Below are 72,089 nucleotides of genomic sequence, written 5' to 3' on the forward strand. Positions count from 1 at the left end.
TTGAGCTTAAATCCTATTTTCGCTACCTCTCACAATATCTCAAAACAAACATAATATAAAACTTTAAGAGAAATGGAAAGGGTTAGAGCAAAGATTACTTAAAGAGACATTTCTGAAATAAATCTTGGACCATAATAGGCTAGTGTCTATCCATGGCAAAAAGTCAGTTATTAGGTCACAAATGTAAATCCTAATAGTAACTATCTTCGAATTAGTGAGATTTTCAAATATCAATGCCTTACATTAATGCAACTTTCTATTATTACAAAAGCCATTCTTGTTAATCCATAAACTATTTCCTAGATTCATAGTGATTTGTATATAGAATTTAGTTCCTTCCATGAAGGAAACCCATATACATAGTCACACATTGACACACAATTATATCAAGATAAATCAAAACATCCTTAACATTTCGATTCATATGAAATCTATAAATACAAATGGAGACAATTTTGTAACAATTTAATAGTTTGCTCATATACAAATTGAAATTACTAAAAAAATTGTACATTCATTCCCTTAGGAATTTTCCTCCCATGAAAGATTATACACAACCCTATTATATCTGCCCCAAAAATGAAAAAACTCAGAACCCGTAATACAACCTTCGTATGCCTTTTATAACACAAGGAATGCACAAGTTGTACAGACCGTTTACATGTGTCCAGCTTATTCACTTAATCATCCTTTTCTTTTCGATAGTTACCGAATGGATCTGATTACCCATATTTTTTCCTAATGTGTAATCATGTGGATAGCCATGTGTGGTAGCCTTCATGCCCAAGATCAGAGAGCATCAAAGGGGACCTACCACCATACCACCCACATCACCACTGACCATGGGTGGTTATAGACACAAAAGATACCAGTTTGAGCAGCTTCCACCACTCATCCTGGTAGGGGAAAAATTTGAGAGTGTGGGTTTGTGGGGCTACAAAACCGTCCGTAGTGTCCGCGTTGTCCACTCTCTCCCTACATTTTTGTACCGAAAGGGAAAAATTTTCTGCAAGAGGAAACCTAGTCAGATGCAAACTATAAAATAATATTGCATCTACACATTAATCACCTTGTTCCTCTCTGGGAGTATGGTGCATTTTCAAGCCCCCTTTGGTTGTACGAAAAATTTATCACAGGTCTCCTTTTAGGACATTGACACCTTTTCTGCAATAGGATCCATTTCTCACAAGGCCTTAATATAGTTGCAGACATCTCTAAATTTCTAATTTATATCCTATTCACTCATATACACTAATGACTTATTAATCTAAATGTTGATTTGTATATAAAGGAATTCCCATTGTATATGGTGAAAATGGATAACAATAATAATAATATTGAAAGGCTAAATGAATTCAACCACAAAACCCTAGCCTAATAACAACAAAGATCCACCATAACATATGAAGATTACCTAAGACAATGCAAATCAAACGAAATCACAAAGATTATACCATCACATGTCCAATAGGGTTTGGATCTCCATTCTTCCTATCTCCATTGATCTTGTTTGATGTATTTGCTCTCAGATTTTATGTGCACAAGAGCTCAACAAATAATGGAATGTGGTTGCAAGTAGGATCGCATATGCCAAGTAGTCAATTGATCAAGTGGTTAGGGTTTGATAATGAAGGAAGCATCTCCTTATATAGAAGACACTATATGAAATGGAGGGATAAGATTGAGAGGTGTAAAAAGAGGTCGGCTATGATTAGAGGGTAGGTAAAAGAAATAATAAAATAATGAAAGGGGTAGGTAGTGTATGAATTAAGATATGAATGACATGTGTCATGGGTAGAAAAGGTTAATGAATTAATTAAATAAATAAAGATTTATTTAATTAATAGAAGAATAAGGATCAATTAAATAAATAAGATATTTATTTAATTTAGGAAAAGGATAATTTAAATAAATAAATGTATTTATTTAAATGAGAAATAAGGTTAGAAGAGGATAAATTAATTAATTAAATAAATAAAGATTTATTTAATTAATAGAAGAATTAAGCTTAGGTAATTAAATAAATAAAACATTTATTTAATTAGACTGGACCATTTTGGGTGTCTACACCCATAATCCTTACAAGAATATTTGTATACCACCCATCATAATTCTAGCTTTACACAAATGATCATGATCACAAAAATCAGCTTTCCACCATTTTATTCCCTCGAAAGAGTGTGAATAATCTTGTGCATCTCTACAATTTTGACATCTTTTTGAGTGCAAAACTAAAACTCTGACATTTTTTGCATTTTGAATGCCTCAGGCAATACTAATGGTCATGATACATTCATATGATAGGATTTTCAACTAGTAGATCACCATCCTCATCACGATTGAACCCAACTTAGGTTTTGTTGAAGATATCCTGAATATCTCCCTGGTTTGACAATTCTCATTCCTTTCTAGTCATTACATAACACACTCTTCCTCTTACTCGGGACTCAGTGAAGCCAAATCTAGGCATATCATTGAGTGTAGAGCTTCCTGTTAAACCTTTACTTAGCATACAACACGTGTCTTTTCTTATTTTACTCGGGGGCTCGGTGAGATTAATCAGGGCACCTCATTGAGTTTCAAGTTGCCAACTTATACACCACAAAACTCATGTCCTCTCATCTTCTTGGTACTCTTTAATGTGGAAAAATCATTCTCACCAAGTCTTGAGTGGTCTTACACACCCACAACTGTAAAACACGGAGCTTCCCTCATAAGAAAAGTGGGACCGAGTGAAGGAAAAATATTCAATTTTCTACCATATGACTCAGGACTCGGTCAGAATGGAAAACACATTTTGTTGAGTGCCAAGTTCCTTCCTAAGGGACACCTTGGAATATTCAAGTATGTTGAATGGGATCATAGGACTCAGGACCCACCTTTGGCATGGGTTTACAAGGATTTATTTTCCTGTCATTCTGATTTGAAAATTTCTATTGGAGTTTGATGAGTTTTATTAGGGTCAAAATCAAGGGCTAACAGTGGCTCTAGTTGGGGATGCATAACCCTTGTGGGCATGGTAATAATTTAGATCTCTATGTGAAGAAGACTATGCCTTATCCATTGGGCTCATAACCAATGTGTGTACTACTTTGAAAAAACAAGTCCAAACTCTATTTGGTCACCCCGAGCCACCAAAAATGTAAAACTAAAATTTTCATCTGTCAAAGATCTGATTCTCATTTAAATATGTGATATCACATCTAAAAATACCATTGAAAATAAGATGATCATATACACAATCCTTGGCACACTCAACCTTATCTTTGAGCATTCCACCATTATTGTCAAATGTATCAAATTGATATTCAGTATTAGGTATTGAATCCCTTGTCATGAGTTTTATTCTATCATCCATGGATGAATAAGTGTCACATTCATTAGGTAATGTATCTATGTACAACATGGAGAAACTATCATATGCAATCAAACAACCATTCAAATGACAAGTATTATTCACTCCACCATTTCATTTCATGTCATTTGAAACTGAAATCTCTAATTCTAATTTACAAATGTCATTCTTAGCAGAGACTAATATTAACTTTTGATCGACTTCATGACTCCTTTCTACATAAAGCATACCATGGTCACAAACCTATAGAATATGCTAAGCAACATCATTATTATTACTACTACATGAAATCTTAGTATCATAATATGACATTAGATTGGATATTAAATACCGATCACCATACCCATTCACCTTACAAATTGGTGCAAGATTAAAATAATCTAAAAACTCAATTATTTTTTCATATAGTGGATTAGAGAACTCATTGAATCAACCTTTAATTTAAGAATTATGGCTAAGAATTACCTAATCAATGTCTACCTTTTTTCCAAACAAAGGATTAGAGACTCCACTAAAATTATTTTCAATGCTATCCTCAAGAAAAGAAAACTTAGAATCAACATCATCATTTGTGATATCAAAATAATTGCTATCCACACTTGCTTTACGACATAAAAAATCTTGATTGTATTCCACACTAGTAAAGTTACCATCCATTCTACTGGAAATAACATGACTATTCAAGCCACGTTCAACTTTATCATTCTCACTTGTGAATGCCATACCAGAAACACTTTGCTGACAAGAATATTGAGAAGTATGATCTGTTATGTGCAATGATACTATTTTATGTGCACACACCTTAAGTGGTTCTTAATATGTATCATCTTGGACTGATACATGAGGTATTGGCATAGGCTGAAACATATTCACTTGATTATAATACACTATGTACTTTATTGGCTCAAATTTTACCTCACTAGAAATATAACTAGCATTGGAGGGAGGTACACTATCAAGGCTTTTAATTGGAGCAACATGTTGATAATTATTTGAAACAACATTCACAACCTTTGAATTGTGTTTCTCATTTATATATGATTCCTCACAACATCTCTTAGGCTTAGGCTTGAACCTTCTCATCATCCCAAACTTTGCAACTTTCTCTATGTTCATAGAAATTTCTAATGCTTGATGCAAGTTCTCAGGTTCTTCCATCCTTAGTGTGTAACTCATATCAGGATCAAATGCTCCTAAGTAAATACATAATTATTGAACATCATTTGGTCTTGGACCTTCAAGAATCCTCTTCAAAGTCTTCATAAATCTTAGGTTAAAAGTTGATACCAATTCATCTTCCTTAATGTGGATATCAAACAAATTAGTGCACAGAGAGAACTCACTAACCCATTCACCAAATTGAACGATAAATATTGATTGAAACTCCTTCCAAGAGTTTGTTAGAACCCTAAATTCCTAATAGAATCTAGCATTTCTTGACTTGTAAAATATTGAGATCACTTTCCTTGTTTTGTCATCACCAAGTTTTTTAATTCAAACAAGATAAAATAAATATCCTAAATGCATAATTCCATATGTTTTAGCCTATCCCTATGAACAATTGTTTGAGTAGAATTGTTTATTTATCAGGTGAGGCTATTATTGTTGTTGGAATTAGAGGGAGATTGTTGGCATTTTAGTAAGTTTGTTGGTATGAGGATATTGAGAATGTTGTTGGAGATTATTGATAAAGGATGATTACTGTCTTAATATTGTTACTTTGTCATTGATGTCAAGAAATTGATTTTCTGATTGAGTATGATGTGGTTATATCTTAAAGAGTGTGTTTTGATGAGTTTAAAGATGTCGGTAAGTGACACACAAAGAATGTGAAAATAAAGGGGAGTAATAAGTTATTCAATGGGCAACTATTAATGAGTTAGACAGTGATGAGATTATGATGTTTTGATTGTTTTGATATCTTATATATATGTATTTGAAGACTGAACAAGAAGGAGAAAAGATTTCATATGATAGAATGAGTAAAGGTTTGATACTATTCTATTTTACCAAGCAAGGAGCTAGTCGGTAAACACCAAGTTTATCAATCACCGAGTAGAAGTAACCAAGATGAGAATATTTACCAAGTAAAGTTCAGTATTAACGGAGTATTAACCGAGCGGTAACAAAATGCATTAAATGAGTGAATACATTAATAAATGAAGGATGCCAATGAGCTGGAGATTTATAGAAGATTGATATATCATGCAAGAAGTTTTTTAAGGATCTACGGAAATGAAAATTCAAGAGTTAGATCTACAGCACAGATTGAACGCTTATAATAGAGCACAAGTACCAAGGAAGGAATACAAGTTTCAAGGAAAGATAAAACACTTTTTAGTTCGAATGATACAATGAACCTAGTCAATTTTGAAGAACTGGTGGCTAAGATTAATCATGGGAAATGTGATTAAGGAGATTAAATGGTTAGGAATTGCTTATAAATAAGGAAAAGCTGAAGAATAAAGTAAGTGGGCAAATGGAAGCACAGTGATGCTACAGAAGTGATAACCAAGTATAGAAGATTGATAATCTATTTGAAGAACAAAGTGAGAAGCCCATCAAGGAGAAAGATAAGTCTTATGACAAGATTATCTTGAGCACATAGAATCTACTTTAGCATTTCAGATGTGAAGTTGCAGATATATTTCATTACTGTTATTTATTTTTGTAAGTGACAGGAAATCTCTTAACCGAGTGGACCTAACAGTCTTATTTGTAAATCCTCTAGGAAGGTAACATTCTGAATGAGTGTTTGAAATCCTTTGACAAGGTCACTTCTAACAAAGTGCAAGATCTTAATAGATCTGAGGGAAATCCCTTAACTGGGTCACATCTAGCAATGTGTATGTAATCTTTAATAGGATTTGCTTTTAACCGAGCATACTCTAGAAGAGTATATTTTCTTGTGGGTCCGAAATCCCACATTGGTTTTTCCCTATTTGGGTTTCCACGTTAAATCTGGTGTTAAATGTGTAAATTGATGTTTCAAGTTTATCTGTTTATGAGTTTGAATGATTTACAGTCATAGTTACATATCAAGTAAGTGCTAACGAGGTTGAATCTGATCAGAATATTGGATTGTGAGTTTATCTGATTCACCCCCCCTCTCATCTAACTAACAATTGTTACATGTTTATTAATGAAAGACATGAATAAAAAAGAAATCAAGATCATTAGGAATACTTTGACGCATGGATGCTATGTGTGGGGATAAATATGGTTCCTACAAGAGTTGAGCCCAACACTTAGAACTAGGGAGGAATGGACAATGATCCATGATTTCAATTCATGAAGACAAGGAAAATACATTATATTTTTCCTTGTGTAGAAAACTTTGTATCGACAAGACCCACCAAGTGTTACAATTTGAAAGGGTGACTTTTTGGAATAGCCTGTAGCTTTGGTAAAAATAGGATACACTGTGGTGAAATGGTAAGTTATACTGATAATTCCTTTTTGGTATAACTCTTGTAAATATCCATTGAAAATCTTTTTATCAAAATAAGTGTTGTGGTTTTGCTGAGTATAATAATGCTATACCAAAAGAGTAAGCTACAACGAAAGGAAAAACTTATCCGACTACAGTATATAAGCTATATCGAAAGCATAAAATATAAAGGTTTTTGGCAATGTCGGAGTAGGTGTCTAGCCACATTGCCGAAAATACAAGTTTTTGGTATAATGATCAAAGATTTGTAGAGGGTGGAAATGTTATGCCGAGGTGTGCTTCTATACCGAAAGGAATGGTGGGCCCCATTTCTATGATTAGATAATTGTTGACAAAACTAGCCAGGAACCTATCATGAACTCTATGATTTTGTTGTAATGAAGCAAAATGAGAAATATGTAAACGATATACTGAAAGTATATGTTATAGAAAAAATGAAAGTTGTTAGAATAAATCCCTAAAGCTTACACCGATATATAAAGACATTAAGAACAAATATTTGTCTAATGAAGGGACTCTATGAAGTGGCAATGTGCATATGCTAAAGTCCAATCTTACACCGAAACAAGGTCTATCCGAATAACTAAAATTTGTTATACCACAAGGATTTACACTTTGATGAAATTGAAAACAGTGGAGAAATGATCAAGAGTACATTGATTATTTAGGCGTGGTTAACTTGTTTTTAGTTAGGAATCAATTTAGAATCAGTTATTTCACCCCTTGTCCTCAAAAGGCATGTTGTTTCATTGAGCTATCCTTATAAAAGGAAGATCATTTTCATGTAAAAAAGGATATAACATGATATTTTAAGAAGAAAGACTTATAACTCTCAGTTTGAGAGATTTTATACTTTTATGATACAATTTTACTATAAGTAATACAAAAATTAGTAATCTTTTTGTTTATTTGTTGCATTTAGACTCTTGTGGTTCATCTTTTGAATCTAGTTGCTATTTTGATGCTAAGAAGATTAAAGGCTGCATTGAGAATTCTTTCTATATATTGTTATCTTGTTATTTTCATTTAGTGAATAAGAAGGCATGCATTCTTAGATGAGTGTTTTATAAGTTTGATTAAATTCCTTATATAGTGATTGTCATAATATGAAAAATAACTATAGGAAGGTCAATAGTGGATGGTTGTGTAAGACTGTCTAGCAGGGAAACATAAAGAAAGGAGTTGCATAAAACTTTGTGCCCAATTAAGAGGAAGACATTTGTTAATAATGCATACTTAGCATTGCATTCCATCAAATCTTAATAAGAATTCATTTTAGTTTCATAAAATAGGAAGTAAGATTTTATTTTAGTTTCAGCTTTTGAAAGTAGGAGTAAAAGATAAGCTTAAGATCATTCTCATTCTCATGCCATTTGAGAGTGATCCCAGAGAGAAACATTGTAACATAATTTTTCTAAGTATCACCAATCATAGCATAAATAGGGAAGAACTGGTGATAAGGTATACCCGGCTTGGCCTAACAGGCCGAGAAGTGAAGGGAATTATGATCAAATTGATCAATGCACTAGTTGGCCAAAATCAATTTTTGAACATAATCATAGAAAGTGGAATACTCTTAGGGATCATCAAACCAGTGATTTTGAACTCCAATAAATTCGCGACTCTACTAGGGACAACAAACTAAGAAGGAACTCTGTTGTGGGAATGAATTTAGGTGAAAATAATAACAAAATATTCCTCTTGAAGAGAGGTGGCTACTCTGATATAAGAAAACATATTTGCATGTACGGTAGTAGGTCTCTAAGACAAGCACATCCCCTCATACAATTGGAGTGCAATAAAAAAAGAAATAAAACCAATCAAATGAAAAATAGCTCACAAAACAGTCCAATGGGGCCTAAAAATCTATTCCTTGATGAACAATACAATCAATATAATGTTGAGAAGCAATCTATTCAAAATTCATCTTTCAATACACAAAAGGATCTATTTTCAGCTGGCTAGGGAGGTGAAGACATGGATTTAACCATTGTTGATAGAGCATGAAAATAAAAGCATAAAGTTCATTCACAAGGAAGATTAAGTACTCATCCTAGTTTCTCTTGTACACCCTCTAGCTCATCTTCAAGAGATTCTAGAACTAATTCTACAAGTTCAGGAAACCCGAATGGAATACCAAGGTGGTTTGAAAGAATAATAAAACATGTTATGGATAGAGCTCTTGAAATAAGAAATCAGGGAATGACACAACAAGCCTTGGATACTTGTGCCAAGTTAGGCATAAAACTTGATGAAGATGACTTAGTCCATGATTTACAAAGACATAATAGAGAGGGTGAATGAGAAAGTCAATCCCAAAGGCCCACTCAAGGAGGAAATTTTATACCAAGGACACACAATGGAGGTCAAAACTTCATAGCACATGAAAACTCCTTATACCAAAGACCTAACCAAACTCATAGACTTGGCAATTTGGCCCACAATCAAAACCCTCCTTAATATAATCTTTATAGCTTGCCTTGGCTTGAACAATAATATAATCTGTATAATCAATTTTCTCAACATTCCTATTTTCAACCAAAGTATAATTAAGCACCCCCGTTCACCCATCCCTATAGCAATACTAACCAAGGCAAGTATTATGGAGGTCAATATCAAACAAACCTGGGATATAATACTTTGGGTGGATTTGTGAACAATGATCAGTACAAACAGTTTGATTTCTTAGGAATCGTAGGTTACCCACACCCTATCTCAACTGATCTAAGAACTTTTATCCCAAAATTCACAAGGAGTGGTGCTATAACAGGAGAAGGTAATTGTAATGCATTTGATATGGTGATAGAAGACTTTGGATTTCCACCTGAAGAAGTCAAGATGAGATTGTTTATGTAGTCACTAATAGAGGATGTAAGAGATTGGTTTAGATCATTACCAGATGCTTCGATCAGTACCCTAGAAGAATTCAAAAGGCTTTTTTTTGGAGCAGTATGGAGATCAAAATAACCCTGAATTTACTCTACACATAATTCTGACCATACAAAAGGGGCATAATGAATTAGTAATTGAATTTAACAAAAGGTTCAATAAGGTGTTGAACAATATTCCATGACACATGCAGCCAGTAAACGAAGTAAGTATTCTCCATTATATAAATGCATTTCATAGCAAGACTAATTATGAGATTAGATCAAAGAACCCATATACCTTACAAGAGGCACTGAAGATCGCAACCACCATAGAAAATAAAAGAAAAGCTGCTGGTAGAATTGGAAGAAGGGATGATGCTAGGTTGTATAATCCAAAAGCACAGACCAAACAAGTAAAGGAAGAAGATAAGATGGATAAAGTTATCAATGTTTTGAAGGATCTCATACAAAAGGTTGCGAGAAATGATAGGCCGCTAGTCCAGAGGAGTGACAGACCGAAATTAAATGACATGCCATATAAAACTAACTAGAAGGATACCAGACCTATTGAGGATAAAAAAATACCCCTAATCCTCCGAGGAAACAAAATAATCATTTTCTGGAAGAGTCCCTTGGTGTACGATGTGTAGTTTGTGACATTCCCCATTGCAATGTGTTGTGGCTCAAAATATGCATAATAATGAAAGAGGATACATATACCAAGAAGAATATGATGATAGTCAGACCATTAACATGTTGTCTGCCATGAGAGAGCATGATTTGTCAAAGGATGAGGGCTATGAATATGATGTTGGTTAGCAAAACAAAATAAGAAATTCTATCAACATGAAGTGTTTTTAGATTGCGATGATGACACTGTCAGAAATATTTGGGGGAGACATGACATAATATCATTGAGGAGACCTTCTGAAGAGGAATTAAAATGCTCACTGTTGTTGTTTTTGAACAAACTAAAAATAACTATAACTTAAGAAATAGAAATATCAGTCATGATCAAGGTAATCCTGCAAGTATGTTTATAAAGGAGAAAGGTACATAGGCACATGGAAATGGTGAGGCACCAAAAATAATAATCACTGAGTAGGTTGCAAATACACATAAAAATAAGGATCCCTAAAAGAAGGATGCACCACAAATGGAACTTCCTAAGACATCCACATCATCCATAAATTAATTTGATATCACCAATGCATTGTCGCAAAATAAATTTTTTGTACCTCTGCTTGAAATGATGAGGATTCCAGAGTATAAAAACAACACCCTATCATGGATTTCAGACGCACCTCCTAGCCTTGGTGAAAAAAACAAAAGGGATAAACAAGTGGACTCGGGATAAAGAAGCCAACTTGCTCCTGAAATATACTTGGGAACTACTCTCCTAGATGATCCATCCCAGGTTATCCTTTCTATTTAACATTGTTGATAAATAATAGACAAATGAGAAACTGCATGATTGACTTAGGAGCAACCATAAATGTAATTCCCTTGGGTGTCATGAAGGAACTTGGGCTGGAAGATGATGATCATTATGGAAAATGTTATGCCATAGATAACAAATCAGGCCGTGTCATTGGAGTCATAAAGGATGTGGAAGTGAAAATAGCATCTTGCCCTGAAGCTGCATACAAAATAGATATTATAGTTATAGATGTGCCTCCAAGCTATGGGATGTTTCTATCAATACAATGATAGGGCTTGTAGGAGAAAAAATCCAATTATATTATGTCATATGCCACAGTACCTTTGATGCCAAACCATTTAGGAAGCAACAAATACCCATCAATCCACCCTTAGCACTAAAAATGCAAGAGGAGCTCATAAAATTGAGGGATGGTGGATAATAAAACCAATCAGACATTCATCTTGGGTTTGTAACTTCGTACCTATGAGGAATAAAAATGGGGTCATTAGACTGTGCATAGACTTCAGAAATTTGAACATCTTATCTCTCAAAGATAATTACCCCATGCCAAACATGGATATCTTGCTACAACAAGTTACCAGATGTCAGCTATTATCTATGATGGATGGATTATTAGGGTACAACCAGGTCAAGGTTAAAGAGTTTGAACAATACAAGACAACCTTCATGACACCATGGGGTACCTATTATTATGTAATAATTCCTTTTGGATTAACGAATGTAGGGGATACTTTTTAATGGGCCATGGATATAGCATTTGCAAACCGCATCAACACTATTATGGTGGTGTACCATGATGACCTCACTAGATACTCAAAAAGGGAGGAAGACCACTGCATGCACCTTGAGAAAATATAACTCAAAGCCCTTGAATATAGAATATCTTTAAATCCCAAAAAACTGCCAATTTGTAGTCATTGAGGGTAATATTTTGGAGCACATAGTACCAAAAGAGGGGGTAAGAATAGATCCTAACCGAGTTACAGCCATTGACAAGATCCCAATCCCCAAAAAAGTGAAGGGTATCCAGTAATTTTTGGGCAGATTAATTTTGTTCCGAGGTTCATTTCAAACTTTACAAAAATTGTAAAGCCCATATAAAAAATGTTGAAGAAGAGAGAAAAAATTGATTGGACATCAGAAGCAATAGATGCATTTGTACACATCAAAAGGGCCATCAAGGAGGCTCTTATGATAAAATCACCCGATTTTAGTAAGCCATTTCAAATATTCTCTTTTTCCTCTTGTAACACAATAGTTGTTGTTATGCTATAGAGAAAATAAGGAAGGATATAAACAACCCATAGCATTTTTTAGTAAATCCCTCCAAGATGCTGAACTAAAATATGGCATAAATGAAAAACAAGCATATGCATTGGTGAAAGTTGTTAAAAACTTTAGGCCATACTTGGTAGGTGGAAAAATAATAACATATGTTCAAAATGCAATGGTGAAGGATATATTTAGGAAATTAGAAGTAATAGGAAGAAGGTTCTTGTGGATAAACCAAATTCAAGAGTTCAACATTGATATTCAAATCACTAAGATAGTTTGAGGATAATGACTTGCTAAGGTAATGACTGAGTCAGACTTGGAAGTAGCCTAGGTAAACAATGTGGGGCTAAAGGATGCTATCATGAGCATTGAGAAAAAACTATGGTACAAAATATAATATATTTCAAAAAAATATGGCATGTCCAGAGGGAATGACAAAAAGATAGAAGAGGACATTAAAATTGTGAGCTTCTAAATATGTAATACTTGATGGTGACTTGTATTGTAAAAATAGAGATGGCTTACTATTGTTATTCTTGGATGAATGGAAAGATAAAAAAGACTTAGAAGAGATGCATTTTGGTGTATGTGAGGGACATTTTTCTGCTAAGACAATAACTCATATAATACTCAAATCTAGATACTATTGGCCTCATGTTTTTCAATGATGCACATGATTATGTAAGGAAGTGTGAACCTTGTCAAAAGTTGTCAGGAAGGCTAAAATATCAAGGAGATTTACCTCTCACAGAAGTACCTTTTGAAGCACCATTCATACAGTGGGGTATTGATTTCATAGGTGAGATGTCAAATAAATCAAGTGGAGGACATAGTTGGATCCTTGTGGCTACTGATTATTTCACAAAATGGGGAAAAGCAATACCAACCAAACAAGATACAGTAAAGTAGTGATCAAATTCATAGAGGAATGTATAATAATTAGGTGTGGGGTACCTGCAAGGATCACTGTGGATAATGGGATGTGCTTCTAGTTAGAAAAATTTACTTCATTTTGTGAGATTTATGGAATAAATATGTTGTATTCATCATCCTACCATCCTTAGACAAATGGGCAGGTTGAATCTAGTAACAAAAATATCTTGAAGATAATAAAGAAGATATTGGGACAAAATAAAATATCATGGGATTCCAAATTGAGGCTGGCATTATGGGCAGATAGAATCACTGTCAAAAGGGATATAGACAAATCTCCATTTGACTTGGTATATGGCATCTAGGCTAGAATGCCTATAAATAATCTCCTACCATTACACAAGCTCATAACAACAGAAAGTCTAAATTTCCTTGAGCCTATGGATGTAGGAATAGAACAACATGCAGAATTGGATAAAATTAGGAATGAAGCACGAAAATGCAATATTAAAATGCAGTAGAAGGAAAAGGCCCTAATGATAAAAAATATAGTGATAGAATATTTAACGAAGGAGATTGGGCCCTCATGTGGAATGCAATAAATTAAGATAAGTGAAAACATGGAATATTTGAAGAACTTTAGATTCGACCATTTGTGATCATAGACAAAGGAGGAGAGGACTCATACTATCTGGAAAATACATCAGGAGAAATTCAAGAGTTGTCAGTGCATGGACAATTCTTGATGTACTTATTTTCTTAAAAAAGATTTATTCCATGCATAGTAGATTGGGATTCCTTTTTTCACCATATCATATGTACATATTCATCATTCCATTTCCCATTTTAGTCTTGGTCTTCTTTCCAGAGACATTTCTGAATTCTTGTTATGCCCATAGGGGGCATACATCCCCAGATAGAGCCACTGCTAGAACCCTAAATCCTTGACAAAATCTAGTATTTCTTGGCTTGTAAAATCTTGAGATCACTTTTTTTATTTTGTCATCACCAAGCTTTTGTATTCAAACAAGAGGAAAAGCTTATCCTAAATACATAATTCCATATCTTTTAGCCTATCCCTATGAACACTTGTTTGAGAAGAATGGTTTATTTATCAGGTGAGGTTGTTATTGTTATAAGTTCATTAATGAGAGACATGAATAACAAACAAATCTAGATCATTAGGAATACTTTGAGGCATTGATTCTATGTATGGGGATAAATGTGGCTCCTACAAGAGTTGAACCCAACACTTAGCACTAGGGAGGAATAAACAATGATCCATGATTTCAATTCATGAAGACAAGGAGAATACTTTATATTTTTCCTTGTGTAGAAAACTTTGTATCGACAAGACTCACCAAGTGTTTCAATGAAAGGGTGAATTTTGGGAATATCTTGTAGTGTCGGTAAAAATAAGAAACACTATGGCAAAATGGTAAGTTATACCGATAAGCCCTTTTTGGTATAACTCTTAAAAATCTCTAGTGAAAATATATTTATTGACATAAATTTTGTGGTTCTTCCAAGTATAATAATTCTATACCGAAAGAGTAAGCTACAATGAAAGGAAAAACTCGTCAGGATACACTATATGAGCTATACCGAAAGCATACAATATAAGGGTTTTTGGGAATGTTAGAGTAGGTGTCTAGCCACTTCACCAAAAATATAAGTTTTTGGTATAATGATTGAAGATTTGCAGTGTGTAGAAATGTTACGCCAAGGATTTCTTGTATACTAAAATGACTGATGCGCTCCATTTCTACGATTAAATAAGCGTCAACAAAACTGGCCAAGAACCTATGACAAACTCTATGATTTGGATGTAATGAATCAAAACAGGAAAGGATGTAAACGCTATACTAAAAGTATATGCTATAGTCAAAATGAAAGTTATCAGAATAAATGCCTAAAGCTTACACCAATATATAAAGACATTAAGAATAGATATTGGTCTAACGAAGGGACTCTATGAAGTGGTAATGTGCATATGCCAAAGTCCAATCTTACAACGAAACAAGGTCATATCAGGATAACTAAAAATTTTTATACCAACAAGGATTTACACTTCAATGAAATGAAAAACAATGGAGAAAGGATATGGAGTACATTAATCATTTAGGTGTGGTTAACTTGTTTTTAGTTAGGAATTAGTTTAGAATCAGTTATTTCATACCTTTTCCTCAAAAGATATGTTGTTTCATTGATCTATCCTTAGAAAAGGAAGATCATTTTCATGTAAAAGGTATATAACATGCATTAATCTATTTATTTATTGCACTAAGACTGTTGCGGTTCATCTTTTGAATCTACTTGCTATTTTGATACTAAGAATACTAAAGGTTGTATTGAGAATTCTTTCTATATATTGTTATCTTTTTATTAGGGAGACAAAAAGAAAGGAGTTCCATAAGACTATGCCCAATTAAGAGGAAGACACTAGTCAATATTGCATATTCAACATTGCATTTCATTAAATCTTAATAAGATATTTCATTTTAATTTTATAAAATAGGAAGTAAGATTTTATTTCAGTTTTGCATTCCATATTCAACATTGCATCCAATTAAATCTTAATAAGATAAGGTATACCCACCTTCGATTCATAGGGCCAGAAGTGAAGGGAATTAAGATCAAATTGATCATTCCACTAGTTGGCCAAAATAAGTTGTTGATCCTAATCTTTGAAAGTGGCATACTCTTAGGGATCATCAAACTAGTGATTTTGAGCTCCAACAGAGTTAATTCATTGTTGAAACATATTTGGAAACCACTCCCATGCCTCATCTGTCAAAGATTTCACAAATAATCTCATGACAACATCCTCACAATCCACTTCATAATCCTCCAGAAGGTCACTAAATCTCTGCAAATTCTTTTTAGGTGATTAATTTTTCCTACTATTGAATTTGGGTAGTCCTTTTCTAATCTCTTGTGGAATAGGATTTGGGTAACCATAGATGTCATCAAAATCTATGGCTTTATACCTTGTAGTGTTGAAAATTCTCCTATTACATGACTGTGACTGATTACATGGCATGGTCACATCAAGACCCACACAGGGGTAATTGCATTGTTGATACATTTTAACAATTATGTTCTTATAGAGAATCTTTTCAACAAGAGACCATAAAATACATAACTCATAACCTATTACAACACAGGTTAAGGTCTCTTTCAATGAGCATAAATATAATCCATACACACTTCTTTCATAACAGCAAAAGAATATCAATGATAATTGAAAAGTATGCTAAAACTATTTCTAACTTTTCCCTAATCTAGTGCTTAAATCACTTGAAGGGAACAATTGACATCTTCACACAAATTGTGGAGAGTACCTGGACATTATAGCTGCTGCTTATTTTCTTTGTTGACTGAAAATTTTGAAGATCTTCTTCAAATCTTAGGTTCTTTAGTGGCAGAGTCGTCGCCTCCTTAGCAGAGGAAAATTTCAAACAACCAGAAGTTGTCCAAAGCACATCTTCTTTCTAGGTTTCTCCCACCAGAAGAGTCACACTCCTTTATTCAAACCAACTACAAATAAAACTTTCTTCCAAGTAGAAAATTTCAGAATTGAAATGAACTTTAGACTCTCCAACTTCTGGACACTTCTTCAATGTATACAATATGTAATCTCCAGATACTCTGAATCATTTGTCCCCAACAGAGTCACCATCTTGTTGGTGACTCGGATGGGTCAATGTAATCTCACCTATATCACAACTAAATCCTAATAATTTCATCACATCTCAAGCCAGGGATAAAACCTTCAATGTGGTCTATATACTATTAATAGACTAAGGACAAAGAATTCCAATAATAACAAGGCTCTTAAAACCTTCTTCACTTTTAGATCCATCATACTCAGGAGGGTGTTCCTATTTTGGGTTGCATAAATAATAAACTTGCAACACCTCTACCTATAGGCCTACGAAAAATGCAAAGTTCTCAAATACATAAGGACATTACATGCATTGCTCTGGAATTGAGATTAAATCCCATTTCCTCTGCCTCTAAGAATATCCGAGAACACAAAATAGAAAATTTTAAGAGAAATGGAAAGGGTTAGAGGGAAGATTGCTTAAAGAGACGTTTCTCAAATAAATCCTGGAGCATAATAGGCCAATGTCTATCCATGGCACATAGTCAGTTCTTAGGTCACAAATGTAAATCCTAACAGTAATTGGCTTCGAATTAATGATATTTTCAAATATCAATGCCTTACATTAATGTAACTCCTTTTTTATTACATAAACCATTCTTGTTAATCCATAAACTATTTCCTATATTCACAGTGATTTGCATACAAACTTTAATTCCTTCCTTGAAGAATTTCCATATACATAGTCACACATTGACATAAAATTATATCAAGAAAAATCAAAACATCCCTAACATTTTGATTCATATGAAATCCAGAAATATAAATGGAGACTATTTTGTAAGAATTTAATAGTCTTCTCATATACTAATTGAAATTACTAAACATTTTGTACATTCATTCCCTCTAGAATTTTTCTCCAGCGAAAGATTATGCAGAACCCTATTATATCTACCCAAAAAGTGAAAAAAATATAGAACCCCTAATACAACCTTGGTATTCCTTCTATAACACAAGGAATGCACAAGCTACAGGTTGTTTATGTAATGCCCTCCCAGGAACCCTAAAGGAAAAAAACCACACAAAGTAACCAACTAGGGGTGAAATATATATATATATATATATATATTTAAAGTTCAATCCACTTAAATTTCTTTAATTATTACATTGCATGTTTATTACACAAGTGGAAGTCTAACACAAATAATTCCTAAAGGGTTACCAATGAAGAATTATTTGAAAGGTTTAATCTTGATATTAAGGTTAATCCAATTATCCATCCTAGGATACTCAAAAACATATAATTTCCAAAATTACCTATTGAACACAAATTAATCATATTCATACAACGGATTTCATCATTTGGAAGTTTGAAAGTATTACAATATATTTCTTTTCAAGAAAGCATTTGCACATTAAATAAAGATAACTGATATAATAAACATCCAATAAACTAAGATTACATTAATCAACTATTACATGGCTTCCAATAATACATATGAAATTACATATTTACCAAATGCCAAGGTAACATAATCTACTGATACAAATGACCACGTAGGTCTCAAAGGTACAAAAATCTCCAACATGAGATGATCCAAAAATCATGAACCAGGGGAATATTAGCGAAGCCAGTCCTCGCTTAAAGGCATGAACATAAACATCTTATGGGAAGTGGCACTACCACCCGACCATGTGATCCCAAAATGGAACCACCCCACCATGCTACGAGATAGCAGAAGACCCTCAAGCAAGCACAAGCAAAACATGGTCAACAATACAAGTGTGACTCCACAATACTCCAAGTGAACTCAACATCACAATACACTAGTGACCCTAAAGAGAGAGTGTCATCGTATAGCTTGTGATGGTTACCCTAGGTAGGCCTCCATAGGTCCCTACCCCCAACCTGGCTTATCCTAGTAATCTTTTCTGAACCCTCAGTTCCATCCAAGGCTTATGTAGACCCTACCAACCCTTTGTGAAGACAAGGTGGTAAATTTTCTATTTCAGGCCTTCCCACTACATCTTGAGTCTATACAAGCACTCAACCATGCACAAGGTACAATATCTTACTTAATGTTTATAAATACCTACTGCCTAATCAATTATTTGGTTATCACTTATTCACTTTTGAGGAGTTATCCATCCATCCACTTAGGGCATGGCCTCCACTCAAAAGCCACTCTCCCATAGGACACTATACAATCACAATCTCTCTACAAGAAACCTATGGCGATACTGACAACCATATAACCATGACAAAACACAGGTGACAAAACCACAATCTTACTAACCCTTGGTTAACCATATGGAACATAACACAACATAGTTTACATAGACAAGGTTATAAGGATAACACCTAATCAAGAGGGTACAACAATAACTACCACATGACGATTAAAAATTTGCAAGAATTGCAATGAAATCAAGCTCTTTGGTAAAAAATACCAAATTCACTAAAGATCATAATTCAAACAATCTTTGGAAATTAATAAATCATTATATACTTGCAATTCAATATTAAAGATTTAAGAAAACACAACCATTCCTTTTTAAGGAAATCGAAGTCGTAATTAGTCTAATAAGGCTAAAATTTAAACTAACCTCAAATAACCAATTGCCCCCTTTTATTTTTGAACAAGAAAAATCATAATAACTTAACAAAATAAAACATCCCATCTTAAAGTAATACATCTTTCACATAAGCATCATTTTATTTAAAATATCAAAAAAAAAACTTCTAAAAATAATAAAAATCACATTAAATATATATAATAATATAAATATATGTATATAATTATATATTCGTTGAATATATATTTATATAGACATATCATATTATGTTTATATACCATATCTAAAAATTAATTTAATTAGCAGATAAATCTAAAATTTTCAATAACAAGTGTAAAGAAAATATTATAACAAGTGGCATACTACTATTTGTTTGGTAGCACTGCTCCCACATGGTAGCGTTGCCACCATATGGTAGTAATGACCACCAATGGTAGCTCTACTACCATATGGTAGTAGCGCCTACCATATGGTAGCGCATTGCTACCCTATGGTAGAGCAGCTACCATCCCACATGGTGGGAGGTGGTGGGTCCCCTGCCACGTGGTAAATATTTTATATATTTTTTTAAAAATTTCATTTTCTACACAACAAATATTAACTCTACTAAAAATAGAGTATGAATAAATTTTTTTCCTTTGAATGAATTTTTTTTATAAAGATTTTTGTATACTAATAAATACATAAAAGACCCAAATTAAATGATTTTGGGCAAAATCCAAGAGAAAATTAAACAAAATAGAGGGGATTAAATGCAAATTTCCATTGCTCTCACACATATGGAAAAATCATGAACACACACAGGGAGGTCAATTTATAAAAAATTGGCGAGCATAACCCTTGTTTTTAAACAATCTGAAAACCTCCATACAAACAAAAAATAAATCTTTTACTCCCCAAACATGAAATGAAAATATTTACAACAAATTGCTCAACTTGAAAACATACACAGAGAAACCAAATTTTTGGTTGTAAAATTCAATTTCTTCACTATTAACAAAACTAATTTGGGAAAATATTATTTCAAATATAAATCACTCAATTCCCACAAATTATACTAAATTAAAATATTCCGATAAAAATTTCATGAATTCCAAACACACACAAGAAGTTTTTCAAACCATTTTAAATTTTTTAACAAAATGAAAGATACACTCTATCCTACCTGTTAAAGCACTCCTAGAAGAAAAAATTGAGATGAGCCTCAACCTGCACACCAAAACATTCAATCCAAATCCAATCTCCAATTTTTTTTGTTTTCCAGACTTACCTTCCAAAAATTTCCTCTCCTCTCTTCTCGTGAACCCTCGGGTAAATATACGAAAAAATTTTAACCTAAAAGCTTTTAGGTTAAAATTTCATTAAACCAATAGCAATCTTCCAAAAAAGTAAAATCTAATCTCCACTAAAAAGTCAATGAAGATATTTTCTTATTTGAAATTAACACAACATAAAATCTAAAAATTCCAATAGCATACTTTTTTTAACTTTGTTTCTTTTTTTTTCATTTATTTAAATACAATTAACTTTTTAAAAATAACATGCACTTTATCAATTTAAATTCAATAACTCAATTATATTTAATTAAATCAATAATCACAAAGGTATATTAATTTAATTTAAATACACCTACATGAAATAACAAAGGCATGTTAATTTAATTTAAATACGCCAACATGTAATAACATGATTCACTCAAACTAACTTTTATAACTAACTGGAAGCACGCAAAATGAAACATAACCACCCGATGACTCACAAAATGAAAATGCCGAAGAACCAAGACTCACATATCGATCAAACATGAAATGACGATTGATTGATGACACTCACATGAGTTTAACTACGTGTCAATTTAGGATCTAACAAGTATCGCCTACAAGTTCCTAACGAACAAATAAGGTATGCTCAGACCTGTGAAACTAGGTGGAGTCGATACCCCGTACCTACTTGGTACTTGTACCTACAATGCCTTGCATCAAAGAACCACACGTGCATATAGACATATATAAAAGACACGACACACACACAGATGAAGAAGAATCATGATGTTCCCTGTCTCATAGGAGTGAGTGAAGGAAAATCATCCCCTCGCACCCTATACACTTACATGCACGAAACATGAATATAACACATTGAACATATAAAGTAAATGTGTCAGTCCATGACAATAATCTAATAAAAATCACATTTAACATCCATAAGGAAATACTATATAAAAACATACACATAAATCAAATTAAAGCATATCACCATACGGCATAATGTCTAAGTAAAATATCACAATAATTTATCCACAGAAAAAGTCAATAGAAGTCAAACATGAGTCTAAAAGTCTGATCGAGAAAGGGGTACTATAATTTACATGTGTCCTGCTTATTCACCTAATCAGCCTTTTCTTTTCAAGAGTTACCGAATGGATCTGGTCGCCCATGTTTTCTCCTAATGTGTAACCATCTAGATGGCCATGCGTAGTATCCTTCATGCCCAAGATCATAGAGCATCAAAGGGGACCTACCATCATACCAACTGTTGGCAATTTGGAGGAATTGATTATGTGTTGTATTGATCTTTTTCATTGATGTCAACACTAGTTGTCTTTTTGTCTACCGGGTTTCAATAAAGTGGTTGGACTATGATGTTGATCCGGAGATCTTCTCGAGTATGATCTAGCTTGTGGAATTGGTTTGGATTGGTTATTCATGTGTTGCTGAAGCGTATCACATTTATTTGGTTCGTGATTTAATGATCCAGAAGCTATCATTTGTTCTAGTAAGCCTTTTGGTTACCGGTAAGGGTTTTACTGACATAACGTTTTTGAAGATCTTTTGATGAATCCGATAAGTGGTGTTGGTGAGGCTTCTATAAGGTTATCAAGATGAAAATGGTTATCATGTTCATGTTCTAGTTGATCAGTGGTGTTTCATTTTTAGGTCTGCTATTATTCTGCTAGGTTATGGACCGGTTTATGTAACGTGTTGGTTGATGCCTCTGATGCATTACCGGTTGGATTTATTGTTTGGTTTATCTTGTTTTGGTCTTAGGACGACATGGTTTATCATTGGTTTATGGGATTATGTAATGGATTTGTTTTATTATCTTATAAGTGGTCGACCTAATTGTTTAGGTCCTAGGTTGATATAAATATGATGTAAGATCTCTTTGTAGATCATGGTATGTGGGTTGTGGGATTATCTATGTGCGAATAAAGTTGTAATCATATGCAGAGGTTTTGATCAATCATAGGTGATCTAATTGGGTTAGTGTAAGAGGTTTAAGACCTCAGGTATTGAGCTTAACCACAACTATACACAAGCATAGGAGATGATATTCTTGGAGCTCATTCATCTTTTCAGATTGTAGTCGGGATTTCTTTTGTAGTTAGTGAGACTCCCTTTGTGATGAACAATGTGCTCTAGGTTGTTGGCCTTCTTGTATGTACAGGTCCCTCTTATTATAATCACATACTTTCTATAGAAGTATAATCAGAATGTAGGTAGGCTTCTTACCATGGTTTTTCCCTTTAACAAGTTTTCCACATACAAATCCTAGTGTTATGTGTTATGGATGGATGGTAATTGTTATGTGATTTATGCTTGTGCTTAATTAATATATCTGTCATTTTGGTAAGGTTTTGTGTGCTTAAATTTTCATAATCTTTTGACAACTGATTAGCCCCCCCAATCTTAGTTGTCCACCAATTATCCTAACACCAACCACGTCACCATCAACCATGGGTGGTTATAGATGCAAAATATACCAGATCAAGCGACTTCCACCACTTGTCCTGGTAGGGGAGAAATTTGAGAGTATGGGTTTGTGGCACTACCAAACCAATTCCTCAGTGTCTGTGTCACCCACTATCTCCGCACACTTTCGCACCCAAAAGGAAAATTTTACCGCAAGAGGAAATCTAGTTAGATGCAAACTGTAAACTAGTATTTCATCTACACATTAATCACCATGTTCCTCTCTGGAAGTCTGGTGCATTTTCAAGCCCTCTTTGGTTGTATGATGGATTTCAACACATTTTCTCTGATACGATCCATTTCTCACAAGGCCTTAACATACCTACAAACATCTCTTAATTTATAATTTGCAGCTTGTTCACTCATATACACTAATGAATTATTCATCCTCTTGTTGATCTATATATAAGGGCATTCCCATCGTACTTACAAGAACAATTGTATACCACCATCATAACTTTGGCTTCACACAAATGATCATGATCACAAAATCAGCTTTCTACAATTTTATTCTATCGAAAGAACGTGGACAATCATTTGCATCTCTACAATTCTGACATTTGTTTTAGTGCAAAACTCAAACACCGACATTTTTGGCATGTTGATTGACTGGGGCCATACTAATGGTCATGATACATTCATATGATAGGCTTTCCAAACAACAGATCATCAACCTCACCATGTTTTAACACAACTCGGGTTTTGTTCGAGATATCCTAAATATCTCATTGGGTTGACAATTCTCATTCCTTTCCAATCATAACATAATGCATCTTGTCCTCTTCCTCTTAAGACAAATCTAGGCATCTCATCGAGTGCCAAGCTTCCAGCTAAACATTTACTTAGCATACAACACATGTCTTTTCTTCTTTTACTTGGGGCCTCATTGAGATTAATCTGGGCACCTCACCGAGGATTGAGTTGCCAACTTAGAGACCACATAGCTCACGTCCTATCATCTTCTCAAGAGTCATTGAAGTGGAAAAGGTGTTAGGCCCAATATGGAAATATAATGTACTGAGAGGGGAGGGGTGAATCAATACCTCAAATCCTTTCTTTAACAATATCTTTACTGTTATGCATAAACCAAAAACTGTTGTAACATAACATGAAGCTAAAACAAATAAATAACAATCATACATGATTCACTTCATAACACATATATTTTGGTTACGCAGGAACTCTTAGTTAGAGAGAAAAACTGCGGTGGGGATGGCACCCACAACTTCACTACTGCAATAATAAAGGTTGCTCGGTTAGAGCTACATGTTTAGATATTTCTAAAAGCTTACCTTGTTAGGAGTATTGAGATCATTACATCTACCTTGTTAAAGGATTTTACAGCACTTATTCTAAATGTTGCACCTGGTTAAAGGCTTTACAATTTATAGACTTTGTTAGAGTCTTTTACCCTGTTAAAGGTTTCTCTTACAACTTCAAAATATTACAATAAAATCTTTACAAATATCTGCAACTTCACATCTGAAATGTTATAGCAGATTCTATGTGCTCAAAATGAGATTACCTTGCTTATATCATACCTCGGTAACCCTTAGAATAACTCGGTAAACCCTTCTGTTTACTCTATTCCTTGATTGTTCTCTAAAAACCTTCTTGGTGACCTCTATGTCTCTAACAATCGCAATACTCAGTGCTTCCTTATCTGTCACATGTGTCTTGCTTCACACGCATTCTTCTCATTACTTTGATCCTCAATTCAGGCTGTATAAATAGATAGCTTATGTCAGTGATCACGTTCATTGCTTCGATCTTACAAACATAATTTATCGAATGAATAACCATACAAAATATTTCATTGGATAGATGACCTTGAAATCATACAAAATCTTTAAGTGCAATTTCCAATGTGATAACGGTTCTTTGTTCCTTGATCTTGTAACACGTTTTCCCATGTGTTTCTAGGTTCAATGAATCTGGTAACACGTTTCACTCAGTGTATATCAACTCGGTGTATCAATATTGTTGCTCGGTAGACATGGAATGTTACTCTGTAGATAGCTTGGTGAATACTGGGCTCTGTGACTACTTCCTTCTATAACTGATTGCACTATGCTTACTGACTGAGTATTTCGATAGTAGTAACCGACTAAAGTATATAGAATGACTTTGGATAAAACTAATGGCAACTTGATAAGTAGTAACAATCTCCCCTTTTGACATTAGTTGAAATGTTTGACAAAACTACTTTCAAAGTCATAACTCAAAAATCTATATACTTACAAAATTTTCACAAAATTGACAGTATATACACTAGTCAATGAAATAATATATTCAGAGATACTCCCCTTATCAATACTATGATTTTGCATGCTCAGTGATCAATTTTCTATATGTACTACTTGGTTTACTGCTCGGTGATCACTAGTCGATGCTGCCAAAATTAACTATGCATTTGATACTCTGTTCTGCTCGGTATACCCCCCTATATACTACATTCCCTTTTGATACTTTGATGCTATATCAGTCCCCCTTTTTGACAAACATCAAAATTTAGTTACCATTCAGTGGTGGCAACTGGTCAAAAATGGATTTATATTTTGTCTTTGCATCAGTGAGAGTGACAGAGAGAGCATTCTTGACACTGTCCATAAGTGAATTCTGAGTTGTAATGTCAGCTAACAGCGAAATTAATCCATCTAAGGTGCTTCCCTCTTGCTGAGTGGATAGGGAGGTAGCCTTGTTGATCTTCTCTTGGATGGATGAAAGATAAGGAATGAATAATGTCTAAAGAGTCATTATGTCCATCCTTATCATGTGCTCTTCATTCCTCAGTTCCAATTGTTGAGCCATGAGCTTTTGTAACTTTGTATAGAATTGCATAATAGAGTTGGGCTCAGTGGTCAACTTATTTGAGAGATCAGTGATCTCTTTCTCAATTACTTCTATTTTATTTTTGATGTCCTTAATGAATAAAGAGAATGTACAGAGTTTCTGAAATAAATAAAGAATGTGCTTGAGTTGAGGGGTCAACTTAGGAAAATTTTTGACAAGTTTAACTTTGCCAATAGCAATAGCTTTCTGTACCTCTTCAATCATTGTAGCAGTGAGCTCCTTGTCCTTCAATTTGCTCTAATATTCAGATGCATCTACTCCAGATGTCTCTATCTTGGTTAGGAGTTCATCCAGTTGAACATGGATGGCTGCATCTATTGTCACTATTGCTTCAGGTAGCATATCGGTTAAGAGTCCTTTCACCTTCTGAAGTACTTTATTTTTCTTTTGAATAGCCATATGTTTTTCCTGTTTAGCTTTGGCTTTGCATAGTTCACCGAATTCAATTCGTGCTTTCCCTTTTAATTTGGATATATCTACATTGGGCAACACTATTGGTTTTGACAAATCTAATTTGAAGCTATGCTTCTTCATTTTCTTTTCTTTACCTTTCACTAGTTGAACTATGACAATGGCTTGGGAGGCTTGTTGACCCTCGGTAGGTTGCTTGGTAGAGGCAACACTTTGGTCAGTTTCTTTAGCCTCTATAGTGTCCTTTGGTGCCTCTATGCTTGGTGTCTCAGTTGTAACATTTTTCAGTGCTAGAAGGTGCTTGTGAGGTATGTTCCCCGGTAGCTTGAGAAGTCGCTTCTCCTTCTATTGACTTGTGACCTTCTATCCCTTGTTCTGTATCCTAAGGGGTTTCGGTTGAAGTAGGCTGATTGACCGGAGAATAGGGCTGAACTTGTTCCAAAACTAATTCACTAGATACAAGTTGAGCATAAGCATTCCCTTCTATCATTTCTTGTTCTGGTGCCTCGATGTCCATGATATCCTCATCAACTTGTATAGTATCAATAGGGTCTTGCTCGGTGATATCAGGATCTTGCTCAGTGACATCAACTATTTCAACTTCAGCTTGTTCACCAGCATTCTTGATTCATAAGATTTCCTACCACTTTTCCTTGGTTTCATTCTCTACATCCAAATAAAGTCCATTCATCAATTTTAAAGCTCTGTGCTTGACCAGAAAGTTTTTGTGGTAGTTTTTTAGATTTTCTTTGATCTCATCTATTGACATGTCTGGAATGAGATGTACCAGACTTCTTTCTCTCATCTTCTATTTCGTGTCCATGGCATGTGTCCACCTGTTATCAATATGTGCATACAATTCTTTTGGAAGAGAATTAGATACTTCCAATGGGACCAATCGGAATTTCAAAAGAGTGCAGATTATAGCTTCTTCAATTTGTCTCTTTTTTGCATCATTCCTAGATTCATGTACTTAACATATCTGAATGATCCAAATCCACCATATTGCTTCAGATTAGCACAAAAAATTTCAACACTATGTACATTTTCCTTTGTACTCTTGACAATCTAAAATTTACTTTTGTCCTCAGATTCGGTGTCACTAGACTCTTTAGCCAAAATGAGTCTCCGAGTGGATTTCTTATATGTTTTTGTTACATTGGGTGCAGCAACATTCTTTGGTTTCTTACTCGGTGATGCTGCAAATGCTCTTGTGTTAGGTCGCTTTGCTGGAGGAGTCGGTGATACCTCTGATGTACCCTGTTTCTTTCTTTTCAGAACTTTCCCTTTTGGCAATTCAGTGCTCAATGTAATAGTTGCCTCGTGGGCTTCAGATTCCTCCTCAGTGATGACTAGAGTGCCTTTGACAGGTGTGGAGGAAGAACCTTCTCTAAATTTCTCTGTTAATACCTTGATCATTTTTGTTGCCTTCCTTGTAGCCTTGGGCACTACAATACTCATCTTAACTTTTTCTTTCACTTCTTCATATGTACCATATCTCAGCTCGGTAGCATGCCTTGGTAATGTAAGAAAATCATCTATCTGATGTTGTGTGATGTCAAAATCAATCTGATAACCCATAGGTGGAAAAGATTGAGTTCTTAGCTCCACAACATTAACATAGCAATAGTCGGTGTCTACTTCAAAACATATGTCATCTTTGTATTTCTCCACTAGCTGGGGTGGAATTCTATACTTGTTATGCATCTTCTCTTGAAACTTGCTGAAATATTCATCCATAATATCATTAAAGTTATCACCTAGATTCTTGATGAAGTCATTGATTTGATGGGTGATTGGTCAGTGTAGCTCCCAAACTACATTATCGACTAATGGAAAGAATTTCTCAAAATAGAAAAACATGCATATGAGAAATGATCCAAACTTCAATGTATTAGCTGAGTTGTTCTTCTTTGGCTTCCTTATGGTGTTTAGATTCTCAAATAGGTTTTTCAACAATACCTCGCATAAATCAATTTTCATGCCTTTCTTCACAATTTTATATGCTAAATCGACTGCTGCACAGGGTACACTATTTTCCCTTGCCAATTGGAAGAAACAATAACCTATTACTCTAATTGCAAACTTTAGCTCTGCATCTGTGACATTGTTCAGTATCAGTCCTCTACAATCAGATTCCACTATGGTTAAGCTGATCAATTCCTTCTGTGATATCATTTTCTGAGCTCGGGCATGATCATAAATAGGGTAACCGATGATCAAATGAATGATTTTCTTGGTGATTTTGAATGGTTGCTCTACTAACCACATGAAATCATCATGAATTCTACTCAGAACAAACTTAACCCACTAGGGATTGAATACACAGGGATAGGTAGGGCTTCGATCAATCCCTTGATTTTAATGTGTTCATACTTGCTATCCAATTTCCCATCGGTACACAATTCATCATATGTGTCCTTGATTTCAACATGACCTAGTTCCTCAACAAGACACTTAGTGAAGAATCTCACATCCTCAACTAATAAAACTCTATTCGGAATGAGTGAGAATGCATTTTTATCATCTGGTTTAGATGCAACTTTGGGAGTTAAAGAGTATTTCAGTGAGGGCTTTTCAATGTTCTCAACAACAACGGGGTTCTGGATCTTAGGTGGCATTGTAGATTTCAGATAAATACTAACAAAAGATCCTTAGGGTTTGAAGACTTTCAAATGGGAAATGCTTTCAACTTAGCAAATAATAACAACTTGATATGATCGGTAAACTATCTTGACAGTGCGTTGTGATTGATGTAAATACCTTTGAAATTTGCTCGGGAGGTGGTTTGATCACCTTTGAATCACTTTGCTCTGCTTTCTTGCAAACTTGGTAAGTGTAAAATGATCATGCAAAAGGCTTTAATTATACATTATACCTTATCGGGCTCTGTACAGTTAGGTCAGAAAACATTAAATGCACTCGATGCCGCTTCCTTTTTATGCTTTTACCAAGTAACCAGACTTCCTATATTTACCAACTAGACAGGCTTCAAAAAGACTTGATAAAATTTCAAATTTTCTAATGCATCTTTAATTATGCAGATTTTGAATTAAGTACATGATAAAATAGGAACTATTAATATTCAACCTTTGAGAGAATGTAGTCCCTTCATACCTTTACCGATTAATTTGGAATAGGTGCACCTAACTCGATAGGTAAGGTGCTTTCTTCATTCGACACAATTTCCTTCTTTTTCCAAATCATCTGTAATTTGCCTTTTATTTCCTCAGTGTCTCCTCTAGGTTGATCTCTGCAATCTCTAGCCAAGTGTCCAACTTTGTGACAATGAAAACATGTCATACCAGGATTTCTCCATGATCTTCGATTGTTCATTCTAAACTTTATAAAGTAGTTGGCACTCATATTTCCATATCTTCCACAACATTCACACCATATCCTTGTATTGTAATCCCATGGTACTACTGAATACTGTCGGTTAGGATCTGTGTGAGTTTGGTAGCCTCTAGTATTTACTCGATGTGCAAACCACATATAGGTCTTTTTCTTATACCAACATTTCTCAGTACTATGTCCATATCTATTGCAATTTTTACAAAATCCTTTGAATTTTGTCTTCTGATAATTGCTATCATACTTTGTCCTACATTGATTAGACGTGTGACCATATGTATTGCAATTGTGACAATAACCATTAGACCTAGTGACATTCGGTTGCTTACCTTTTCTTATTTGGCACATGTTAGCAGTGTGACCTTGTTTTCCACAGTAGTTGCAAATAGGATTCTTTCCTTTGATATTCTTCTTATTTCCAGCTTGCTTTGATGATTCTCCTCTCTCGGTAATATGAATTCCCTTCTCGGTAGAGTCTTTTCCTTTGTAACCAAGTCCTACAACTTTGTTGGGTCCCTTTGTATTAAGTTGTTCATCCAACATCTTTGATGCTTCATAACTCTTTTTCAATGTTTCCTTGGATTTCTTCTCTATTTCAAGTTCATCGGTCAGCCTTGATACTTCAAGTTTCAATGCTTGATTCTCATCATCTTTTAGATTTGCTTCATGATGTGCATAACCCAATTGATCTAACAAATTTTGTTGAATCCCAATCAACCTTGTGATTTCATCATTCTTTTCTGATACTAATGCTTTAAGATGTTGATTTTCTCTTTCTAGATCTCTTACTTTATCCTCAGCTATCCTCAATGCATCAAGATTTTCAGTCATCTTTGTGCTGAAATGTTCATGTCCTCTTTTCATTGCTTTTAGCTGATAAGTCAGTGCTTTGTTCTTCTCCTTTAGTTCTTCAATCATCAATTCAGTCTCTTCAGATATACTATTCTCATATGATGTTTCAATTTGTTCCACTAACTCTTGAGAGTCCTGCAAATCATCAGATAATCTTCTTCTAACTTTCAATGATTTTTGCATTTGTCTTTGCATGTCTGCAATCACTTGATTAGCATGATCTAACTCTTCTTGCAGATACACAATTCTCCAAGATTGTTTATAGCCTTCCATTGATAAGATCTTTCTCTTTAGGCTTTTAAACCCTTTTCCAAGATTGAAGCTCTGATACCAATTGTTAGGCCCAATATGGAAAGCTAATGTACTGAGAGGGGAGGGGTGAGTCAATACCTCAAATCCTTTCTTTAACAATATCTTTACTATTATACATAAACCAAAAACTGTTGTAACATAACATAAAGCTAAAACAAATAAATAACAATCATACATGATTCACTCCATAACACATATATTTTGGTTATGCAGAAACTCTTGGTTAGAGAGAAAAACTGTGGTGGGGATGGCACCCACAACTTCACTACTGCAATAATAAAGGTTGCTCGGTTAGAGCTACATGTTTAGGTATTTCTGATACCTTACCCTGTTAGGAGTATTGAGATCATTAGATCTACCTTGCTAAAGGATTTTACAACACTTATTCTAAATGTTGCACCTGGTTAAAGGCTTTACAATTTATAGACTTTGTTAGAGTCTTTTACCCTATTAAAGGTTTCTCTTTCAACTTCAAAATATTACACTAAAATCTTTACAAATATCTGCAACTTCACATCTGAAATGTTATAGCAGATTCTATGTGCTCAAAATGAGATTACCTTGCTTATAGAATACCTCGGTAACCCATAGAATAACTTGGTAAACCCTTCTGTTTACTTTGTTCCTTGACTATTCTCTAAAAACCTTGTCGGTGACCTCTGTGTCTTTGACAGACGCAATACTCAGTACTTCCTTATCTGTCACATGTGTCTTGCTTCACACACATTCTTCTCATTACTTTGATCCTCAATTCAAGCTGTATAAATAGATATCTTATGTCGGTGATCAGGTTCATTGCTTCGATCTTACAAACATAATTTATCAAATGAATAACCATACAAAATATTTCATTGGATAGATGACCTTGAAATCATACAAAATCTTTAAGTGCAATTTCCAATGTGATAATGGTTCTTTGTTCCTCGATCTTGTAACATATTTTCCCATGTGTGTCTAGGTTCAATGAATCTGGTAACACGTTTCACTCAGTGTATATCAACTCGATGTATCAATATTGCTACTCGGTAGACATGGAATGTTACTCAGTAGATAGCTCAGTGAATACTAGGCTCTGTGACTACTTCCTTCTATAACCGACTGCATTGTGCTTATCGACTGAGTATTTCGGTAGTAGTAACTGACTAGAGTATATAGAATGACTTTGGATAAAAGTAATGGCAACTTGATACGTAGTAACAAAAGCTATTCCCACTGAGTCTCAAGTGGTCTAACACACCCACAACTGCAAAACATAGAGCTTGTCTAATGAGTAAAGTGGGACCCAATGAAGGTAGAATATTTGATTTTGTGCCATACGACTTGGGACTCAGTCAAAATGGAAAACACATTTTGTCGAGTGCCAAGTTCCTTCCTAAGGGAGACCCTAGAAAATCCAAGTATGTTGAATGGGATCATAGGACTCAGGACCCACCTTTGGCATGGGTTGACAAGGATTTATTTTCTCGCCAGTTTGATTTCAAAAATTTATATTGAAGTTTGATGAGTTTTATTAGGATCAAAATTTAGGTCTAATAAAATAAATGAATTGCTTATGATTAAGCCCTGTCAAGGTTTTTTTCACAAAGCTAATTAGTGCAGATCTAGAACAAATTCAGTGAATTCAAGATACAGGAATATCAAATGTTATAATTGCAACAAGTATGGATAGTTTACTAAAAAAAGCAAGAATTTGAATACTCCGGTAAAATCAAATGACCTTAAGAAGAAGAATTCTATGGTATGGAGAAAGAAAGAAGTGACCGAGTCTATTACACCTAAGCTCAATATGGGTTCTTTTTCCTCCAAAAATTGATCTTGTAGCTTTGACTTAGGGGGAACTTCAAAGAAAGATCTACTTGTATCCCCTCTCTTGAAGGAAATGCATGTGGTGGCTTGCATATTCTAGTGTGGATCATGTTGGTGTTTTTAGTATTATGTATTATATGCTCTAGTAGATTGTTTATGTAAAAGTACAAATTTCGCTTGATGTCACTATGACAAGACAATTTTTTGCTACAAAACCATAGGTACAATGAACTAGTTAAATATCGAGTTTTCAAGATCATTTTTGCATTAAATTTAAGAGTTTGCAATGCAGAGCTGTTGAAGAGAAGGAATTCAAATTAGAGTTAGCACAAAAGGTATTTTTCATATCTTTTCTCTTGGATCCTAAGATGTCAGTTGGATAAGAATCTAGCATTAAAAATATTTGGAAAATTAAAAAGGTGCAATTAAAGGATTAAAATCATGAGAAGATTAGAAATTTGGAAAGTTCTTTGTCTGATGTAGAATCGTAGAAAATAAGGGAATTAGGGCACACAGTTTTGGATATTTGGAGAGAGTTTTCATGGTTTGCAAATGAGGATTTGATCAAATTTCTTTTCAATCACACCAAAGATGATTTTATGATGGTAGACAAACCCTATTCAATTTTGAAGGAAGAAATAGTAGCTATTTCTATTTTTTTGGATGTTGAACTTGTCGTGCCTATGAAGTGTGATACCTACATTTTTATGATGGTAGACAATCCCTCTCCACTTTTGAAGGAAGCAATAGTAGCAATTTCTATTATTTTGGATGCTGGATTTATCGTGCCTGTGAAGTGTGATATCTGCAGCTGCAACACAAACACTCAATAGATCATTACAATCATGGCTAGCAAATAATAAGAAAACAAAGATGAACCATAACAAACCAACCTATCGCCTCCTAAGAAATGCGAGTATGGATTTTCTCTCAAATCTGGATAAGCAATCCTAGCGACTTTAGTACACCTAGATGGAGGATTTGAAATGATAATGATATGCAAAGATGAGATTGATTATGCTAAATTGATCCAAGAGACTAATTAAGCTAATGATATGCATGATTAAGCTATGGTGATGATGCAATTAAGGTAGAAAAGAGACTGATTAAGATACATGATTCAATAATTATCATGGAAAATGATCAAATTAAGCTAATGCAATTGCCTATAACAACAATGCTCAAATGATATGCCTATAGTAATAATCCCTAAATTGATAATGAGATGGGATCCTTTGTGCTCCAAAATAGGGGATATTTATAGGATTTCCAAGGCTAGGGGTGAGGTGGCTGGAATCAACGGTCAAGATATAGTTTGAAGATATCAAGGGTGAAATTGGAGGATATTGGAGAAGAGGTTGGAGGAAGAGACACTTGTCATCTATGTGGTGACAAGTGTCAAGGAGTGTTTCTCATAAAAGGGTACGTGTCTAAGAAAGGAGACATGTGGCCAAAGTGACATGTGTCTCAAGAAGAAAATATCCCCACCATTGGAGGTTAGGATAAGGAGGTTAGAATGTGCAAGATAGGATAGGGTTAGTTAAACCCAAGGTTCGGTGGAATTGGTTAGGTTAGAGGGATGGTTAGGTTAGGTGGTTAGAAGTTAGGAGGCATGTGGGTAATTTGGATTTAAAAATTCAATAATAGGAAAAGACTAATTAATTCTCAACTACTCATAAATTGATTTATTTTAATTAATTAGAGAATTAGAACAATTGATTTAAATGAGGGGAGGATTAATTAATTTGAATTTATTAATCAAAGGGGATTATTGAAATGAACCTATCAAATAAATCCTTATATTTATTAATAAGTAGATGAAAGGGAGAATTTAATCAAATTGCCTAATGAATTAAATTAAATTAGGAATGGGGATTAATTAAATAATTGCTTATTTAATTAATTATCTTCAGACCATTTTTAGGTGTCTACATTTTGCCCCTCTTTGAAGCGAGGTGTGATGACACGTTGATTCAAAGAATAACCTCATTTTGATGATGATATTGGTTCGATAGGATGCCCCAACTATTGATTGATAAATTATGATACGATGATGGCCCCTCGGGAGATTAATTGAGATAATTGACCTTTGGAGTTTTTTGATCTTTGCGAAATTGATGTCCCAATTAGAAATGATTTGATTTTTGCGACCGTGGTTGATGAAAATGTGAGTTCTACGATCACAGTGATATGGTTATTTATTATTGATAAATCTTGATTGATTAGATAGATAAGATCGAGATTCAGTCTAGTTTCAAGAATGACACCTCCTATATAAGACAAAGATGATCAAAGCATCTAGTTTTAGGAATGATATATCCTTTATAAGACATGATCAGAACATCTGGTTTCAGGAAAGATACATCTTGTATACAAAATGATAGGATAGATTAGATGTGATTGATTGATAGAATTGATAAGGTTGATTGGATAAAGAATTGACAGTTTGTTGATATCTAGTTGCAGGAAGATTTAGATATGCTGATATTGATTCTGTTGAGGGGGGGAATATAAGATTTTCGTTGGGTCGATAATATCTAGATAGAGATGAGTCATCAGTTTGATTGTGTATACACTTATGATGATAGATTGATGATTCCTGCGATAGATTTAACCTTGGATAGAATGAGCATGTGGGATCCCATACAAGAATGAAATGTAAGCTAAATGCAACGCTACGACCAGACCAGTCACTGGGTTATTGTGTTTTGTCATCATTGATCTTTTTAGAATGGGGGAAGTAAGTGCAAACATCTATGGTATAATTAAACCATGATGACCTGAGCACGATGTTCTTGGATTTTGATATGGCAAGTTAGTACAAGCATCGAGGTATAATTAAACCAAGATGACTTGAGTGTTGTTTGCGTTAAACAGGCAATATTAACCATTTCTATATGCAAATACGAAATGTCTTTGATGATACTCCGATGATCATGTCTCGGGACAAATTTGCACATATTAATGATTAATTTACAGACAACAGACAAGAAAAATATCACATTCCTTACTTTTTCCTCTAGTTAAAGACATCCTGGAGTCACTCAGAAATCATGATAGCAAAAAATCAAGATAGAAAAGTTGAACAATCATGTTAAACTCATTATCCAAAAGATATCATCCATTTAAAAGTGTGTGATGTCCTTAGACTAGCTTTGTGATAGTTTGATGGTTGATAATTTGATCTCATGTTCGATTTTGGATGTGTCTTAATTTTTGTTTGATAAGAGTTTCCTAACTGTTGTTCTTCCTATTTTGATTAAGGTCAAAATGATTAAAAAAATTTCCACTAGCTAGGTCAAGGATTTTTCCCCAGTCCTAGAAACAAATTCATTATGATTTACCCAATTATCCAAACCATGGCAAGAAGCCATCCGGGATGTCTGTGTATGTACAAAGGCTTTATTATGGGTGTGAACAATGCTAATGCAAGCGGAAGGATGCATGAACTAATAGATGGAAGAGCTAGCAGACAGATATCACCCATTTGATAGGTTTTCACCATCTATTTTATTGCACTTTTCCTCATATTTGAATTTTTTTTTCTTCTTTTTCACTCTTTTTTTTGGATTTTTTTGCTTTTTCACTGTTTTTTGGATTTTCTGTTTTTTCACTATTTTTGGATTTTCTGCTTTTTCACTCTTTTTAGATTTTTCTGCTTTTTCAATGTTTTTGGATTTTTTTGCTTTTTCACTGTTTTTGGATTTTTCTTCTTTTTCAAACATAAAACTTCTTATTGGGTTCTTTGAGCTAATCTCTTTCTTGTGTTGATAGCTGATATGCTCCTGACCCAAATACTGTTGTGACCACAAATAGACCTAACCAAATTGGTGCGAACTTTCCTTTCTTTTCTTGATCTGCTTGGTTGCGTGGATTTTCCTTTAATACTAGTTCCCCAACTTGAAAGACTTGGGGTTTGACCCTGTGATTATAACTTTGGCACATTCTTTGTTGATATACCTTTAAATGATCAAAGGCATTTTGTCTTCGTTCATGGATCAATTCTAACTCCTGCAATCTAGACACTCGATGTTGTTCATCTAGGATAAGCTATTTTAATGATATTTGTAGAGAAGGTATCTCTACTTCTATTGGCAGTATTGCTTCTGATCCATAAACAAGAGAGAAAGGTGTGGCACCTATTGGTGTGTGGATACTAGTATGGTAGGCCCATAGAGAAGGGTTCAATTGAATATGCCAATCTCTTCCAGCATCATTCACTATCTTTTTGAGAATTTTCAAAATAGTTTTGTTTGATGCTTCTGCTTGCCCATTCCCTTGTGGATAGTAGGGTGCGGAAAATCCGTGTTGGATCTGTAAAGCGGAAAATCGCGATCGAACCCTAGTTGCTCTCCCCTCTTCCAACTCCAAGGAGAGAGAAGGGAGATTCACTAGGGTTGATGGTTTTCACTTAGGGGAGAGACTTTACATTCAAAAGAGGGGTTGAAACCCACAAGATCCAATCCCACACAATGCAAGATTGGATGCTAAATGTGTTTCAAGGGTTAAGAAAGCAAGGCTACCCTCTTTTGTAAAGAATGTTGATAGAAGAATTAAGCTAGGAATGCATAGAAAGTGACAAAGATTCGCTTATAAATTGAGATAGGGATATAGGATGAAGCTGCGGACCTGGAATTAGCAGTAAAATGTCGATACGGCGCTGTCCTACAAATTTGAGCAAAAGTTGTCGGGACGATGGCGCCCGAGCGCCACGGTCCTCTGAAAAATCCGCGAAACGAAGGGGGATCTGTTCGTCTCTGCACAAGGATTCCAGATCTTCAATTTCAGCCGCGTACCTGCAACCTACACACAGAAAAGCGAAGACGATTGGGGGGTTAGGGATTAGGGGTTTGCCTTTAGGTCAAACCCCGGTTTTGGAATTAACCAAGAAATGAGCAATGCTGTAAATGTAAATGTCTGTAATGTAAAACAAGTACTAATACCTTGTTGTAAGGATGTTTGTATCCTTATGTGCGAAGGTATAGATGTTGTATGTTGTATGTTGTAGTAGTATGTAGTAAGTGATCTCCTCTTCAATGGTTGAATCCTTGTCTTGAATGCAACACTTAGCCTTGAATGGAGACTTGAAATGATCAATTGCTTGAAGGAATGCTTGAATGCTTGAATGCTTGAGTATAATTTCCACGCTTTTTCCATCATGTCGAATGAAAGAGGAAAATATAGTTTATATACTTGTCAATTAGGGTTAATAGACTGATTTTCTCGACCTTAGGCCGACCAAGAAAGTTAATTTCCAAATTGCAAACAAAAAGACCCGAAGTCCAAAAGAGACCGGGCCCAAAATAGGACCCAGGGACCAGGGCGCTGGGCGCTCTGGTCCCACCTCCCGGGACAGCAAGGTGCAAAGGAGGTTCAGGCCAGGGTGCAAGAAAATGCAGTTTTTGGTGTCATAATCAGGTTTCGGGGTCTCCATTCAGGTTGCATGTTGCGTCGCCATCATGAAGACTGAAATGCAGTCAAAATTGCAAGTGTCGCAATTTTAGGACGCTACAAGATCTTGAATTTCTCACATAGTTCTTTTACATCCTAGTTCTTGAACGATTGCCCATTATCAATGATAATGGTCATGGGTATTCAATAGTGATGGATGATGTAGTTCAAGATAAATGCAGCAATTTGTTTTCTTGTGATATTTTTGAGATGTACTGCCTCAATCCATTTTGTGAAATATTTTGTAGCTACAAGGATGAATTTGTGTCCATTAGATGAATCAAGTTGCCAAAGCGTGAAGTTCTTGTGCTGGTGCATGAATCAAATTCCTATGGATCTAACATTGTTTGCATGTTCTAGCTATCTGAAAAGAATCTCATTCCATACTTGGCCAATAATAGCCCAAGCGTATGAGTTTTTTCGAAAGGGTAAGACCACTTCAATGAGTGCCACAAATGTCATTATGGACTTCATGTAAGGCATTCTTAGATTCTTCTTGTTCAAGACATCCTAAAAGACTACCGTCTAGACATCGTTTAAATAGGGTATCCGCGACAACAATATAATGAGATAATTGGCAAATAAAGTTTCTCTTTTGATTTTTCGATAAGTCGGGAGGTAGGGTGTTATCTTTCAGGTATGTGTAATTTTGGCCATAACAGGAAGAATCATGCCCAATGAGGTGATAGATAGTTTGGGAATTAGGACAATTATGAGCAGGGTAAAACAACTCTTCCACCAGGAATTCATAACGTTGTTGATTTTCCTATGTCTAAAGTAGAGAAGCAAGTGTAGCCATGGCGTCTATTGCTTTGTTATCATTCCTTGGAATTTGCTGAAAAGTTATTTCTACAAAGTATTTCTTGATATCATCAACCATCTTTTTATAAGCCATTAAATTTTCATCCTTTGTTTGAAAATTGTCATTGATTTGATTGATGACGAGCTGAGAGTCTCCAAAGACTTGAAGTTGTGTAATGTTCCATTCTATAGCCATTTTGATACTTGTAACCAAAGCTTCATATTCTGATGCATTGTTGGTGCATGGAAAGCTTAATTTATATGCTTTTGGAATTTTACATGACCTTTTGGTGTGATGAATAGAATACCTGCTCCTGATCCGTGTTGTGTTCCATTATTGATTCCTGCTCTTGGACTAATATTCGGGTGATGTATTATAAGATCTGGATCGAACCCTGAAATGTCTGTACATGACTATCTTTTTATTTTCCTTATTTTGAAGAGTTCCAAATATTTATGTACTTCATGTTTTGATAGAGAAGTTGTTAGGCCCAATATGGTAATATAATGTACTGAGAGGGGAGGGGTGAATCAGTACTTCAAAACTTTTCTTCAACAATAACTTTACATTTAAGCATAAACTGAATAGTACATTAACATAATATAATGCTAAACCAAATAAATAACAATCATACATGATTCACTCCATAACACTTATATTTTGGTTACGCAGAAACTCTTGGTTAGAGAGAAAAACTGTGGTGCGGATGGCACCCACAACTTCACTACCGCAATAATAAAGGGTGCTCTATTAGATCTACATGTTTAGCTATTTCTGATAGCTTACCCTATTAGGAGTATCAAGATCTGTTAGATCTACCTTGCTAAAGATTTAACAACACTTAATCTAAATGTTGCACCTAGTTAAAGGCTTTACAATTTATAGACTTGGTTAGAGTCTTTTACCCTGTTAAAGGTTTCTCTTACAATTTCAAAATATTTCAATAAAATCATTACAAATATCTGCAACTTTACATCTGAAATGTTATAGCAGATTTTGTGTGCTCAAATATGATTACCTTGCTTATAGCACACCTCGGTAACCCATATAGTAACTCGATAAACCCTTCTATTTACTCTATTCATTGACTGTTCTCTGTAATCCTTCTCGGTGACCTCTATGTCTCTATAACAGTCATAACACTTAGTGCTTTCACATGTCTTGCTTCATATATTTCTATATCTTCCTTTCTGTCATACTACATGTGTTTTTCAGATCTCAATCCATGTTGTATAAATAAATCTCTTATGTCAGTGATCCATTCATTACTTCGATCTTACAAACATGTTTTATCGAATGAATAACCATGCAAAATATTTCATCGGTTAGATGACCTCAAAATCATACACAATCTTTAAGTGAAATTTCCAATGTGATAATTGTTCTATGTTTCTTGATCTTGTAACATGTTTCCATATGTATGTCCAGGTTCAATGAATCTGGTAACATGTTTCACTCAGTGTATATCAACTTGGTGTGTCATCTTTGCTGCTCGGTAAACATGGAATGATACTCGGTAGATAGCTCGGTGCATACTGGGCTCGGTGACTAGTTTCTTCTATTACCGACTGCTCTGTGCATACCGACTGAATATTTCGATAGAGTTAACCGACTAGAGTATATAGAATAACTTTGAACATAAGACTAATGGAAACCTTAGTAAGTAGTAACAATCTCTCCTTTTGACATTAGTTGAGATGTTTGACAAAAACTACTTTCAAAGTTATAACTCAAAAATCTATATACTTTGCAAAATTTGACTAAACTGACAATATATACATTTGTCAATGAAATAGTATATCAAGATATACTCCCCTTATCAATATATTGTACAACACTCTGAATTTGCATGCTCGGTGATGTGTGTTGTGTTCTTTTCTTATTTTTCTGTCCACTGCCTCTTGGATACTCTGCTCACTTTGCTCGATATACTCCCCCTGTATATTACACTCCTTTTGTACTATACTTTGATGCTTTGAATACTATATCACTCCCCCCTTTTGACAAACATCAAAATTTAGTTACCATTTGGTGGTGGCAACTAGTCAAAAATGGATTTGTACTTTGTCCATAATTCAGTGAGAGCAACAGAGAGTGCATCCTTTACACTGTTCATTAAAGAATTATGTGCTTGAATATCAGCCAATAAAGAAATTAAGCCATCTAATGTGCTTCCCTCTTGTGTAGTAGATAGGTGAGTGGCTCGGTTAATCTGTTCTTGAACGGATGAAGGATGAGGAAGAAATAATGTGTGAAGTGTCACTATATCCATCCTGATCTTGTGTTCTTCATTTCTTAGGTCCAATTATAGAGCCATTAGCTGTTGTAACTTTGTATAGAAATTCTGAACTAAATTGGGCTCTAGGGTCAACTTATTTGAGAGATCGGTGATCTCTTTCTCAATTGCTTCAGTTTTATGTTTGATGTCTTTAATGAATAAAGAAAATGTACAGAGTTTCTGAAATAAATAAAGAATGTGCTTGAGTTGAGGGGACAACTCAGCAATAAATTTGACAAGTTTAACTTTGCCAAGAGCTATAGCTTTCTGTACCTCTTCTATCAGTTTTGTAGTGAGCTCCTTGTCTTTTAGCTTGCTCAAATATTTGGATGCATCTACTCCAGATGTCTTTATCTGATTGAGAAGTTCATCCAGTTGAATATGGATGGCTGTATCAGTTGACACTGTGGCTTCAGATAGCATATCTGATAATAGCGTCTTTACCTTCTGAAGTACTTTATTTTTCTTTTGTATGGCCATTTGTTTTTCCTATTCGGCCTTTGCTTTGCATAGTTCACCGAAATCAATGAGTGCTTGCCCTTTTAATTTTGATATGTTAACATTGGGCAACACTATTGGTTTTGACAAATCTACTTTGAAGCTATGCTTCTTCATCTTCTTTTCTTTAGATTTGGTTGGTTGAACCAATACAATGGCTTGTGAGGCTTGATGACCCTTGGTAGGTTGCTCGGTAGAGGCAACACTTTGGTGGGTTTCTTTAGATTCTGTTGCATCCTTTGGTGTCTTGGTACTTGGTGTCTCAGTTGCAACATTTGTAGTGCTGGAAGGTGCTTGAGAGGTTTGTTCTTGAGTAGTACCTTTGCCTGTTGTAGACTTGTGACCTTCGATGGCTTGATCCGTATCCTAAGGGGCTTTGGTTGAGATAGGTTGATTGACTGGTGGATAAGGTTGAACTTGTTCCAAAACTGATTCACTAGATACAAGTTTTGCATATGCATTGCCTTCTATCATTTCATGTTCCGGTGCCTCTGTATCCATGATACCTTCATCTATTTGAATGGTGTCTGCAGGGTCTTGCTCGGTGACATCAGGATCTTGCTCAGTGACATCAACTATTTCAATTTTTGCTTGCTCACCGGCATCCTTGATTCTAAAGATTTATTGCCACTTTTCTTTTGTCTCATTTTCCACTTCAACATACAGACCATTCATTAATTTCAAAGCTTTTTGCTTGACGAGGAACTTTGTGTGGTAGGTTGTCAGATGTTCTTTTATTTTAGCTACTGACATATCAGGAAAGAGATGTAGCAGAATTCTTTCTTTGATCTATTTCTCTAAGTCTAGGGCATATTGCCATCTGTTATCAATATGTGCATATAATTCTTTTGGAAGAGAATTAGAGACTTCTAATGGGACCAATCAGAATTTTAGAAGTGTGCAGATGACAACTTCTTCAATTTGTCTCTTTTCATCATCATTTCTGGTTTCATATTTAACATATCTGAAGGATCCAAATCCACCATATTCCTTCAAATTAGCACAAAAGTTTTCAACACTATGTACATTTACCTTCTTGCTCTTCACAATTTGAAATTTGCTTGCATCCTTAGATTTGGTATCACTAGACTCTTTTGCCAAAATGAGTCTCTGAGTAGATTTCTTGTAAGTCTTTGTTACTTTAGGAGCAGTAACACTCTTTGTTTTCTTACTTGGTGAAGTTGTAGATGCTCTTGTATTAGGTCGCTTAGTAGGAGGGGTCGGTGAGGCCTTTGATATGTCCTATTTCTTTCTTTTCAACACTTTTCCCTTAGGCAATTCAGTGCTCAGTATTACAGCTGCCTCTTGGGCTTCAGATTCCTCTTTGGTAATAGCTAAAGTACCTTTGAAAGGTGTGGAGGAAGAATATTCTCCAAATTTCTCCATTAATGCCTTTATCATCTTTGTAGCCTTCCTTGTAGCTTTGGGTACTACAATGCTCATTTTTACTTTTTCCTTCACTTCTTCAAAGGTTCCATAGCTCAGCTTGGTAGCATGCCTTGGTAGTGTAAGAAATGCATCAATTTGTTGTTGTGTGATGTCAAAGTCAATCTTGTAATCCATAGGTGGCAAAGATTGAGTTCTTGGTTCCACAACATTCACATAATAGTAATCAGTGTCTACTTCAAAACATATGTCTTCTTTGTATTTCTCCATTAGCTTGGGTGGAATCCGGTATCTGTTATGCGTTTTCTCCTGAAACTTACTGAAGTAATCATCCATAATATCATTAAAATTATCACCTAGCTTCTTGATGAAGTCATTGATCTGATGGGTGATTGGTCAGTGTAGTTCCCAAACAATTTTACCGACTGATGGAAAGAATTTTTCAAAATAGAAAAACATGCATACAAGTAGTGATCCAAATTTTAGTGTATTAACCAAGTTGTTCTTCTTCAGCTTCCTAATGGTGTTCAGATTGTGAAATAGGTTTTTTAGCAACACCTCACATAGATCAATTTTCATTCCCTTTTTCACAATTTTGTATGCTAAGTCTACTGCTACAAAGGGTACACTATTTTCCCTTGCTGATTGGAAGAAACAGTAACCTATTTCTCTAATGGAAAACTTTAATTTTGCATCAATGACATTGTTCAACTTCAGTCCTTTGCAATCTGATTCTACTCTGGTTAAACTGATCAATTCTTTTTGTGATATCATCTTTTGATCTCGGGCATGATTATAGATAGGGTAACTGATGATCAGATGAATGATTTCCTTGGTAATCTTAAATGGTTTCTCTTCTAACAACATGAAATCATCGTGAACTCTGCTCAGAACAAAGTTGACCCACTGGGGTTTGAACACACGAGGATAGGTTAGGGCTTCAGTTAATCCCTTGATCTTAATGTGCTCATACTTGCTATCCATTTTATCGTCGGTGCACAATTCATCATATGTGTCTTTTATTTCAATGTGACTGAGTTCTTCAACATGACATTTGGTGAAGAATCTCACATCCTTGACTAATAAAACTCTATCTAGGATGAGTGAAAATGCAGTTTTGTCATCCGATTCAGATGCAACTTTGGGAGTTAAAGAGTATTTTAGTGAGAGATTTTCAACATTGTTAACAACAATGGGATCTTGGATCTTAGGTGCCATTTGTAGATTTCAGATAAAAACTATCAAAAGATCCTTAGGGTTTGAGGATTTTCAAATGGTAGACACTTCACAAATGACAACTTGATAAGATCAGTAAACCAGCTTAACAATGCGTTGAGATTGATGTAAATACCTTGAATTTTTCTTTGTAGGAGGTTTGATCACCTTTGAATTGCTTTCTCTGCTCTCTTGAAAATTTGGTGAGTGAAAAATGACCACGTAAATGCTTTAAGTACACAATATACCTTATTGGGCTCCGTGCAGGTTAGGTCAAAAGTATTAAATGCACTCGGTTCCACTAAACTTTCTTTACTTTGTTTTGCGCTTTAACCGAGTAACCAAACTTCCTTCATTTACCGACTTGACAGGCTTCTTGTATTCACCGACTTGACAGGTTTCCTGTATAATGCTCCAAAAGACTTTGATAGAATTTCAAACTTACTACTACATCTTAACTATGTAGATTTTTGAATTAAGTACATAATAAAGTAGGAACTGTTAAGATTTAACCTTGAGAGAATGCAGTCCCTTCATACCTTTACCAATTAATTTGGAATAGGTGCACCTAACTCGGTAGGTAAGGTGTTTTCTTCATTTGACACAATTTCCTTCTTTTTCCAAATCATCTTTAATTTTTCTTTTATTTCTTCAGTGTCTCCTCTAGGTTGATCTCTGCAATCTCCAGCTAAGTGTCTAACTTTGTGACAATGGAAACATGCCATACTAGGATTTCTCCATGATCTTTGGTTGTTCATCCCAAACCTTATAAAGTAGTTGGCACTTGAGTCTCCATATCTTCCACAACATTCACACCATATCCTTGTATTATAATCCCATGGTACTGCAGCATATTGTCGGTAAGGATCTGTGTGAGTTCGCTAACCTCTAGTCTTTGCTTGGTGTGTATACCACATATAGTTCCTTTGCTTACACCAACACTTCTCGGTATTATGTCCATATCTATTGCATTTTTTACAAAACCCTTTGAATTTTGCCTTCTGATAATTGTTAATAGACTTTGTCCTACATTTATTAGATGTGTGACCACATGTATTGGAGTTGTAACAATAACCATTGGACTTAGTGACATTCGGTTGCTTACCTTTTCTGATTTGGCACATGTTAGCAGTGTGACCTTGATTTCCACAGTAGTTGCTAATATGCTTCTTTCTTTTGATGTTCTTCTTGATTCTAGCTTGCTTTGATGATTCTCCTCTCTCGATAGTATGAATTCCCTTCTCGGTAGAGTCTTTTCCTTTGTAACCGAGTCCTTCATCTTTAGTTGATCAACTAGTGCTTTGTTCTTTTCTCTCAATGCTCCAATCATTTCTTCAGTCTCTTCAGAAATACTATTCTCAGATGATGTCTCAATTTGTTCCACTAATTCTTGAGAGTCTTGCAAATCATTAGATAATCTTCTTCTCACTTTCAGAGATTTTTGCATTTGCCTTTGCATGTCTGCAATCACTTCATTAGCATGATCCAACTCTTCTTGCAGATACACAATCCTTCGAGATTGTTTATAGCCTTCCATTGATAAGATCTTTCTCTTTAGGCAGTTAAACCCTTTTCCAAGATTGAAGCTCTGATACCAATTATTAGGCCCAATATGGAAAGCTAATGTACTGAGATGGGAGGGGTGAATCAGTACTTCAAAACTTTTCTTAACAATAACTTTACTGTTAAGCATAAACTGAATAGTGCAGTAACATAATATAATGCTAAACCAAGTAAATAACAATCATACGTGATTCACTCCATAACACTTATATTTTGGTTACGTAGAAACTCTTGGTTAGAGAGAAAAACTACAGTGGGGATGGCACCCACAACTTCACTACTGCAATAATAAAGGGTGCTCAGTTAGAGCTACATGTTTAGCTATTTCTGATAGCTTACCCTATTAGGAGTATCAAGATCTGTTAGATCTACCTTGCTAAAGGATTTAACAACACTTAATCTAAATGCTACACCTGGTTAGAGTCTTTTACCCTGTTAAAGGTTTCTCTTACAGTTTCAAAATATTTCAATAAAATCATTACAAATATCTGCAACTTTACATCTGAAATGGTATAGCAGTTTCTATGTGCTCAAATATGATTACCTTGCTTATAGCATACCTCGGTAACCTATATAGTAACTTGGTAAACCCTTCTGTTTACTCTATTCATTGACTATTCTCTGAAATCCTTCTCGGTGACCTCTGTGTCTATGTAACAGTCATAACACTTAGTCCTTTCACATGTCTTGCTTCATATATTTCTATATCTTCCTTTCTATCATACTACATCTTTTTTTCAAATCTCAATCCATATTGTATAAATAGATCTCTTATGTCGATGATCCATTCATTGCTTCGATCTTACAAACATGTTTTATCGAATGAATAACCATGCAAAATATTTCATTGGTTAGATGACCTCGAAATCATACACAATCTTTAAGTTCAATTTCCAATGTGATAATTGTTCTATGTTTCTCGATCTTGTAACACGTTTCCATATGTATGTCCAGAATCAATGAATCTGGTAAGATGTTTCACTTGGTGTATATCAACTCGGTGTGTCATCTTTGCTGCTCGGTAAACATGGAATGATACTCGGTAGATAGCTCGGTGCATACTGGGCTCTGTGACTAGTTTCTTCTATTACCGACTAAATATTTCGGTAGAGTTAACCGACTAGAGTATATAGAATAACTTTCAACATAAGACTAATGGCAACCTTAGTAAGTAATAACACTTTTTATTTTCCTTGTTTTGAAGAGTTCCAAATATTTATGTACTTCATTTTTTGACAGAGAAGTTGTTGGATATAGATCAGTTGTGCCAATGATAACTGCCTCTACTAGTTCTATTATGATAGATAACCTCTCTTGATAAAATTCAGGTAAAGTGTCAAATCTCCCATCTACCAGCACCTCAATGAGGTTTTCATCGCTATATGCATCCTTTCCTTTTACTTTTTCTCGGTCTAATATTGTCAATAAATGGTTTTTAGCATTAGTACTGATATTGTTTTCTTTATTTTCACTTTTGCGACTAGGAGATTTAGCACTCACTTGAATCAAAGATATATTAGCAGAATCCCTGGTGAAAGTTGTTGCAGGTTTGATTTCATTAAGATATAAGGATATGGAATGGTCTTTAGGAAAGGTCTCAATGGTAGTATGTCCTTCATTTTCCCAGTCCATAGGTTCAGGAGGGATTAAGGATCAAGGATCCTCATATTGAATTATGTCAAAGATATTAGGGGTCATGATAGAGATGTCAGAGCTTTCAATATGTATTTCCATTTCTAGAACCATACTCTCTTCAGAATCACCTCACGTAAGTAGCTCCTGATTGTCCTTGATTAAGTCCAAGTCAACCGAATATGATCCTGATTCAAGTGGGATAGTTCCTAATGTTTGTCCTACATACATGTGAGCTACATTGACTCATACATCTTCTTCTTCCCTTTCAATTTGAAGTTGCTCTTGTGTTTTTTTCCATCATAGCAAATATTCTTTGTTCCCTCAATCTTTTAGCTGCATTTGTTTTTCCATGTTTGATAAAATTAATGCAAATGATTCTTCTTTGTATTGTGTTCTTGAAGATGTTGCCTCTCTGTTATGTAAAACAATGACCTCTGGGACCAGTTTCAGATTATTACAACATTAGAATAGATTTGAATCTGTTGAGATCGTGATTTCCTATCCATTGTAGGTAAATTTTAGGCACTGATGACATGTTGATGGAATAGCATGTATGTCACATATCCATGATCTTCCCAAGAGTAGGTTGTATGCTAAGTCCAAGTCTAGAACTTGGAACATTGTCTCTTTCTACAAAGGTCCCACTCTGAGGGGTAATATCACAATTGCTTAAAAGGAACACTCTTTTTCATCATATGCTTTGAATGTGATCTTTGTTCAGGGATCAACTGCATCTTCTGAATAGCCTAGATCATGGACAAGACTCAATGAGCAAATGTTTAAGCCAAATCCCCCATCTATTAGGACATGTTTAACGAGTGTTCTATGAATGAGGAATTTCATTTGCAGGGGAGTGTTATGGGGATGTTGCAAGGAATCAATGCTTGGATATGAAGGAGAAGATCTTTGAATATGATCCTCTGAAATATGTTTGATGGGAATCATGGATATCCCTTGGGGAACTTCATCTTTGGGTGTATTGTTTGGTGATGATTCTATGGAAGCTTCTTGCAAGCTTTCAAGAGGTGTAGAAATAGATGCCTTTGGAGAGTCAATTTTCTTATGGGGGGATGAGCCATTGCTAGACATAGGTGCATGATTTTGATCTTTCTCTGCCAAATCCTGTAGGGATCTCTTTAAGAGTTGCATAAAAGAGCCATGTTTCTTTGGAGATGTATTTGAATCCTTGTGAGGTTTTGACATAGTTGGGTTTTGATTTTAGACTTTCTTGATTTCTCTGATATGTTGTCTTGTTACTTGTATTTTTCTTTGGTATTCCATGTTTCTATGATCTTTAGCTATTTCGAACGTTTATATTTTTGTTTCTAAAATCTTTCGTCTTTGCACTCTAGTTAAAATGGGCATACATGTGTGATAGATATTATGCTAGGATTCGATTGTCCAAAAGTTGTTTCGATAAGTAATCAACTGTCAATGTAGATGCAATAAAATGATAGGATATGAATAAATAATTCAAGTGTTTAAAAGTTTGCAAGTTTTTCGATCTTCAGTTTTGTGATAGAGTATGATATATCCTGATGTGGGACAAGGTTATCCTAACCAAGCATTGTAGTTTTGTGATAGAGTATGATAGATCCTGATGAGAAACTATGTTTTGAGTGATCAGTTTATCAAAGAGGGTGATAATGCACTTTGAGATTTTTAGATCTTGAACTTGTTGAAGATGAATACTTGAAAATCTTGAGGTGTCTATTTCTAGAGTCCGATTTGACAGATGATAAATTGACCAAGCAAACCAAAGAGACAATCTAAGCATAGAGTGACAGATAATAGGTGTTTATGCTCACTGTAAACTGACCAAGCAAATATGACAGATCTAAAAAGACATGCAAGAAGACAGTTATGGATAGACAGAGACATAAATTTGTATGACAGATTATATAGCCCCAAACGACAATTTAGAAAGGCTCATATGACAAACTAGAAATTTCACACAAAAATTGACATAAACTCATATGAGCTTTCTCACAGAACCAGACAGCAAATGATGACACAAAATTCTCTGCTAAGATGACTCGTACAACAATTCTCACTGGGCCACACGATGAAAGATGACATAAAATTTTCTGCTACACTGGCTCGTACGACAATTCTCACTAGATCAGATGATAAACTAGATGCATCGTATGACAAACTAACAAACTCGTATGATAGAGGACATAATAGAGACAAAAAATTTGTTTGGACAAATTTTTGATTAATGAAATTTGATGTTTTGCTTCTGTTTTCCAATTTTTTAGATGTTTGATTTTCTATTTTATGGATGAAGACACAACAAGCACGTGATATGTTAAGTGACCTCAAGCATAATACGCTACCTAAGGAAAATCGCTGACAGAGAAAACCTTTTCTTGCAAACTTAGGTACACACCCAATAGCTAATCAAAATACGATCGTTGAGTCTCACGCAATGGATTCTCAATGCCGTATTAACCAACTCCAAATGCTAGTGGGGGCACAATATGGCAAGTGTCTTGGGAGAGTTACTGTCTCTCTTGCACAAATATTATCACCCATTCGGAGGTGAATCCGGTAGCTTCTAATCTTAATTGGAACTAGTAAGGGATTCATTCGGTGAGTTGGGGTATGAACTCAATTAAGAGGTCTCCTGGTCTTGAAAACCAAGGTTTGATATACCCGAAGGTATAGAGGAGAGCTATTCCTAAGCATTGTTGTTGACTTGATTTTCATCAAATCACATTTATTTTATAGTGGGTTGGAGTACTTGGAATTAGTTGTTCCCACTTGGGTCGTTCCCCTCTCACCGACCTTAATGGATTTGGCCTTATAGGCTCCTTGGGAGGGTAGGCCTGCTAAAGATATGCACTAATAAAAGAAAAGGATGAGCCAGGATTTCTGATCACCTAAGAAAGGTGAGAGAATACTTTCCTATCATCAAAGTATATAATACATGATTATTTATTTTCATTAGCAAAAACAAGTGTGCCTAAAAAGTTTAAAGAAGACATAAAGTTTGGTTGAGTCCTCCTAGGCAACTTGCAAAATAGACACATTAATAGTCATGATGTTTGGATGCAATGAAGCTTGAAAAGCGTAATCTATGACAATCGTCCTGCAAAACTAGTTAGGCTGCCAAAAAACTCACAAACAGACTAGGGGTAGCATTAGTAATAACCAAATTGAAGCATGAAAACCCTAAAATGCAAACTGTCTTGAAAACACAAAAACATAATTTTGTACGACACTTCTCACCTAAACGTATGACAATTCTCTCTTCTCGTACCAAGACACAAAGGAACTTGTATGAGGCAAAAAGGGAACTCATATGAAATTCTGAATCAGACCTTGCCAAAAACCTACTAAATTTGAAATTTGATGATGTTAAGAAGCCAAAAATGATCTTTTCGGCCCCACAACAAATGCCAAAATGTCGTTCCTATGAAGTGTGATACATATAGCTATAACACAAACAATCAATAGATAATTACCAGCATGGTTAGAAAATAATAAGAAAAAAAAGATGAACCATGACAAAGTGACATATCGCCTCCTAAGAGATGTGAGTATGGATTTGCTCTCAGATCTGGATAAGAAATCCCAGTGACTTGACTACACCTAGATGGAGGATTTGAAATAATAATTATATGCAAAGATGAGATTGATTATGCTAAATTGATCCAAGAGACTAATTAAGCTAATGATATGCATGATTAAGCTATGTTGATGATGAAATTAAGATATAAAAGAGATTGATTAAGCTACATGATTCAACAATTATGCTAGAAAATGATCACATTAAGCTAATGCAATTTCCTATAACAACAATGCTCAAATGATATGCCTATAGTAAAAATGCCTAAATTGATAATGAGATGGGATCCTTTGTGCTCTAAAATGAGGGATATTTATAGGATTTCCAAGGAAAGGGGTGAGGTGGCAGGAATCAACGATCAAGATTGAGTTTGAATCAAGGGTGAAATTGGAGGAGGTTGGAGAAGAGGTTGGAGGAAGAGACATTTGTCATCTTTGTGGTGACAAGTGTCAAGGAGATTTTCTCATAAAAGGGCAAGTGTCCAAGAGAGGAGACATGTGGCCAAAGTGCCATGTGTCTCAAGAAGAAAATATCCATACCATAGGAGGTTAGGATAATGAGGTTAGAATGTGCAAGATAGGATATGGTTAGTTAAACCCAAGGTTAGGTAGAATGGGTTAGGTTACAGGGATGGTTAGGTTAGGTTCTTAGAAGTTCGGAAGCATGTGGGTAATTTGAATTTAAAAATTCAAATAATAGGAAAGACTAATTAAATATCAACAACTCATAAATTTATTGGTTTTATTTAATTAGAGGATTATAAGAATTGATTTAAATGGGGGGAGCATTAATTAATTTGAATTAATTAATCAAAGGGGATTATTTAAATGAACCTATTAAATAAATCCTTAGATTTATTAATAAGTAGATGAAAGGGAGAATTTAATCAAATTGCTTAATGAATTCAATTAAATTAGGAAGGGGGATTAATTAAATAATTTCTTATTTAATTAAATATCTTCAGACCATTTTTAGGTGTATACAAGACCCATTCTGATGAAGAGACCAGTTAAGAAAAGAAGTCTAAATCCTAAAAGGTGTCATAGGTGATCAATGGGAATTGATAATTGATACAATCTTTGACCCTATGGTGAGGTATGATTCTTATGAAATTTCTTACAAAATTTGTTTTAGAAATAGAGAATGATCAACTTCGGTGATAACAGTATATATTGCACATCAAATGGTGAAAGAAAGAAAATATTTTTATTTTTGTGAGTTATTATAGACACAATTAGTAGAGAATATTACTTTGATGAAAAACAAGGGATATCCTTTCTGATTTGGTTCTTTGATCATATGCTCAATGCTTTACTTCACAAGATCCTTACCATTAAAAGACAATATTATATGGAAATTGAATGTTTCTATTGGAAAGTAAATTTACAGGTACTTAGATTGTTTGGAAGAGAAAGATCAAGCATAGAAGAATCATGTCATGAACCTTCACAAGATGTGGTGCTCTAGTCTGATTCCTAGAATTATTAGTACTCCTAGGGAGAGTGCTTCCTTCGATAGGAAAAGTTTAAAGGAAAATATTGATGTGTTTTCTCTGAAGCTGATGAAGAAGATGAAAAATGAAGAAAGGAAAGAGATAATTTCCCTTCATGGTCCAAAACAATCTACAAAGGCTAAGGGAAATTTGTTTTGTTGTAAATGTGATATTGATGGTTGTGATTAATAGATCTCATTAATGTTAACATATTCTTTTGGAATTGGTGACTTGGAAGATGTGTTCCTAAAATTTGTTGGCAATTGACACTAATTCGGTCAATTCCAATGCATGGATAATGGTTTAAGGTTATCTTTGAAGGCAAATATCATTTTAAATCCAATCTAGTAGTTATGGATTTTGATATCTGGTAGAGGAAGTGGTCCGCTAATCAGTCATCGGTATCTCAGGATAAACAGAGCCCTTTTTATCTGGGGTCAAATTCATGCATGGGATGATAGAGACGACATGTAGAAATAATTTTGACATCATTTGGTTGATCCTCATATGGTTTAGAGATCCGGTCTAAGTTGACACCCGATTACACCTTACATTACATAATATGGATGACTTGATGAATATTTTATTTTGCGATTGTGCATATATATAATCAACATAGAAGATGTTTTTGATGGATGATATTCTATGATATGAGTGAGTGGTGATTGGGAAACCTGTTTGGCATAGTTTCACATGTGCATTCTTGATCCGGTAGATGACTGAGAAGCAGATAAGGGCAGAGTTATAGAGCAATTACAGTCAGACTTTTTGCACTTAACTAGAAGTCATCCAGGAATTGTTTGATGCTATTTTATAGTTCAATCATTATAGTTATCTTTGTAAATTATTTGTAAGTCAGTGAGACTTCCATATTGCAATTTGAGCAGTGAGCTCTAGGCAGTGAGCCTGAATACAGGTGCATTCCCCTTTATGTAATACTAATTTGCTACTGGCCATAGTGGAATAATATTGTGGGTTTAAATCCCACCATGATTTTTTCTTTTTTCGGGTTTCCACCTAAGAATCCTAGAGTTATGATCTTGTGGTTGATTCTCTTCTATTTTTGCATTCTACTTTCTTGTGTTTTCTTCCAGTGGTCTAAGAATAACAAGTTTGAAAATTCTTATTGGTAGAACATTGATTCATCCCCCCTCTTAGTGTTCTCTAATTCCATCAATTGGTATTAGATCCTAGTTCCTCCAAGGAAGCCTAATGGCTTGAGGAAGGTCCGAGAGATTGAATCAATGGACTCCAGTTTTCAGAGACAACTTTGTGTGGCACTTGAGGATCTTGATGCGGCAAGAAATAAAATCCTTAAAGAGAAATTTGAATATAGTTGAAGATGTTGGTGTAAATAATTATTCATCATGGATATTATTACACTTTACTTAAGTTTACTTAGGAAATGCATTTCATAATAGTTTGGGTATGAGACACTTGGGTGTTTGTGCCATATTGGGATAGTGTGTGTAGGATAATTTCCACCTTTTATGGTGTTGATCTTGTTGTTACACTCCACATTCAGTGGGTGATCCACCTCATGTGGAATATTATATTGTTTCTCCTACCTGCCCACACCTATTTCCTACCTACCCTGGTTTCTTATTGAGCCACGTATCATGTTTGTTTTCTCCCAGATCCATATAGCCTTGCCTATATAAGGAGGCTCATATTCATTGTATGTAATGCTTAATGATCCAGTTGATCATATTTTTCATCTTGATAGAATATAGTTTATTCCTATCATATATTTTGTCTCTCTTATTTGTGCTTTCCATTGCCTCTAGATCTTGGCAAAATCTCACATGGTATCAGAGCCATTAGAGTGTCATTGGTTTGCTAATTGAGAGAAATTTGATGTTATTTGGGGTTTGCATTTTGGAATTTTCTATTGCAGGTTATTATTGAAGCTTGATGGATCAAATCTGAGGTTACCATTAGATTGAGGAGGTCCAAGAAAGTCAGTTTTACCTTTTGTTTCATCCAATTCGGACTTCAAAGGCCAAATCTAGAGGCATTTGAAGTTTGACGCTACAGCGGAAATTTTCCAGAAATTATAATTTTGCAGACATTTTTCAAATAGCGATATCTCACTCATCCGGACTCGTGTTTTCGAGCAATTTTTTTTGTTTTGGGGTAGAATTTTGTGATCTGTACAGTGGTACAGGATTTTTCTAATTTTTGGATACAAGTTTTTCAGAAATCGTGAAATCCCAATTTTTACAACTTTGGAGGCTTCGTTTGGGCTCATATGGACTCCTTTTCAGGTGCCGTTTTTTTTTAAAGTGCATATTTTTTCATCTACTTTCATAATCTGCCATCTGTTTGCATTAATTTTAAGTAGAAATTGTACTTTCATTATGTGGCCATTTTTGGCATATTTGGTACTTGCATTTTGCTTGGATCTCAGTTTAGATCACTAGCAGTATTTGTTGAAGTCTCTTAGATCTCATTTTGAGAAGTTGTAAATTGAAATCAGAAGTCCACTTTGCCTTGTTTTTCAAGTGGCCTATTGTACATGCACTACATATAAAGTGCCAAAATCATCATTTTGGGGGAGTACTTTGATTGAGTGAATTTGGGGGGGTGTCTCTTGTGCTTTTGTACTCTTGTGTTCCTTCCTTTTTGCTGCTATGGGTTCTTCTAAGTTTCCTCTCTTAACTCTTCATAATTATGCTACTTGGAAAATTGATGCATGGAGTAAACTTATGGAAAAAGGACTAACTCAATACATTGATGGAACTATTGTTGCTCCCGCTAATCTTAAGGTTGATCCAGTTGGTCACTTGGATTGGCTCACTAAAAATATCATGGCAATTGGTACCTTAAGAAAGTATGTATCAAAGGATCTCATTTTTCATATTGAGAAGTGTACTCTAATCAAGGATGCTTGGAAAAAGTTTCAAGACTTGTATGGTCAAGTTGATGAGATTAGGGGATATCAGATTGATAGTGATCTCACCATGTTAGATCCCAAGAACTTTGATACTATACAAGATTATGTCACTAAGGCAAATGAGTTGAGGGCACAACTCAAAGATTGTGGCATTGATAAGAAGGATACTCAATTGATATTCAACTTGATAAGCAATCTTCCACAAGAATATGCAGCATTTGTTTCTAGTTTCCAAACCCATAGGATGACAATGGGTTCAAGCTACACAATGCCTACATTTGATGCTTTCAATTAAATGTTGATGATGGAACAAACTAAGTTGATAAGCATGGGCATTCTTAAGGCTTCTAAGTCTCAAGCATTAGTGGCAAATCAAGGGAACAAAGGAAATCAAGGAAAGGACAACTCAAACAAAAAGAAATGGCAATCAAAGCTTAAGGACAAAGCATCATCCTCTCCACAACAAGGAGATACATCCTCTTCCATGAGGGATAATTAACCAAAGGAGAGACCTACTTGTGCCTATTGTAAAAAGGTTGGTCATGAGGAGCGTCGTTGTCATTCTAAGAAGATTGATGAGCTCACACATATCCTCAAAAAGCATAACATTGATTTGCCTAATGTCTACAAGAAGGATGATTCATCAACTTCCACTTCCTCACATTCAAAAGGAAAAGGCCAAGCATTCATGGCTTCTACAAGTGGGAAGACTCACTCTTTTGGGACAAGAAAAGGAAAAGCTCTTTGTGCTACAACAAGTCATGATTCAGAGAGATGGCTTCTAGATTCGGGGGCTTCTCATCATATGGCATCTTCATAGTCTATGTTCTCTACATTTGAGCCTTGCACCATACCACAGATTTTGATGGGAAATCATACATACGTGGATGTGATTGGGAAAGGATCTATTGATATTGGGGATAACTCCTTAAATAATGTGTTGTGTGTACCCCACTTGACAAACAATCTCCTTTCTATCTATCAAATCACACATGGCGCAACTAAGAGAGTTGTGGAGTTCACACCTGAGTTAGTTTTCATTAGAGACTTGGAAACTAGAGCTATCATTGCGACTAGGTTGGTTGATCATGCATCTCGATTATACTCCTTTTCAAATTTTGTTGATGATGATGATTTCACATTTGATGATTCTACACATGATGATCACACTTCTTGTGATGGTTCAGATTTTGAGGAGAACTTTGGGCACTTGAACATGGGGATTCTCACATGTGAACCCATTCTTGTGTCTTGTATTTCATCTCCTCATATTGATATCACATCACCTATTGCACCTGATGATGTGGATAGTGTGACAGTTTTGCCTTCATGTGATATAGCGCAGCAGGATATTCATTGTCTTCCAGCTTCAGATTCATGGGATGATTACTTGACAGATATTGCAGGTTTGTTTATGGAATCCTACATTGCAGATTTGGGAGACATCATTGATGACATTCATCTTCTCTTTGATGAAGGTGATCCTTCTTTGATTGTTGCGAGGGAACACTCTGACCCTCTTGTTCATTCTCTACATGATCATTCTTCCGAGGTTGACATGATTGTGGATACTTATGTACAGCAGTCGAAGGAGGTCTCTTTATTTTTTGAGGAGACATGTGAGTCTTTGGGACATGTTCTACATCCATCTCCACTAGATCTTGGAGTGCCTTTTTCAGCAGTATGGCACAGTTTACCACCTTTGGAGGGGGTATCTTTTAGCATCAACATGGGGACACTTGAGCGTTTTTCAGAGATTCCTTTCATCATGAGTTTTCTTCATACATCGAGCTTCTATCATTGGTGCAGATTCCACATTGAGGGGGGGCTTCCTAGCTTCTCTTCTTCTCTCATATGGGGGGGACATTTTCCTCACATGGGGTTTTGTTCCTCACATTCTTCTATGAGAGTTCTCTTGTATGTTTTCATCTCTTTTTGGGGGAGGGTTTTTTCCCATTGGGTTTTTCTCTCTTTCCCCACTTTGTGAGAGATTTCATTGCATTGGTTTGCATGCATTTGCATTTTTACATGGGTACCTAACATGGCCTAGTAGTCGGGACCCATCTTGCATTTCTTAGTTGCATTGTAGACTTAAGTGCATTCCCCTAAGTTGCACTTAAGCGGGGGTGTTGGTTTAAATAATTATTCATCATAGATATTATTACACTTTACTTAAGTTTACTTAGGAAATGCATTTCATAATAGTTTGGGTATGAGACACTTGGGTGTTTGTGCCATATTGGGATAGTGTGTGTAGGATAATTTCCACCTTTTATGGTGTTGATCTTGTTGTTAGACTCCACATTCAGTGGGTGATCCACCTCATGTGGAATATTATATTGTTTCTCCTACCTACCCACACCTATTTCCTACCTACCCTAGTTTCTTATTGAGCCACATGTCATGTTTGTGTGCTCATAGATCCATATAGCCTTGCCTATATAAGGAGGCTCATATTCATTGTATGTAATGCTTAATGATCCAGTTGATCATATTTTTCATCTTGATAGAATACAGTTTATTCCTATCATATATTTTGTCTCTCTTATTTGTGCTTTCCATTGCCTCTAGATCTTGGCAAAATCTCACAAAGACTTTATTAATAATTTGAAAGAACTAATGGACAAGCTAAAGGAGAAAGAAGATCAAAGTATGGAAAATTAGGACAAAGTTGATGAATGTGAAAAGCTTGCTAGAGAGAATGATGTATTGAAGAATGAGATACAATCCATTATGATGAAGTTGAATAAGGAGATTGAAGACCGGAAGAAGAATGAAGAAATTTTGACTTAATCTTTGAAAGAGAACATATGAATGCTTCTAGCTTACCCATGCGAATAAGTTGTTGAAGCTTGAGTTGACACAATCAAGGAATTATGGTCAAGAAATTGAAAGACAGATTATTTACCTAAGAGATGAACTTGCTACTGCAATTGAATACAAAGAAAAATTCAATGCTAGCTCAGTAAGGCTTGATGAGATGCTGGAAAGTCAAAGACATGGAAAAGACATGCGAGGACTCGAATTTATCAATGCAAAGCCTAATCATAAGAAGGAAAAGAATCCTCTGGTAAGACAACCTAATGCTCACAAGTTCAACAATAAATATTTTGTTTGCAATAATTTGGTCATATGGCAAGTCAATGTAAAAATAGAATCAATCAGAATAACACATCATTCACCGGTAAATGTTACAATTTCAATAAGTATGGTTATAGGTCAGTTGAATGTACTCTCAAGAATGTCAGATGTCATGCTTGTAGTATATTTGGACATATGGCTAATCAATGCAGATCTAAAGTCCAAATCAAAGCAATAAAAGGGCTATTATGAAGAACAATGTTGTTTTCCATGCATGCAACAAAACCGGTCATATTGCTAAGTATTGCAGAAGAAAAAATAAGAACAAGAATGCTCTGGTAGACAAGAACGAAGCTAGTAAAAAAGGCAAGGGAAAGGTAGAATAGATCAGGAACAAGCATGAGAAGATGTGGCTCAGAAAAGATGAATCCAAGGCAGACAATGGATCTTGCATTCGACCTTATTGTGTGGCATCTTCACACACAAACTTGCAAAACCCCTTGAAGAGCTCTGTGATCGATCAAGGTTGATTGTAGATGCTTGGAGATGATTATCAGAAGTTCATCATACCAATTTTGGAATCCAGTGGAATGGATTATGCTGAATAGGACATCTAGTTGAACTTTACAACTGCATTTATTTCAACTTAAAGCTAGGGTATGCTAAGTTAAAAAGGAAAAAATGTTATTCATTTCTCACATTGCGAACAAAGAGTTGAAGCTGTGGAGCTTGGCGAACCATTTTTCAAGGCAATCAAAAGGTTTGGGGTGATCTAACAGAAGAAAAGGGTATTTACAGAAGCGTGTTATAACTTTAAATTTCTTGAAATGGTCTCTTCTTCTATTGATAATCCTCTGGTAGTAGAGATTTTTGAGTGTGCCAGGCCTCAATTGAAAAGACATCATTTTAATTATACTGAGGATGATCTTAATGGTTCTTTTTTGTCTGTTCCATACAGAGTTTTACATGTTGATGATGTTAGGGCATACATTCACTGCACAATCGAGGAAATTGGAAGTAAGGGTATCCTAGCCCTATATACTGAGCACATAATGGATAAATTTGGAAACCCCAAAATGGAATATGCACAGCTACAGAGGAAGTTTTTCACATAGTTTGTTCATTTTCTGACATCCGTTGAAAATGAATGGGTGAGATATGTTTTGAGCAATGTCCACAGTGAATTCATATGGCTAGATAGACACTACAACATAACCAAGCAGACAATTTATGCACTCACATGCCTAAATCAAACCGGTCGAAAACCTAATCTAAGGAAGGTGACAAATCCAACCATCACAAAGCTAACTGGTGCTCAATTTGATAGCAGGTCAATGATGATTGATGTTATCTTAGAGCAGGGTGAACTCACAATACTGGTTCCCACTTTTTGACCAACTTTGACACTTAGATGAACATTTTGCAAAAAACCTTCACTTTTCGACACCTATAACTTTTAAATCGTTAAGAATTTGAAGATGATGTAAACTAGTGATTTGTAACATCCTTTTTGTAGATTCTAAATATATTTTTTTCAATTTTTTTTGAATAAAATTTTATTGATTTTTCCATCTCCCTCAAAAGTAGTTTTTTACAGGAAACAACATTTTTTAAGAGTGATGTGCATCCCGAAACGTATGAATGTTTTTCTATAAATGATAAAAACTTATCTCTTTTAAATTTTGGTTTGTAACATCAATACCCAGGGCATGCAGTTGGTTTGATAGTGATATGTTGAATATTTTTTATTTTATTAAGTTTTGAAGTCCGACTAATTATAATTTCTATATAGGTGTACGTTTGAACACATAACTTGCTCTATATATATCAAAATTAAGTTTTATTTTTTTTGTTAGAAAGAAGACATCAATACCTAGGGCATAGATATTTTTCAGAATTTTTTTTAATTAGTTTGCTATTTTTCCCAATGCATTGAACAAAGAAGTTCATGTTCGGTGAAAAACCTACATTCATAAAAAATAAAATAAAAATATATTAATAAACTTAAATATATTAAAAATTATAGTATTTGGAAAGCTTATAATAAGGACTAAATCCTCAAGAAAACAAAACTTCTAAATGAATTCGTTTGACCCCTCAAAAGCTAATGTAAAATTGGTTTTTTATCAGCATTTGATAGATGCAAAGGAGACTCCATTGCAAGTATGATTTAGAAGTAGAGAGGTTCTATCCAAGAAATTTTGATGTAAAAGCCTTTGATCTAACTCTCTTCAATTAATTACTTCAAATGGGACCTCTTAAAGCTTAAATAATTATATTTTCCAAAAAATGTATGATTTCAGCAAAAATCAGGATGTACCAAAAAGTGGGAACCAGCTTTGTGAGTTCACCCAGCATGATGTTAAATTTACATCAATGATTATTGGATACAAAGTTTATCAGTCTAGCAGATTAAATTTGGTCTCCGATACTACAATATATGCATCCTATTAGATGGTCAAAGAGGATATCCAATATGATTTGTGCACAATTATTCTTGAAGAGCTCGTGACAAACCTGAAGAAAATCAAAACATACAAGAAGAATGTTTTCAAATTCAGTTCTCTGATTGTTCACAGGAAGAGTCCAATGGACATATGACTTACTAGTAGCTACTCAAATTACACAAGGTTTATAGAGATTGGGAAATAAAGAAAATTAGACAGAGCTTGTGGAGTTTCTTCAAAATCTTGCAAGGCAGAATGAAGAATAGAGTAAGGATCACTAAGGAAGTGGTCGATAAATATACAAATACTATCCGTTTCATGGTCAACAAGGACTAGTGCCATATGGAGGCAGTAGAGCCTAGGATAGTATGTATAATGACAATGGGTTATGAGGTTGATGCTTAAACTCTTGAAAACTATACTCAACATCTTTTGAGAAAACTGGTTGACCCTCAAGAAGAAAAATTTGGTACATTCAAAGAAAAAGATATGGAATTGCACAAAAAGTTCACTCGAGCTGAAAGGAAAAGGAAAGTAACAATAATGGCTGAGGAAATGGCTTAACAGATGGGCTTTATGAAAGAATCTATCAATAAATAAATGTAGAAGATGACTCAGATCGAGGCAGAGACAGAATCAAAGAAGCCTAAGATTGAATTTATTCCCTCCAAAGAAAATCCTAAGGAGACTAAGTCTTCCCCAAATCTAGTAAAGCCATCTCCTCATTCAACAACTCAAAGCTCATCCAACAAAGGAGTACTCAAGTAGAAGGATAAACCAAAAATAAATTATGTCGTTGTATCTCCTATTGCATCTAAGATAGAGTTAGATGAGGAAGCCAATAAATCAAGTTGAAGAAAGGAGAATTTGTTAGAGTGGTTAGAAAACCACAGTTCGACAATGCCCAACATAGTAAGAAGACCAAACTTGAACCCTCTCTAACCGATAGACCTAAAAGAGAAAGAAAGCTAAGTAAAAAGCTTGATGAAAGTCTTGAATCCGGTAAGATAGAAGGTAAATATATCATTATTCCCCCATTGACTGCAAAAGAATTGATTATGAAATAATTAATAATGGTAATCTCAATAATGTCAATGCACACTATGAAAGTTTTGATGAAAACGATCAAAGGGAAAATGAGGAAGTTGTTGTGTTGCATTTCCATAACTTCGGCAAATCTTTAATTGAGTTAGAATGAAGTATTCCTAAGGATTTGTATAACACTCTTGATGCTAGAAGGCTAATTGCTAGCAGATTAGATAAGGAAATGAAAAAACAAGAATTAATCAACATTAGTGCTTGCATTTTTAAAGAAGAAGTTGACAATCTCATGGAGCAGGCCAACAAAAAGGAATTTATAAGCAAAAATAGATTAAAAAGGCTTATAGTTGGCAGGGTTGAGGAAGTAAGAAAAGAAAGTGAAGAAATATGGAAAAAAATCTTAAAGAACAATCGACTTCCAATCAACCCCAAGTATGATGATGAATCTTATAAGGAAGATACTTCCCATCTAGAAGTATAGGCAGGTGATCAAAAGGATGAAATTTAGATAGAGGCTAATTTGGAAGCCCAGGCCAATGCATTAGACAATTAAAATCCTCTAGTTGCCCACCTGGAGATAATGGAAAGAAAAGTTGCAGAAGAAAAAGAGACTCAAAAAATTAAAATTGCACCAAGTGGTGACACCAATGCACAGGTTAAAGAAAAGGATACAAGAAAGGGAGAATTTGATAAGGATAAGGTGCCAAATAAGGAAGAGGTCAATAAAGATAAGCAAAAAGTTGACAATGTCTTGGTAATCATGGCAATTGACACTCAAAAGGACAAAGGGATAATAATTATCCCATATATCTCCATGAATTTTGATGGACCTCTTGACATTGGTAAGATGTATCCACCTGAAAGGTTGATGGTTGTTGCAGCATTCCACACTCAAGCTAGTTAGGACTTGGTTAAATCAGAGATTGAGGACAAAAAGTTGATTAAAATGTTTGTAAGTGTTTTGCAAAAGGTTATACCAGAAGTGCAATTAGATCTTAATTCTAACTCCTCTAACAAGCTACTACAGTTAATCAACAATATCAATACCAATTTTTTCATTGGAGAAGGCAACCACCAAGAAAGTATTGGACATATTCAAGGAGGTGCATATGCAGACCTTCTGGAAGATGATTGAAGATGACAGGGTCAGATTGATCAAAAGATTACACACTATCTCTGAGATACTGAGTGAAGGAGGAAATATATACAAGTCATGCATTATACTACCAAAATTCACCTTAGATATAGACAAGAAGATTAGTGTTTGCTAGGGTAGTCTTGATAGTATATCTCAGTCATTTAATTCCAATGCAACCCTTACGAGAAGCATAGAAGGACAAGTGATGGCTCTCATTGATCAAATCTCGATCCTAAAATTAGAAAAGGACATAATTATGAAGCAGGTTGGGGAGCTCTGGAACCTCATTTCTCCTCAGATGGACACCATGCTAAGGAACAAAGTTGATTGCTTGAACACAATAGCATAATCAGTTATGTCAGAACTAAAAGTTGTGGAGATATATGCTTATGTTTTTAGTGCTTTTATTACAGTTTTGGATAACTTGAAGAATGGGTGGGATACTCACTTGGGATTTTTGAAGACCATTTATGTTGATATTTTCAAGAATGTATAGAATATCCAATATATATATCCTTCTATATATATTTTTGGGGAGCACCCCATCTTTGTCATTCTTGTCAAAGGGGGAGATTAGAGTGAAAAATAAACAGTGAATGTGATAGGTTTTTGATTGCTACAAGTTTTTGAGTTTTTGGTCTAAGGGGGATCCTTGGAAATTTTGATGCGGTACTCAAGTTGACATAGTCATTTTTAATGAGTGTTGCCATCAATGCCAAAGGGGGAGATTGTTTATAATTGACACTCATTTGGTGAATTCTAATGAATGGATAATAAATTAGGGTTGTCATTGATGCCAACTCTCATTGGAAGTCCTATCCGTTAGTTATAAATTTTTATATCTGGTAGAGGAAGTGGTCCGGTAATCAGTCACCAATATCTCAGGATAAACAAAGCACTTTTGATCTAGAATCTTTGTTGTGATTGTGGTGGTCATATTCACACATGGGATGATAGGGGCGACATGTAGAAATCATTTTAACATAATTTGGTTGATCCGCATATGGTTTACAGATCCAAACTAAGCCAACACTGATGCAGAGAATTCTCCCATGATTTTAAGAATCCTACAACTTCACCCAAGTCCTACTCAAGTAAGCACAAACTCTTCAATTCCTTAGTGAAATACAACTTCTCACATCAATGTCCTTCATCTAAGACACTATTCCAACTTGGTTCTCTTGTTCTCCTTCCACTCACCATCCTTTCTTCCTCAAACTCTGATATCAACATCTCCGATGCACTTGTCTTCATGAACGCATACCTTTCTTGACTGGTTGCATTCACTCTTTCCCTATGATAACATAACACATATTAACTTTCATAATGACAAATAGAGGTTCTTCTCTCTGACCTCACACATGGTATTTCCAAACCCTTGCAAGGCCTTCTCAATGCCTAACAACACTAACTCCCTCAACCCATTGAACATTCAATGGACTATGATTGTCCGATTTCCTCATTCCTACAACCCTTGCACTTTGACCCCTAACTTGGATTAACCTCATACCCTTTTGGAACTATGACTTCCACACATTAAGAGACTCTTAACGCAATGTACCTAACACCCCTAAAACCCTTTAGACTTGGTCTAACTCTCTCACAATAAATTATGACTTTACACTGTCAAACTATGACAGTTGATACCTCTTTTATGAGACAGTCATAAATAAGTATAACAAAGTTCCCAACCCTTACAACCTAGTTGGACACACTCAAAACATTATATAAGACTCCTTCAATCCGTTATCTACCCTCAAAATACCATGCAAAGAAAAAAAAGACTCTAGTAACTATCATCTCACTGCCCTTTTCTCAGACTAAGACACCTTTTCAGATTTCTCTTTGATCAAAAGCGCGTGCCAAACTAGTGCATGACTCCCTGCAAATAATAACACATATAATACAAACCCTCTCCCTTCCACCAGCCAAACTTGAGGGCACATTACACAAGAAAGAACAAGTTTCTACATTTTTAAATACTCACTGGATACCCTAAGCAAGGGTTTTGACAGTCTACACAAAAACATAGATATCTTATGTCTTACTTAATGAAATTTGTCCAAACAAAAACAAAAATTTAGATGACTCAATGCTTCAACACATTTACCAAATATTAGAACCAGATTCAATAATAGTCATCACCTAATCGGTTTGTTATCAGACTATTACATAGGAAAATGACAAGGAAATATGCAGAAAATCAATACTTTATTGATAGCAACCTTCTTACATCCACTCCTCTGGCCATTCTCGGGCCTTTTCATCATTTATAGACTCTTCTCAACCTTTACAACCGATAACGACCCTTCAAGCTACCCAAAACCAACTCTTAATCGGTTTATCTCTTAGTTCTTAAACCAATGTTGCTAATTTGACAACTTTTAGTTGTCAAATAAGCATCTTTTAAATATTTTACGTCAAAGACTTGGATATCACCTCAATTACATCAAAATTTTCATTTAAGGACCTTCTAAACATAAATTATTAACCAAACCCCTTACAATTAGCCCTTATAGGCCACACTAGTCATATTGGCAACATTGACACAACTTGACATATTTGGCTTCAAATTACATTGAAATGGCTCTAATGACCATAGTTACATCATGAAATGACCTTATAGGTCTTCTTAAACTTCATATGCTCTTGGATCAGCTTGTGACCCTCATTGTGTTCTTTTGACTCGCAGGTGCTCTTGCACCAGACACTGAATTACATGTTACATTGCATAATATGGATGGCCGACTTGATGAATGTTTTATTTTATGATTGCAAATATAAAATCGATGTAGAAGATATTTCTGATGGATGGTATTGTATAATATGAATGAGTGGTGATTGATAAACCTATTTGGCGTAGTTTCACATGCGCATTCTTGATCCAGTAGCTGGCTGAGAAGCAGATAAGCGCAGAGTTACAGAGTAGTTATAGTCAGACTTTTTGCACTTAACCAGAAGTCATCCAGGAATTGTTTTATTCTATTTTATAGTTCAATCATTGTAATTTTCTTTGCAAATGATATTTAAGTCAGTGAGACTTCCCTATTGTAATTTGAGCAGTGAGCCTCAATGAAAGTCAATTCCCCTTTATGTAATATTGATTTGCTACTGGCCATAGTGGAATAATATTTTGGGTTCAAATCCCACCATGGTTTTTCCTTTTCCGGGTTTCCACATAAAAAATATTGGAGTTATGATCTTGTGGTTGACTATATTGTGTTTCTACATTCTACTTTCTTGTGTTTGCTTCTGGTGGTCTAAGAATAATAAGTTTGAAAATTTTCTTACCATTAGAACACTGATTCACGTACCCTTCTCAGTGTTCCCTAATTCCATCAAAATGTTTGGTACTCTTGAAGATGTGCTATAGTTGATATTTAGTGCTAATTATTTGTAATGATGATATGGATTTTTCTTCTTACTGGATATGGTATCGATCAATTTTTTCATGTGTATATTTATTTTATTCTTATTTCTGCTAAGTTCGGTATTGTTATTTTGGGTACGATTTGTTCTGGAATTGAAATTTGTGTTGGATATGAGTCATGATTTAGATCCGATATTTGTGATGGATGTAACATGTTGATTTAATCATAGAAGTGCATTGTGGTATGATCTACTTCTCATTCCTTCCCAACAACTAAATGTTTAGTGGTGACTTATTTTTGAGTCTCTGCCTTGGCTGACTTACAAGATTATGTCTCTTAAAAACATCATATATAAGAAGATGATCTGATTATGTTGAGGCATCGAAGATGTGCGAGATTGAAAGGGAAAAATCCTACTAATGTTGATATGCGAAGAGAGATGATGTTGAGGCATAGAAAACAATTCTGGTATTGTAGAATGTGTTATAGTGGTGGATTATTTTTTCTTTCTTCTTTCTTCATAGGTGAGCCTTTTACATTGCATTTGTATGTAGAATAGTGGCATTACAAAAATTCAAACACTATCAATTTTTTTGTACATCATGAGCCACTAAAGTATTTCATAAACAAAATAGTAATTTAAAGAAGAATGTATAGATCAATAGAATTATTCAAGGATAATGATTTTAAAACAACTATGAAAAATGAAAGGCTTACCAAACACAATTACTAATCATGGATTTAAATCAAATTATTATATTTGAAAAGGCGGAACATTTAATAAAAGTGATTCATTTCCCTTTGAATGAATTATGTGATTTATAATAATTAATTAAGAGTAGGGAATTTAGGTATTTACCAATAGTTACAAAGTTAGAATTATATTCTATTACTCTTGTATAATAAAAAAAGCTTAGTAACCTTAATAAAGTTTGCTAATAAATTTGTTTGGAGTAAATTTTTTAATATCATGAGATTTCATAAAAGGCCAAATAAACCAAAATGCTTGCTTGGAACGAGGAAATAATGATTAAATAAATTAGTTAAAGTGATAATATTATGATATATTATTTTATTATTGGATTTATTTTAGGGTTTTAAAATTCATTTATCAATTATAGATTTAAATTTGGTAGTTATATTTATGTGAAATTGAAATAAATTTAAATAAAACAATATTTTTGGGATCATTGATTACATGTTACCATTCTTCTCTCAAGTTAAATTATTGGAACAAAAAGGAATTACTATCATATCTCCCTTGCAGTTAAATATTTTAAAGGTTACAGTTTAGACTAATATATTAAAGAAAAAAAAGAGATATTTAATTACAATATCGCTAAACTTTTAAGCTAGATAAACTGGTTAGTTGTTGAAAAAGTTGATTGATTGAAACATGAATACTAGTGTTGAGATAGCTATTCGTCCCTCTATTAGAATGATAAACTAAATGTTAGAATATGAAGAATGGTTTAATCAATGAATCTCGTATAATGTAATTTTTTCTCATTATTTCATCACCTCACGTTCAATGTGATGTTCTTCTAATGGTGTTGCACTTGCAACATCATCAATGTAGACCATAGTGTCTTATGGTGTTCGTCTCACTATGGGACATATTAGAAATTTTATTTCTTCTTAATAAAGGGAAGTGAAATAAAAACGAAAATTTGAATGTTTTGTCCATATCTCATTAGTAATTTGTTGAAATGATAGAAAAATTACAAAAACTAAAAATTTCATGTTTTGTGTGTATTTATATTATATTCAAAGAAAAAGAAAAATAATTAAATCATTTATTAACTAACAATTTAAGTAAGTTTGAATGTAATAGAATACGATCTAGCTAATTACTCATGTATCATCAAAATGGAATAGGTCAACCTTATTATTTACAATGATTAGAATGTTGTTGGTAAATTTAATATAGTTTCCAATATTTAAATTTCTAAATTACTTTAAAATATTGTTTATATATACTTAAGTTTATAGTAGAAGTCTAATTAAGGTTAACATAAACATGTAATCATATTTAATTTGAATTAAATTGAATGAAAAACATAGCTAGAAGATTAAACTAAATTCTACTATTTATACTTAATTAATCATGTTTATAATCAAACCAAACATTAAGTAAATCAATTCAAAAATAAATCTTAATATTGACAAACATTATCAAGAGAGAATCCAAAAATCACATAATATAAAATTAATTGTAACATCCCAAACAATTACAGAGCAAGCATGCATTCCTAGACTAGATCTAGGATCTGAAGCGCATGTAAAATATCATACCATGACCATCCAAGACCTTTCTAGATTTTGAAGCACACATATCTCATCTAAATTATTAGATGAGATTTATTCTTTACTGACCAGACTGAGCAATCTCTCTATTTAATATAGTTTAGTCTAATCCACTCCCCTCATATAATCTAATCCACTCCACACTTCAAATATATAGTCCAATTGCCATGATTCATTGCAGTGGCTAATCCACTCCACACTTCAAATATAGTGTAATTGCATTTTCTATTTCATAGGCTTTGTATTCTCCCATGAGAGAAGCAACACAAAAAAACCTAGAAAAATAGTAACTAATTGCGACATTTATGATAACAATAGCAAATCAAATCATGGCATTCTCCAATTTCTTGATTATCTTTATGTTTACATGTCGTGTTGCACTCTGCAGCCCTAATATCAAGGCATGCCCCCTTAAAGTTACCGCTGAAGTTTCTACAATACCCCGGGTGGTCAGCAGGCTTCGACGACACTGATCATTTCATATATTACAAAATATTAGTTACTAGTTAATATATTTGTATTGTTATCAACAAATAAAAGCTGGTAATGTTTAAGAGAGGAAGAATAAATAATACCAGAAGCTGCGAGCAATAAAAGCATGAGAAACACATACACGCCCTTCGCCATATGACCAACTACAGATCTCCAAAGGCAATTAATGTATTCTGTGAACAAACTATTACTGCTTGCACGTTTGATGTAAAGTAATTCGGTTGGGGTACTTATATAGCTCAGACACAACTAATCTCCTTCGTTTCTACCGCACAATTTGCTCTTTTATTTCTATGAAACGACACACAATTATTCCAAATAATAACCCACATACATATTCTTATATTAGGCTTTATCGCTATGACAAAAATGAATATAGCCATCAAAATTATTTGCGACGATTTCCATCGTTATAACCCGTGTATCTTAAAATCCGACAGGGCACCTTAGCCATCAAATTTATTTGCTTTGATTTTTCATTACTTTTATATGGCTCCTGCGTAATTTTTACGAACAATTCAAAGCATGTCTGTTGGACGGGCATTGCAAAGTAGTCAAGACAAAAAAAATCCCTTGGTTCTACAGTTTCGGGTGAGACAGCATTGAAATATGTCAAAAATCCCTTGGTTCTACAGTTTTATATTGATGTGTGCAAGTTGCAGAATTGAAATATGTCAAAAAAATCCCTTGTTTCTACAGTTTCCGGTGAGACAGCATTTTTGTCTCATCGACATGTGCCTACATGTGCCTTTGTCGATGAGACATTGCTTATTTGCATAAACGATTTCGCCTTTCTTCAGCCCTTGTATGTTATGTCAACATCCTTTCTGTTTCAAGATGACTTCATTCTAGTATGGTCGATATTACTGGTTTCCGTATGATGGGCTTTTTGTTTGGGCGACATAGTGTATTTCGATGTAAAACACCCCTGCACCATGACTCATTTTTCCCTCTTGGTGGCCCATAAAGCTACACTGATATCGCCTTCCCTTTGGTGGGACCTGTGTCATGCCCACTTTTCCCTCATGTGCACAAGTTTTTTGTTGGCAGGCATTGATTGTTCCACACGTGCCATGGTCCGCTTGTGTGGTACCCCAAATAGCGGTGGGACCTCTTTCGGGCTCGCGTTGTCGTTGGATGTGTTGACTTCTAGCTGGCAACTGCCCATCGGCCCAACTGTGCAGTGAGCTGGTCATGTGGGGGCCCATGACTGTGAGGCAGCAAAAGTTTTTCCGGTAAGACTGTTATCCCCTCTTGCTGGCTCCTTTATGCTACACTGAAATGTTCCACTTTTGATGTGGCTGGCAGTATGTCTTGCCGACACCGTTTTGCTTTTCGGTGAGACTCTCCATTTTTATATGACTCTGTTCGACCCGTGAAGACTCTTGATGCTACATAGAAATGTTCTCTCTTCGGTGTAACTGGCTCATTATCTGGCCGATGAGGTTTTTGATTTGGTGTAACTCGTGATTTGATGAGATTTGACAAATACAGGTGTGGTAGCTGAGTTGGCCAAAAGATAGACAAGTATTTGGTGATCAAAAGAGCCAGTGGTGTAATCTATATGTTGATGTTGTTGTCGAGTGAGATAAAGTGTGTGAAAAATTGGAGAGTAGTGTGAAGACAAAAAAAAATACAGATGTAGAGATTAGAGAGCCAAGAGAAGAGAATAAGAGTCGAGAGGTGACAGGAGAGAAGAGACAAAGACAAAGAATAGAGGCAGAGAGCAAAGAGTTTTGAATAGCGTCAGAGCACTAAGTAAAGCCAATAGTGTAGACAAAGAAGTGCACAGAGGTGGAGTGTGAAGATTTGAGACCAGAGAGCAGTGAGTCATGGCAGATAACACGGTGGCTTATATACACTATGAGAGGTAGAGAAGGAAGTGTAATTAGAGAAGAATACAAAGATTGATAACAAAGATCAAAGAGAAGCGATCAAAGCTTGGGAGTAGAAAATAATTAGGTCAATCTCAAAGGCCGAATTTGTAAGGTGTTACAAAACTCTTTTGTAACAAGGCTTTTCAGTGTATCAAATTTTCTTATTGAATCATTGTAAATCTCTGAGTGGGGGCTCAAAGCAGAGAAAGGTGCTCCTTTGGGTTGGTGCCCATAAACTTCAAGGTTTGGTACTCCTTTGGGTTGGTGGCCATAAACGTTGTAGTTAGTTTTCCATTGTGAGGGTTGATTGAAGTAGTAGACTCCAGCAACATTTCTCACCAAGGTTTGTCCCCACCGTGGGTTTTTCTCGTATATCTTATGTTATGGGTTTGCCTTCTATGTGTGTGTTCTAATTAGTTTAATATCTCTACTCATAGTTTAATGGTTTCTATTATTAAATATTAGATCACATAGAAGAGTTAAAGTTTTTTATTATCGATGATTCACCCCCCATCTTAGTGGTCCATTGTGTTCCTTCAGATAGATGGTAATTTTTATTAGTGTGTTTGTTGATCCTACTTTAATGTGTGGGGAATCTATTAAGAGAAAATTTATATGAATGAGTTGTAAAGTGGAAAACCGGATCCTAGTGACTCCCCACCTAGGAGAGAGAAAGGAAGCCACTAGGATGAATTTCACTTGGGAGGAACTTTACATTCAAAAGAGGGGCTTGAATCCAATAGATCCAAACCCAAG

This window comes from Cryptomeria japonica, chromosome 9 (assembly GCF_030272615.1).
Source record: "Cryptomeria japonica chromosome 9, Sugi_1.0, whole genome shotgun sequence".
In the NCBI taxonomy this organism is placed as follows: domain Eukaryota; kingdom Viridiplantae; phylum Streptophyta; class Pinopsida; order Cupressales; family Cupressaceae; genus Cryptomeria; species Cryptomeria japonica.